This window comes from Macaca mulatta, chromosome 12 (assembly GCF_049350105.2).
Source record: "Macaca mulatta isolate MMU2019108-1 chromosome 12, T2T-MMU8v2.0, whole genome shotgun sequence".
In the NCBI taxonomy this organism is placed as follows: Eukaryota; Metazoa; Chordata; class Mammalia; order Primates; family Cercopithecidae; genus Macaca; species Macaca mulatta.
In genome coordinates this window covers 127917115-127989203 of record NC_133417.1, presented here as the reverse complement: position 1 = coordinate 127989203, position 72089 = coordinate 127917115, and the positions used below count along the sequence as shown (strand labels likewise).

General features: G+C 43.1%; 1 protein-coding gene and 1 non-coding gene across 2 annotated transcripts; one reads left to right on the top strand and one right to left on the bottom strand.

The window, feature by feature from the left end:
• Window positions 1-17604: 17604 nt before the first annotated feature.
• On the bottom strand, window positions 17605-59171 carry MOGAT1 (monoacylglycerol O-acyltransferase 1). The gene is made up of 6 exons (XM_001107993.4): window positions 58674-59171; window positions 41211-41389; window positions 40278-40482; window positions 35252-35426; window positions 34495-34694; window positions 17605-17877 (listed from the first exon to the last, which is right to left on the bottom strand). Exons 1-6 carry the CDS (start codon window positions 59041-59043, stop codon window positions 17723-17725), a joined length of 1284 nt encoding a protein of 427 aa, XP_001107993.3. The 5' UTR covers window positions 59044-59171; the 3' UTR covers window positions 17605-17722.
• On the top strand, window positions 31643-31744 carry LOC114671654 (small nucleolar RNA U13). The gene has a single exon (XR_003721683.2). It is a non-coding gene; the product is annotated as a small nucleolar RNA U13 (small nucleolar RNA).
• Window positions 59172-72089: the final 12918 nt, after the last annotated feature.

The following is a 72089-nucleotide window of genomic DNA, read 5'->3' as shown; positions in this document are numbered from 1 at the left end:
ATAATCATAGATCAACATATCTAATATATCACTCTCCTGTTTTAAATAGTATTCAGGCCCAGGTGTGGTGGTTCACACCTGTAATCCCAGTCCTTAGGGAAACCAAGGTGGGAGGATTGCTCGAGGCCAGGAGTTCGAGACCAGCTTAAGCAACATAGCCAGACCCCGTCTCTACAAAAAATTTTAAAAATTAGCCAGGTGTGGTGGTGTGTGTCTGTAGTCTCAGCTATTCCAGAGGCTGAAGCAGGAGGATTACTCGAGCCCAGGCGTTCAAGGTTTCAGTGAGCTATGATCATGTCACCGTACTCCAGCCTGGGCAACACAGTGAGATCCTGTCTCTTAAAAAATATATCTAGGATATTTTCATCTCTGAATTTTCATAAAGCTTATGCAAACAGACCTTTCAGCAATTATGTAAATGTCTATGTTTTGGTGCCAATTTTCTGGTTACAGTACTAGACTGTATTCTAGAGTTTTCTCAGGTCAGATCTGATGTAGTTTTGCAAGCACTGTAAGACAACTTAAAACAAAATACGTAAAATACATTAGGCCTCTTGGGCCAGGAACACAGATTTTTGGTGTTAAAGGTATTTGGTAAACTTTAATTTGCTCATGATAAAGAACATGATTTAGAAGCAGGCTTTTCTTGTGGCTCTCAGGAAAATTAAAGTGGGTCTGATAGATTGAGCTTGTCATCAGTTTCCAGTATCCCACATTCAAGGCACAGAGCCTGTATGCGGCAGTACTGAGGATGGGCCTCCCAAAGCCATTCCTACACTCCTTTCACACATGAGGTCAGGGCTGGCACACCATGGCCCAAATCCAGTAGGCTGCTAACTTTTGTACAGCTGTGACCTAAGAATGGTTTTCATATTTTCAATAGTTGAAGAAAGATCAAAAAAAGAAGAGTATTTTACGAAAGTCATATGAAATTCAAAATTCAGTGCCCCTAAATGAAATTTTACTGGAATACAGCCACATTTGTTCATTTATATATTATCTATGGCTGCTTTTGCACTATAAAGGCAGAGTTTAGTCATAACAGAGACCAAAAGGCCTACAATGCCAAAGCTATTTATTATCTTGGTAGTTACAGAGACACTTTGTTGACTCCTGCAATACAGAATAGAAAGTCAGATACTTTCTCAGTCATATTTGTACCTGGGAGTGACCCACGTGACCCAGTTCTGACAATGAGATGTCAAGGAAAGTCTGCAAGGGGGATTTTGGGAAAGAAGAGTGGTTCCTAAATAAAGTAGAAAACTGCCAGGTGTGATGGCTCAAGACTGTAATCTCAGCATTTAGAGAGGCCAAGGAGGGTGGATCGCTTGACTCCAGGAGTTTGAGATCTGCCTGAGCAAAGTAGTGAAACCCTGTATGTATGCATACATATATATATATATAAAAATATATAAAATGTGTAAAATACACACTTTTTTTTTTTTTTTTTTTGAGAGAGAGAGTCTCCCTCTGTCGCCCAGGCTGGAGTGCAGTGGCACGATCTCAGCTCACTGCAACCTGTGCCTCCTGGGTTCAAGCGATTCTCCTGCCTCAGCCTCCCAAGTAGCTGGGATTATAGGCACCCACCACCACATTCAGCTAATTTTTGTATTTTTAGTAGAGACAGGGTTGCACCATGTTGGCCAGGCTAGTCTCAATCTCTTGACCTTGTGATCCGCCGGCCTCGGCCTCCCAAAGTGCTGGGATTACAGGTGTGAGCCACTGCGCCCGGCCTCAATATGTACATTTTTAACAAGGAAAAGACTGAAAGACTGAACAAAATAAAGTAAAAACTTAGAGTAAATGCTGTATAAAGATTAGGGCATTTCCTTACCTTTCATACCTTTAATTATATCTTGAGTTTCCAAAGTCACAGAGTCTAGGCACAACTTCATTAAAAATATGTTAGAAATCCATTTTAGGAGAGGTTTTCTTCCTGCAGAAAGAGAAACTGAAGCACAGAAAAGATGGTCACAATCACAGACAAACTCTGTCTGTTAGACTCAGACTTTTAGGGAATAGTCACTGTGGTTAGTTTTGTAGCCACTCAGACAAGACAGTGCATTAAGGGACACTCACAACAAAATCTCACCCAAGCATATGGAGACGTTCTAGAGCCTTAAGCCATCATTCACACTGAGTTTCCAGTAACTGGGAAATTTCACAGTATCATAGGCTATATGGCTAAGTTGGAATTAGTTGCTTTCGAAAAATTAGTTTAAAAGCTGCCCTCTGGAATGTTTTTAAAAAAAGAATGCTTCCTGGCCAGGTACGGTGGCTCACATCTGTAATCCCAGCACTTTGAGAGCTCGTGGCAAGTGGATCACTTGAGCTCAAAACCCCATCTTACTAAAAATACAAAAATTAGCCAGGCATAGTTGTGCACACCTATAATCCCAGCTACTTGGGAGGCTGAGATGGGAGGATCACTTGGGCCCAGGAGGCAGAGGTTATAGTGAGTCATCATGGTACCACTGCACTCCAGCCTGGGTGACAGAGTGAAACCCTGTTTCAAAACAAAACAAAACAAAACAAAACACCTCCCTGCCATCCCTGCCAAAGGTGGAGAGAGCTGCTAGCTGGGCACTGGATACCAGGGTCGTATAGTATTTTTGCATAGGACGACTAACCATCCTACTTTGCTTGGGACGGAAGAGGTTTCTACTGAGGTAGGAGAGAAGTAGGACTTGTTTTCTGTGCATCCGTCAGGATCCCACTGATCAAAACCGGAAGCAGTAAAGAAATCAGCTAAAATCAAGATGGCAAAGAAAAGCACCTCTAGTTGCTCTCACTGCTCATTATACACCATATACCTTATATAGTTGGAAGAACCCTTGGTTGCAGGAACTCCACACCCCTTTTTTGGAAATTTCATGAATATCACACCCTTTCTTTAGTGCATAATTAAGGAGTAGCTGTAAATGTAGCTAGCCCGCAATCCACAAGGGCCACTCTGCCTATGGGTAGCCCTGCTCCGTCTCTGGAGCAGCCATTTTACCCTGTTGTCTTGCTCTCACATTCTTTCCTGTACAAAACTGAGAACCCTCCTGGGCTGAGCCCCAATTTTGGGATGTGCCTACATCACTAGGACAGGAGCTTTCACCGCTAAAGCCAGGAAAGTCTCAGGCAAACAGCGGCAAGTTGGTCACAGCCCATCTGACTCCCTGGCTTGAGCTTTCCCTTAGTGCCCCCCTAAATCTTCCTCATCCTTGCATTCCCAGGTCAATTGCATTCCCCCCATAACTCCCTTCCAGATTCCTCAGCCGGAATGAATCTCTCCACATGCCCAAAGCACGGGGTTGGCACTGCTCTTACGACACTGGCTTCACTCTCTCTCCTATGAGATGCTTCTCTAAGTGTAAGCCCAGAGAGGGCAGCACACATGTCCATGCCTTGGCTCTTTTCACTGTGTCAGTGCTAGATCACAATTGTCCGCCACACACTGGGAGGATGCACTGAAGCCCTGGGCCCTCAGCATCTGACCCTGTGCTGCATCCAGGCCTCTGATTTATTTGTTTTGAGACATGGTTTTGTTCTGTTGCCTAGGCTGGAGTGCAGTGACATGATCATGGCTCACTGCAGCCTCAATGGCCTGGGCTCAAGTGATTCTCCCACCTCAGTCTACCAAGTAGCTGGGTCCACAGGCATGTGCCACCATGCCTGGCTAATTTTTTAAAATTATTTATAGAGATGGGGATCTTGCCATCTTGTTCAGGCTGGTCTCAAACTCCTGTCCTCAAGCAATCCTCCCACCTCGGTCTCCCAAAGTGCTGGGATTATAGATGTGAGCCACTGCACCTGCCTGGACATCTTAATTTTTTTTTTTTTTTTTTTTTTGAGATAGAATCTCACTCTGTTGCCCAGGATGGAGTGCAGTGGCATGATCTTGGCTCACCACAATCTCCACGTCCGAGGTTCAAGTGATTCTCATGCCTCAGCCTCCTGAGCAGGTAGGATTACATGTGCCTACCATGACATCTGGGTAATTTTTGTATTTTTAGTAGAGTCGGGGTTTCACCATGTTGGTCAGGCTGGTCTCTAACTTCTGAACTCAAGTGATCTGCCCACCTCAGCCTTCCAAAGTGCTGAGATTACAGGGGTGAGCCACCACACCCAGCCTGGACTGCTTTTTTTTTGAGACAGAGTCTCACTCTGTTGCCCAGGTTGGAGTGCAGTGGCGTGATCTCGGCTCACTGCAAGCTCCACTTCCTGTGTTCCCACCATTCTCCTGCCTTAGCCTCCCAAGTAGCTGGAACTACAGGCGCCCGCCACCATACCCAGCTAATTTTTTTTTTTTTTTAATAGAGATGGTGTTTCACCATGTTAGCCAGGATGGTCTTGATCTCCTGACCTCGTGATCTGCCTGCCTCGGCCTCCCAAAGTGCTGGGATTACAGGTGTGAGCCACCGTGCCCGGCCCAGCCTGGACTTCTTAATGTTTACTGGCATAAACACATGTTATGTTTACAGGCATAAATACAGCCTGGGTCTTAGCCCCTCCATAGAATCTTTGAATCACGGAGAGATGCAGGAAATTCCAATTTAATCTAGTAACCACAAACAAAGCTGAAAGTAATTCTTCAGCAGATTCTTGCCAAATAATTCTGGCAAAGAAATATCCCTGATGGAACTGAGGGAATTAGCAGAAAACACATTACATACCCCGGATAGGGTATCAGACTGAAGTCACTGCATCCACATATTTTCAAAATCTAGAGCCCAGAGCAAAGAGAAATCACAGGCAAGATGGAAGAGAAATTGCTCCTTTGAAGTAATAGTGGCCTTGGGGCAGTTTCTAAGTCTATCAAGATGTGGAAAGGGAAATAACCGCTGCAATAAAGGCAGGTCAAAAGGACGTGATAAAGGCTTCAGCGAGATCGAAAAGTTCACTATCAATGGTTCCTTATGAAGATTGTTTTCTCTGACCACAAATAATCATTTGGGCACACGGCTTTGCATAAACTTTGTCATCTAAACATCTAAACTCAGTGACTGCGGTCAGATCATCCTGATGGTTTGTTTTATAGAACTCTCAACAATAACAGTGGAAATATATAGCTCTAAAGATCACCTTGCCTATGCATATCTGAACAAAACAATTTTACTATTCTGATTTCACTTGACTATTTGATCTTTGGACTAGTTGCTATAATATCACCTGTCAACTTGCCATAGTATTTGAGGGGGAGGAAATGGACTTTAAAAGTCTCTCATAATTTCAGCTAACATTTTCAGCTATCTAGCTGTCTAGGTAAGAGGTAGTGGACTCATAAGAGTAATCAGGTAAATACTAAAAATCTTTATGATAGTAGCCTGATGGGGCTAGGAGAGTTTGAACTTCTGATATGGTTTGGCTGTGTCCCCACCCAAATCCCATCTTGAACTGTAGCTCCCATAATTCCCATGTGTTGTGGGAGGGTCCCAGTGGGAGGTAATTGAATCATGGGGTGGGTTTTTCCCATGCTGTTCATGACAGTGAATAAGTCTCATGAGATCTGATGGTTTTATAAAGGGCAGTTCCCCTACACACGCTCTCTTGCCTGCCACCATGCAAGCTGTGCCTTTGCTTCTCCTTTGTCTTCTGCCATGATTGTGAGGCCTCTCTAGCCATGTGAAACTGTGAGTCCATTAAACCTATTTTTCTTTATAAATTACCGAGTCTTGGATATTTCTTCATAGAAGTATGAAAATGGACTAATACAGTAAATAATGGGTCACTGCTATAAAGATACCTGAAAATGTGGAAGTGAATTTGGAACTGGGTAACAGGCAGGAGTTGTAACAATTTGGAGGGCTCAGAAGAAGATAGGAAAATGTGGGAAAATTTGGATCTTCCTAGAGACTTGTTGAATGGCTTTAACCAAAATGCTGATAGTGATATGGACAATAAAGTTCAGGCTGAGATGGTCTCAAATAAAGATGAGAAACTTGGGAACTGGAATAAAGATCACTCTTGCTATGCAAAGAGAAGGGTAGCATTTTGCCCCTGCCCTAGAGGTGTGTGGAACTTTGAACTTGAGAGAGATGATTTAGGGCATGTGGTGGAAGAAATCTAAGCAGCAAAGTGTTCAAGAGGAAGCAGGCCATAAAAGCTCAGAAAATTTGCAGCCTAACAATGCGATAGAAAAGAAAAACCCATTTTCTGAGGAGAAATTCAAGCTGGCTGCAGACATTTGCATAAATAATTAGGAGTCAAATGTTAATCACCAAGACAATGAGGAAAATATCTCCAGGGCATGTCAGAGGTCTTCACGGCAGCCCCTCCCATGACAGGCCTGGAGGCCTAGGAGGAAAAAAATGGTTTCATGGACTGGGCCCAGGGCCTTGCTGCCTTGTGCAGTCTTGGGACTTGGTGCCCTGTGTCCCAGCCATGGCTAAAAGGGGCCAATGTATAGCTCAGGCCGTTGCTTCAGAGGGTGCAAGCCCCAGGCCTTGGTGGTTTCCACGTGGTGCTGGGCCTGTGAACACACAGAAGTCAGGAATTCAGGTTTAGGAACCTCCACCTAGATTTCAGAGGATGTATGGAAATGCTTGAATGTCTAGGCACAAATTTGCTGCAGGCATAGAGCCGTCATAAAGAACCTCTGTTAGAGCAGTACAGAAGGCAAATGTGGGGTGGGAGCCCCTACTCAGAGTCTTCACTAGGGCATTGCCTAGTGGAACTGTGAGAAGAGGGCCACCATCCTCCAGACCCCAGAATGGTAGATCCACCAACACCTTGTACCGCGCACCTGGAAAAGCCACAGACACTCAATGCCAGCCCTTAAAAGCAGCCAGGAGCAGGGGCTATACCCTGCAAAGTCACAGAGCCAGAGCTTCCCAAGACCATGGGAACCCACTTCTTGCATCAGTGTGACCTGGATGTGAGACATGGAGTCAAAGGAGATCGTTTCGGAGTTGTAAGATCCAGCCAACTGCCCTGCTGGATTTTGGACTTTCATGGGGCCTATAGTCCCTTTGTTTTGGCCAATTTCTTCCATTTGGAATGGGTATATTTACCCAATGCCTGTATCCCATTGTATATGGGAAGTAACCAATTTGCCTTTGATTTTGCAGGCTCATAGGCAAAAGGGACTTGCCTTGTCTCAGATGAGACTTTGGATTGTGGATTTTTGAGTTAATGCCGGAATGAGTTAAGACTTTGAGGGACTGTTGGGAAGGCAGGATTAGTTTGGAAATGTGAGGATGTGAGATTTGGGAGGGGCTGGGGCAGAATGATGTGGCTTGGCTGTGTCCCCACCCAAATCTCATCTTGGGAGGGACCCAATGAGAGGTAATTGAATCATGGGACAGGTCTTTCCTGTGCTGTTGTCATGACAGTGAATAAGTCTCACAAGATCTAATGGTCTTATAAAGGGGAGTTCCCCTGCACATGCTCTCTTGCCTGCTGCTATGTAAGATATGTCTTGCTTCCCCTTCACCTTCTGCCATGATTATGAGGCTTTCCCAGCTATGTGCAGCTGTGAGTCAATTAAACCTCTTTCCTTTATAAATTACCCAGCTTTTGATATGTCTTTATTAGCAGTGTGAGAATGGACTAATACAACTTATAAAGCAGAAACCACTCCTTCAGACTGCCAGGAAAGAGCTAAGAAGAGACTATACCTTCCTTCAGAGGGATACCATTTCCAAGATAGCATTTCATTCAGGCAGCGCCGAATGTGTTCCTACCATCTGTGACTGAAATGGACATCCCCCACGACAAGGACACACCATGCAATGGGATGTGAAACGACCTTTAATAGAAAACGTAAAATGTTTAATATGAAATGTGTAATGATTAGGTACCTTCCTCTCCTTATCTCCTGTCCTTCCTCCTCAATACCATTTCATCTCTTCCTTTTCAACTCTTCCCTACTTTCCTGGTTCTTGACCTTACCTCTGAGAAAAAACAAGTGTCTCGGTGCTTCTTGCAATTCAACTTTCCCCTTTCCCCCCTCCTCTTCCTTTTATTTTTCTTTATCCTGGATGATGGACACTGTGAAGAGGAAAAAAATAAATAACAGGAGGTAGAAAAGGGAAGGTATGTGGGTTGATGTCTCATCAAAGGCTTCCCTGACTGGAAAGTTTACCCATTGCCTCCAGAGCTCTCAGTGCCTTTAAGGCACAGGTGTGCTTGTGTCCTGGTTTGAAACAGCAAAATGTGTTGCTCTCCATAGAAATGTGGTAGAACATCCCTAGGTCACATCCCCAGTGCTTCCATGTAATAATGCACCAAGTTCAACTGACCATATCTTATTCAAAACAGAAATCAAATTCTTCTTTTTTTTTTGAGACAGGGTCATGCTCTGTCACCCACGCTGGAGTGCAGTGGTGTAATCTCTGCTCACTGCAACCTCTGCCTCCCAGGCTCAAGCCATCTTCCCACCTCAGCTTCCCAAGTAACTGGGACTACAGGTGTGCACCACCATACCCAGCTAATTTTTGTATTTTTCTGTAGAAACAGGGTTTCTCCATGTTGCCCAGGCTGGTCTTGAACCTCTGAGCTCAAGCAATCCTCCTGCCTCAGCCTTCCAAATTGCTGGGATTACAAGCATGAGCCACTGCTCTCAGTCCAAATTCATCTTTCAAGGTAGAGTTTGTTGCTAAATGAAATGCATTTGCTTTTATTAATGATTTAAAATGTCCTTTGTTTGGGTATTATTTCAATAATAGTAATGAATCTATACCTATATTCACATGTATCTCCATCTATATTATATATAACATATATAATATATAAAGATGTCATGTCTAAACCCTATATATAATATATAAACCCTTCTGTAAAACTTGTTACAATTCTTTTTTTTTTTTTGAGACGGAGTCTGGCTCTGTCGCCCAGGCTGGAGTGCAGTGGCCGGATCTCAGCTCACTGCAAGCTCCGCCTCCCGGGTTTATGCCATTCTCCTGCCTCAGCCTCCCGAGTAGCTGGGACTACAGGCGCCCACCACCTCGCCCGGCTAGTTTTTTGTATTTTTTAGTAGAGACGGGGTTTCACCGGGTTAGCCAGGATGGTCTCGATCTCCCGACCTCGTGATCTGCCCGTCTCGGCCTCCCAAAGTGCTGGGATTACAGGCTTGAGCCACCGCGCCCGGCCACAATTCTTTGAGATGAATGAAAATTCTATATTCATAGATCCAATGTTATTTTTAAATTAAGTCCATTTGAAATTATAAATTGTATGATTCTGCTCTTATATCATCAACGAACCTAAGATAAATTACACCATTCCTTTATTTCCACAGCACATAAAATGTCAATGCCAGGTCAAATTAAAGATTAAATTTCCTTTACATCTAGAATTTTTTAAGATGTTGTTGGAGAGCTAGAGAAGGCAGCGAAGATTCTTCTTAAATTTGGAACATGTAGCGATCATCTTACAAGAAACATGCGTCAAGGTGCTTAGAAAAACACACCCTTAGTGTGCACATGTAAGAAAATGAATTTGAAGACACAGTTTTGAAAAGCAATCTTTCCCCAGCAAATGCTCTATGCACCATAGCAACAGCTACTAAAAATCAAGACTTTTGACCAAACAGGTGTGCTTTTTATTATCTTTTTTATTTCAATTTTTATTTTGTTGAGACGGGGTCTCCCTCTGTCACCCAGGCTGGAGTGTAATGGTGTGATCTCAGCTCACTGCAAGCTCCACCTCCCAGGTTCAAACGGTTCTCCTGCCTCAGCCTCCTGAGTAGTTGGGATTACAGATGCCTGCTACCATGCCTGGCTAATTTTTGTATTTTTAGTAGAGAAGGGGTTTCACCATATTGGTCAGCCTGGTCTGCCTCGGCCTCTCAGTGTTGGGATTACAGGCGTGAGCCACTGCGCCCAGCCAGGTGTTCTTTCTAAATGCTTAACTTGTGAAACTTTTTGGCTTTGTCCCTTTAATGATGGACACACCATTTTGCTGTTGCATAAGGAGTCCCCAGGTGTTGTCTTCAGTGCTGAGGATGGCTGCTGTGTCCATTGGATTTTGGAAAAGAGGGCTGTTCAGAAACGGCTTTCGAATAGAATCGCAGCTTAGATAGACCCCAAAAGAACCTTAGCCTTCCTGTCTCATCCTCTCCCTGTTTTTGTTTTGTTTTGTTTTGTTTTGTTTTTTGGAGACAGAGTCTCGCTCTGTCACCCAGTCTGGAGTGCAGTGATGGGATCTTAGCTCACTGCAACTTCTGCCTCCTGGGTTCAAGCAATTCTTCTGCTTCAGCCTCCCAAGAAGCTGGGACTACAGGCATGCGCCACCACGCCCCACTAATTTTTTTAATTTTTTTTTATTTTTAGTAGAGACGGGGTTTCATCATGTTGGCCAGGATGGTCTCAATCTCTTGACCTCATGATCCACTTGCCTCGGCCTCCCAAAGTGCTGGTATTACAAGCGTGAGCCACCACACCCGGCCTCATCCTCTTCTTTGATAGGTAAAGGGTATGCAGTTATTTACCCAGAATCTCACAGCAAGCATCACATACCCTCAAGGCTCTCGGGTCCTACATCCAGAGCATGGGGTCTGGTCAGAGGACCCAGCATTACTGTGTCTAAGCCCCTCCGCTCGCCATCAGGGTTGCTTCAAGCACAGCTTTTAACCCCTCGGAGAGCCCCAGTCTATAGGATAAAAACAGTACCAACCTCATAGGGCTATTTTAAGAGCTAAATGTCACAAAATACATAAAATATTTAAGCCTGTATCTGGCATCTTATAGATAATTCATTGGCAAATGTTGACTATTGTTTTATATGTTAACATAATACATACTTAGTTTTATGCTACAGTATTAATAAAATACTGGGAAAAATTAAAGTCAAGCAGTAGTTTACACCATAATACAACAGCATGGTCTTTATCCAATAAAATTCTCTTTTTTTTGAGACGGAGTCGCACTCCTTTGCTGAGGCTGGAGTGCAGTGGCACAATCTCAGCTCACTGCAACCTTTGCCTCGCGGGTTCCAACAATTCTCCTGTCTTAGTCTCCCAAGTAGCTAGGATTACAGGTGCGCGCCACCACACCTGGCTAATTTTTGTATTTTTAGTAGAGACGGGGTTTCACCTTGTTGGTCAGGTTGGTTTCGAACTCCTGACCTCAGGTGATCCACCTGCCTCGGCCTCCCAAGGTGCTGGGATTACAGGAGTGAGCCACCGTGCCTGGCTAAAATACTTTAAAAAGAGTATTGAAAACACTGATTTTGATGATGAACACCAGGAACACGAACAGGCCTCAAAAATCAAGGTAGAAGCTTCATCCTACAAAGCCCTGACATCCAAAGGGAGACAACCTCATTCTTGACACAGAAAGGAATTTCACTTTTACCTTCTTCCATTGTTTTGGCTAGTGTCTGACTGACTGGATTTTATACCACAGCTTTATTGGGATATAATTCACATACCATCAAATTTACCCACTTAAAAAGGAGAATTCAGCAGGGGTAGTATATTCGCAGCATTGTGCAACCATGACCACGATTAATTTTAGAACATTTTTCATCACCCCAGAAGAAACCCCATGCCCATTAGCAGTGATTGACTTGATTTGTAATCTGCAATCCTTTCTACTCATTTTTGAATATTTCTGAATCGGAGGAGCCTCTCTGTTTCTCCAGCCACATGAGACCACGGCAGTTGGCCGACTCGTTTCCTCCCGCCATCCCCAGTTCTTTCATTCCTGTCCACCTGCAGTTGTCAGTTAACCCCGCCCCTGCTTTCTGCTGTATTTTATATTCCATCAAGAGAATTTAAAGTACTGACTCCTCACTCTGACAATTTGCAATGCTCACAATTTCACACCAGTTTCCTCACCGATATTCATCCTTAAGTCTAAATTAATTCAGCCTTGACAAAGTGTGGGAGATGAAAAACATTCTATCCAGGTTAAAAGCCACACTCATACATTATCACTCAGGCATAAAAACATATGTATTGGTCAAAACGTTTGCAAATGGAAAGTCTTAAAAAAACACACCACAAAGAATCTCATCTAGAAAATATACAAGTTTCGCAGTCTCCTATAAAGATTTTAACTAGTAAACTGTGTTATTCCATAGTTTTGAATGATAGAAAGGAGGAAACTTCCTAGATAAATTCCACCTATTTTTATTTAGGGAATTAAATTATTTCTCAGAAACACATGACTAAATATTATTGTGATCCTGGAGAAATTCCAGTAGCAATTTGTTTTATGTATTTATTTATTTATATAATTTGTGTGTATATATATGTGTGTGTGTGTATATATATATATAACGTGTACATGTGTGTGCGTGTGTGTATATGCACATATTGATACACACATACATACACCAAGAAAGTGAGAATCATTTCAGCTCACTGCATTTCTCGGAGGAACAGAAATGAGTAAGAAAGGCAGAGGAAAAGGCAGAGTTATCAGATAAACCTACACCTCCAATGAGATGTTATTGCCTTGACAGATAAAAGGTCAGGCAGAGACCATAAGATACAGGCAGAAATGACCTGGAGGATCTTTCACTCCTAACTCTATTTACCTAGGAAAGAACAGAGCCCAGGTCACCTAGTCAGCTAGCAGAAGACCAGAGGCTGAAGGACTATCTAAAACAGAAGACTGGAGAGTAGAAAAGAGTGGGGCAACCAGGTTCTCGTTCTCTGATTGTCCCCACATCACTGCATACCCACTACTGCAGGGTCTGGAATCCAACCAGACAGATCTAAGGCTCCAAGCTGATCTGGAAATGGAGTAGGAGAGAATTAAGCAGCCATGGGGAATGCCAGGAACATCAGGTTCATGTCTGTTCTCAAGAGAGCCTAAAATGATTCTTAACCAGAATCTAAGAGCTAATGAAAAAAAAAAAAAAAAAAAGGCAGCTGAGATAACTCAGCTGAATGAGGCTGGAGCCAGAATTGAGTCTGGGCTTAGCACCATCAGTGAGGCGACAGAAGCCCGGCCACCACCTCTGTCTGAGTAATAGGATTTGAGGCTCTGGTCTGCACTCATGATCACAACACGACTGATGGGGAAGATTTTTTTCTGGGTCCATCAGTTGTCATGGGCATATGACACCTTGCCTCACTCATTGCCTTATTCACATAAGGCTCTAGAGGCTAAACTTGTTGAAAACTTGGACTTTGCCCAAGACACAGCACCAAAATAGCTCTTACAAAAGGGAAAAATCAACAATGTGGTGTACTGGCCCCCAGAAAGAAAAATGTTCTCAATGCCAATATGACAGCTTGCTTCTGCATTGTTTAATCCCTTGCTTCAAGTGGATTTTTAATCACACTCTACTTTTTTTTTTGACACTTCTGTTTTACACGAGGATTTTTAAGTTTATTAATCGGCAATCATGGACTACCAGTACCTCCTGCTCAATCTAGGGCAGAGTAATAGGAACATGGAGTCACATTTAATCTGCATGAAACTTCACTGGGGTTCAACTTCTTCATCAGCAGAAGGAATAATTAGACAGATGATGAAGTCCCTTCTAGTGCTAAAACTTGGCTTCTTTGACACAGTCCACCAGATTTCTAGGTTAGTACTACAAACATTCCCCAAGAGACTACTAGCGACCTCCTCTGTCCGGGTCAGGATTGAAATGCAAACAAGACATGGATTCTGCTACTGAAGAACTCATCATCCTATACGTTAACGTGGACTGAGATCAACTTTCTCCTTTTGATATAAGATAGTAAGGCACTAAGCTGGAGGTGTTTGGGAAGGATTGACTATAACAATAAAAATATAAGGTATTAGAGAAATCCCTTTGTTTTAAATATAAATAACTGCTTCTCTGTTTGCTATCCTAGAGAAACTAGAGCAACTGGGTGGTTATTTTAGAAGTTGCCCTGTTTTTCTCCCTTACAAAGATATACAAATTCTACTTGAAGTAATTCCTCCAGCCCTACAAATAGACATTTGGCCACTTAGGTTAAAAAACACAAATATGAGAACTAGCCATCCTGGGCTATTGGAAAAAGCAATCAATCAACAAATTTTGTCAATGGCATCTCTTGTCAGAGGAAAAGAATATGAGGTAATGCACCCCAAAACTGTTTTCATGTTTATCACAAACTTTAGTAGCCTGCATCAATGAGTTTGAAAGAGATGTAAAGTTACAGATGTGTGGACATTATGACCAGATTCCACCTCCGTGTTTCCCATGATAGAAACATACATTCTGCCGAAAGCAAGGATTTCACTTTTAATCCTATGCATATGATAAAAGTTTCACCCATCATCCCTAAAGTATACACATTTTGATGTTTTCATAGTAGTTGCAAGGGATTTGCAGCCAAACATCTAGCATCCCTTACTGTTCCCCTTTGAAAAGGTCAAACTTGGCTGGCCTTCATAAGCACTGAAGCTGCAACCTTCTTCAGGAGCATAACAGACTTAGCTGGTCATCAACAATTTCATATGCTTCTAGCTGCAAGACAAAAGCAGTGACTCAGGCTGCACCCAGGGTGCAATGGAAACACAGGGAAAAATGTCCAAATCAAACAGCATACATGCGCATTTTCCCAAGGAAATGCTTCTCTTACAGTGTCCTAGGGTTATTTCTGTTATTGTTTTGCTTTGCTGTTTAAAAACAAAAAAAAATTTTTTTTTTTTGAAATGAAGTTTTGCTCTTGTTGCCCAGGCTGGAGTATAATGGCGCAATCTTGCTTCACTGTAACCTCTGCCTCCTGGGTTCAAGCGATTCTCCAGCCTCAGCCTCCCGAATAGGCTGGGATTACAGGCACACAGCACCACGACTGGCTAATTTTTGTATTTTTAGTAGAGACGGGGTTTCACCATGTTGGCCAGACTGGTCTCGAACTCCTGACCTCAGGTGATCCACCCACCTCCGCCTCCCAAAGTGCCAGGATTATAGGCATAAGCCACCACACCCGGCCACTGTTTAAAATTTATGTGCCATTACCTAGTTGATGGGGACCTTTACAACGGAAGATATCTCCATCAAGCCATACTAGTGAATATGGCCAACATTTGTCTGATAGCAAAAGTTCATGTGAAAAAATTCATTAGCAATCTACAGGACTATATGAAACTTACAGGTATGCTTTGAATACATAAAAAGACTTCTGGCATGGCCGAATTAAGACCTCTAGAGATTGTAATATGTGAAGAGATAACCCCATCCTACACACACCCTGCCATGTGTACTGAAAAATACATAAGTACGCCAAAATTAAAGTTGCTTTGTCTAGACTTTTTAATGGCAAAATTCTAGATAATTTCATGCAAGCAAACTTTTTTCACTTTTTAATGCCTCTGATTTACCAGCATGGGCTTTAACTGCCTGCTAGATAACCCAGTGGATGTTGGGTGGTCAGCTTGGCCTCCTCTCTACTAGGTGTGAGATTAAAACTCATACCTCCGTGAAATCGCCAAAGATGATGTGACATGGACTTTTAATAAACTTCTCCCAGGGGACACAACTTATGAGCTTAAACAAAATTAGTTAAAGATCCTGCTTTGACCAAAATTGAACTAATTTCAAGCCCACAGGTCAGTGGACCCCTGGATTGCTCAACTAGGGTGAAGTCAAAGGGATTCTGGCCCAAAAAGCTTCATGTAGAACAATTGAGAAGTTTCAGGGTTTTTTCTTTTTTGTGGGTGACATGCTCTCCTTCCTAAGGCATTACCCAGCATGATTGTGTTTTGCTGTGACTAAACCCCAATCCAGGCTCTAGCCCAGAGCTGAATATTTAAAAACTGGAAGGCTGAAGACATATTACCAATAAGTTGGGAGGTAGCTCCCTGAAGTTGCCTTCGAACACCTAGAGAAGAGGAAGCACAGAAACAAACATCTAGCAGTGACATGGCTTGGAAACTAGACATTCTTCTTGTTGACTGACTAGTTACTTAACACTTACTGAGTAATTATCGGAAACCTCTTTCTGACTTGCTCCCTGTGAATCAGCTTATAGTATTGTTGATGACCGGTTCAGAACAATCAGACACAACAAATATTCTCCTTCTGCAAGTGGGTCTTATCTTAAAACAGGTCTCATCCTATGGTACAGTTTCAAAAATTCTCTTCCTAATGGCAAAGTTTGTTTGCATGTTCAGCTATAAATACATTCATCAAACAAGTACTTATTTTGTGCCTATTAAGCACCATAAGCTGACCTGGGCTTATGTCAGTAAGCAGGAAGGACAAGGTCCCTGCTCATGCTGGGTTAGAGAAGAGTCCTAAGCCCGGTGAACTGGGAACTGGTCATATCTCACCAGGGAGGGCACTTTCTTTCTTTCTTTCCTTTTCTTTTTTTTTTTTTTTTTTTGAGATGGATTCTCGCCCTGTCGCCCAGCCTGGATTGCAGTGGTGCAATCTCCGCTCACTGCAACCTCCGCCTCCCAGGTTTAAGCAATTCTCCTGTCTCGGCCTCCTGAGTAGCTGGGACTACAGGCACCTGCCACCACACCCGGTTAATTTTTGTATTTTAAGTAGAGACGGGGTTTCATCATGTTGGTCAGGCTGGTTTCGAACTCCTGACCTCAGGTGATCCACCCACCTTGGCCTCCCAAAGTGCTGGGATTACAGGCGTGAGCCACCGCGCCTGGCCAGCACTTTCTTTTAGAGATTATTTTATAATGAAAAGGCCATTCAGGAATAAAATTAAAACCATTTCTATTAGTATGAAAACTTTTTGGAATTTCCAGAATTTCTAGTCCTGAATCATGTGCCGAAGCGTATTTTCCAAATAGATTTCCTTCTCTACAGCAAAGGAGCATGATTCTAAGCATGAATAGAAATGAGGAGCCATGCTCCTGCCCGCATGAGTTTTCGTAAGACAGATTCATCCCATTTTGAAAATGGCATAAAAATCCTGCACTGTTGTATAAAAATACGTTGTTGACACGACCAAAGGCTCAAACTGTCTAAGCATTAAAAGTATCTTTATTCACTAACAAATGTCCTGTTCAAGCAGAAAAAAATATTTCCTCTAGCTGTATATGGTAAACTACTTTACATACTGTCTCCCAAATGGGCTGGCTGTGCTGAACGACAGTTGTCACACTTTGTGAAAACACCACCTTAAGTTATTGTGGTGTTTAGTAAAAGGGTCTAATTATTATTATTATTATTATTATTTTATTTATTTTATTTTTTTTTGAGACAGAGTCTCACTCTGTCTCCCAGGCTGGAGTACAGTGGCACGATCTCAGCTCACTGCAACCTCCGCCTCCCACATTCAAGCGATTCTCCTGCCTCAGCCTCCCTGTTAGCTGGAATTACAGGTGCCCACCACAACACCCGGCTAATTTTTGTATTTTTAGTAGAGATGGGGTTTTACCACGTTGGCCAGGTTGGTCTCAAACTCCTGATCTCAAGTGATCTACCTGCCTCAGCCTCCCAAAATGCTGAGATTACAGGCGTGAGCCACTGTGCCGGGCCGGGTGTAATTATTTTTTGAAGCTTTCTTTTGTTTTTCAGAGCACATGAATAATTCTAAATCTGTTCATAACCTGTAAAATGATTTCGCCTTCATAAGCAAGCAAAATTATTAGATGTCTTATAGTCATCTCCAACCTTACCCTACAGTCATCTACTGTGTTTTTATTTACCACAGACACGTCAACATTCATCACCATAAATAATATTTTTCTGTTGCAAATTTGATATCACAGGCAAAAGAAAAATAATAAACTTCTTTAAAAGTTTATTAAAAGTTTATTTAATAAACTTCTTTAAAAGTTTATCACAATGAGATGGTCTCTTGTCCTTATTACAGTCAAGTCATTTTTATTTATTTATTTATTTATTTACAGTCAAGTCATTTTAAAACGAGAGTCTCATGCTCTGGAATGCCATACTTTCCTTTGTGCTCCTCAAATAATTTCGTAAGTTCCTCCATATAGGTCTGATGTAACTCCTCAATCTGCTCCTCGGTCGGGTGCAGAATCTGACGAACAGGGATTGGGCGGCCAACTGCAAAAACAGGGAATACATCATATGTGAGGAACTAAAACCACTCCACCACAGACCGCCTCCCCTAATGCACAGCTGTGAACACAAATGCCAATCAGAATCCGTCCAGCCTGCTCACTCCAATCCTTGTTTCATTTCACTGGCTGCCTGCAGTGGTCACACCACTCCATCTGATAACAAATAAAGAACTTTCCTCCTCAGCAGACACTGGATTGTCGGGACCCTGGTGGTTTTGACTTTGAGTCAAATGAGCTACTGTGCTGACTGCAGCTGGGAGGTGAGTGGACATAGCTGTGTGTCCACGTCACCAGCTTCCTCCCTCTGGGACAGTTGACAGCCAGACCACAGTGCCCTGATTATTACTGACTGTGAATCCTCACGTCACGTGGCAGTCCTCTAGTCTGACTCTTTTCTTCTTTTTTCTTTTCTTTTTTTTTGAGAGAGTCTTACTCTGTCACCCAGGCTGGAGTGTAGTGGCATAGTCTTGACTCACTGCAACCTCCGCCTCCTGAGTTCAAGCCATTCTCTTGCCTTAACCTCCCACTGAGTAGCCGGGATTACAGGCTCCCACCACCATGCCCAGCTAATTTTTTTTTTTTTTTTTTTTTTGTATTTTCAGTAAAGACGAGGTTTTACCATGTTGGCCAGGCTGATCTTGAACTCCTGACCTCAAGCTGGAATTACAAGCGTAAGCCACTGGCCCGGCCTAGTCTGCCTCTTTTGAGTGTCTTTCTGAACAACTAAAAAATACATATCTTCAAGCTAAGTATCTATATTAGAGAAATACACATAAATGACGTGGATTCCATTGTTTCTAATAGTGGATAACTGAAAAACAACTAATGTCTCAATAGAAAAACTGTTAAATAAACCATGTAATAGTCATTAATAGAATCCTAGGCAGAAATTTTTAAACAATGAAATAATATAAATATGTGTACGCATACACAGGCAAATACACACAGATATCTAAGATGTATTAAGTGGAAAAATAATTTGTAAAATAATACAGTATGATCCATTTTTGAAAAAAATGTTTATATTCCTAGAAGTGTTATACATTTTTAGTGCATGGAAAAGTCTGGAAAGAGAGAGAAACATAAAAGTTCCTTTTTGGTAAGGAAGTAGGGATGGGGAAATTTCACTCTAACTGTATTATATAAATTTTCTACAAATGAGAATGCATTTGAGTTTTTCCAAATACACTAATTAAAAGCAAATCTGGCAACCTCTGTACATATTTTAAAAGGTGTTTATGTAACATCTCACTTGTCTCTGATTTTTAGAAAATACAAATTCCCAACGCTTTGGCTCCTGCGTTCACTGCGCCACCTGCTGGTCGGATGCTGCTATTGATGCCAAGGGTTGAAATGATGGGCGCCGTGACTCACGCCTGCAATCCCAACACTTGGGAGGCTGAGGCGGGTGGATCACCTGAGGTCAGGAGTTCGACCCGAGCCTGATCAACATAGCGAAACCCCATCTCTACTAAAAATACAAAAATTAGCCGGACGTGGTGGCGGGCACCTGTAATCCCAGCTATTCGGGAGACTGAGGCAGGAGAACCTCTAGAAGCTGGGAGGCAGAGGTTGCAGTGAGACCAGATTGCGCCATTGCACTTCAGCCTGGGGGACAGAGCAAGACTCCGTCTCAAAAAACAAACAAACAAACAAACAAAAACAGAAAATGTACAGGAAGTTCAATGAGGCAGCAAACTGCTGTCTCTGACTTCATTAGCTTAGGCATGAGGTCAGGTGGGCTCTAGGTAATGAACGGGACCCACAGTAGAGCGACCTTTGTCCTATCCTGAGTCACCCCATGTCGCATACGAGGTTCTGATTCATGTCAGTAAGAGTAGGTGGTTAGCTAAGCAAAATATGAACAAATGTTAAGTCACAGAGAAGGAAGAATGTGATAAATGACATCAGTATGGGAGCTGAGGGGGCACAGAGAAGGAGACACACACACACACACACACACACACACATCATTACTGCAGCATTAATATTCTCAAATTGTTAAGAATTTAACCAGATGTAGCCTTGAAAAGCTCATGTGGTTTTCTTTGATAGCTTGGATGTCACATTTATACATAGTAGATGTAAGTCCCATTTAACTCAACACAAAGAACTGGAAACAACCATCTCACTGTCAATTGTGGTTGGAAATATGGACTAGCAGAGGCTAATGTAGTGATGACGTGGAACTGGTTGCACAAAAAGCACCAGGCTGGGCTGGGTCTAGTCCCAGCTCACCAGCAAGTGCCCTGAGCAAGTGACTTTCTATCTGGCCTTAATTTCCTTTCCCTTTCCCTTTCCCTTTCCCTTTCCCTTCCTTCCCTTCCTTCCCTCCTTTCCCTTCCCTCCCTTCCCTCCCCTTTCTTTCTCTTTCTTTCTTTTTTTCTTTCTTTCTTTCTCTTTCTTTCCTTCCCTTCCCTCCCTTCCCTCCCCTCCCTCCCCTTTCGTTCTCTTTCTTTTTTTTTCTTTCTTTCTCTTTTCTTTCTTTTCTTTCTTTCTGTCTTTCTTTCCTTTCTTTCTTCTTTCTTTCTCTATTTCTTCTTTCTTTCTTTCCTTCCTTCTCTCTCCTTCCTTTCTTTCTTTCTTTCTTTCTCTCTCTTTCTTTATTTCTTTCTGTCTGTCTTTCTCTCTCTCTCTTTCTTTCTCTCTCTTTCTTTCTTTCTTTCTTTCTTTCTTTCTTTCTTTCTTTCTTTCTTTCTTTCGTTCTTTCCTCCTTTCTTTCTTCTTTTTCTTTCTTCCATGGAGTCTCACTCTGTCAACCATGCTGGACTGTAATGGTGCAGTCTAGGCTCACTGCAGTCTCCGCCTCCTGGATTCAAGCAATTCTCATGCCTCAGTGTCCCAAGTAGCTGAGATTACAGGTATGTGCCACCATGCCCAGACAACTTTTTTTTATTTTTAGTAGAGACAGGGTTCACTATGTTGGCCTTGCTGGCTTCAAACTTCTGGCTTCAAGAGATCTACCAGGCTCAGCTTCTCAAAGTGCTAGGTCGGCGTGAGCCACCACAGCCAGCCTCTGGCCTTAATTTTCACATGCATAGGACAAAAGAGTAGAACTCCAAGATCTTGAAGCTTTCTTCCAGCACTGAGCTTTACTGTTGTTTGAGGAAGATATTGAGAAATCTACATGCAAATCTACTAGCAAATCTGTGGCTTTATCAAAATAGCTTCTGTTTTCTTAGTGAAATTATTCCAGCGAGAGAGGTCAGTGTAACTATTCAGGCTGGGGGTAAGAGACCAATAAAAAGACATAGTGATCTAAGAAGATGAAGTGTGTTGTTCTCCACTTACTTTAGTGAGGACTCGTGCATTCTGAATTAGTGAGTCTTCTTTCCTCTGAGCTATCCTACAGCTAATTTCAATCCTGTTCTTTTCTCTTTGTTTTACTACATTTCAGATGGTTCTTCTGGAGGGCTCAAGCATGCTCGTATAGAATGAATTTTTTTTTTTTTTTTTGAGACAGAGTTTTGCTCCTTCTCCCAGGCTGGAGTGAAGTGGCATGATCTCAACTCACTGCAACCTCCAGCCCCCGGGTTCAAGCGATTCTCCTGCCTCAGCCTCTCAAGTAGTTGGAATTACAGGCACACACCACCATGCCAGGCTAATTTCTGTGTTTTAGTAGAGACAGGGTTTTGCATGTTAGTCAGGCTGGTCTCAAACTCCTGACCTTGGGTTATCCATCTGCCTCGGCCTCCCTAAGTGCTGGGATTACAGGCGTGAGCCACCGCACCTGGAGTGAATTTACCCTAGAGAGTGAATTTATGATCATAAGACTTATCCCTTTAAACTGTGAGATAGACACAGTCTCTTGTCTTTGCCTTATTTAGTGATAGGAAAAGTGAGGAGCTGAAAGTTCCTAAACTACACTCAAAAAAGCCCAAGAGATTAATACAACTTAAACCCAGTATTCCTGCCCCTGCTTCTTAAACTAATACCAAACCAGATTAAAGAGTAAGAAATCTTTCTCAATTGCAATTTAGGGATGAAGCCAGAAGTAACAGAACACAGATCATAATCATACCTTTACTAAATAACTCAAAAAAGCCCATCTCAGGGAAATGAGGTTGAAAGCTACCAGTCCATTAGCAATGGAAAACAACTTGCTATTGACAGTTCGGTTCCAATATAGCTGCCCTGAAACTAACTTGTGCCTATATTGGAAATAAAGCTATTATTTATCAAGGGTCTACTAGATGTTATTATGTCAAATCCCCAGGAAAACCTAGCAAGACAGCCATTATTGTCCCTGTTTTACAAATGAGAACAATGGACACAAGAAGGCTAATTAATTATCTAGTCCATGGAAAAACATCATAAACCTGAATGGCAGTGTCAGAAATATAAAACTTCAGGGAATGGGCTCCAGCCAAAAGACAGAGGGATGAGGACATTGAGGTATTCACGCACCCTCTTGGCTCTAAGACGGTCACTTCACCTTCTGCAAAAGGGAGGACATATGGAGAGAACACCTGGTCAGGGCCTTGGTTCTGAGGTCCTCTAGCTTGCTTCAAATCCTAGCCCTATTTTCAGAGGCACTGGCACCAGCGAAACTCCATCTTGAATAGGGGCTGGGTAAAATAAGGCTGAGACCTACCGGGCCGCATTCCCAGATGGTTAAGGCATCCTAAGTCATAGGATGAGATAGGAGATTGGCACAAGATACAGGTCACAAAGACCTTGCTGATAAAACAGGTTGCAGTAAAGAAGCCGGCTAAAACCCACCAAAACCAAGATGGTGACGAGTGACCTCTGGTCATCCTCACTGTTACACTCCCATTAGAGCCATGACAGTTTACAAATGCCTCTATGGTCTAAAAAGGGTAAGCATAAGTAATCCACCCTCCATTTCACATATAATCAAGAAATAACCAAAAAAAAAAAAAAAAAAAGCATGCTCTGTCTACGGAGTGGCCATTCTTTTATTCCTTTACTTTCCTAATAAACTTTCTTTCACTTTATGGACTTGCCCCGAATTCTTTCTTGCGTGAGATCCAAGAGCCTTCTCTTGGGGTATGAATCCGGACCCCTCTCCTGTAACAATATCATAACCTACCCCTAATCCCTTAGGCCCAACACTCCATTACTTGGGGTCTCAACCTACATCAAAGACCTGATGAATTATAAGCTTTCATCACATTTTACTCTTCCTTATCATGAGAACTCGAGGTCCTCGTCTGTGAAGCCAGGATTAAAAACATCCCTGCCATACCCAACTCCAGTGTTGTGAGGGTCAAATAAAAAGATCTACTTGGAATTGTTCCGTAACTGCGTTATTACAAATTGGGATAGTCTTAAAAGGGTCGCTGGAGCCCTAGAAGACCAGAATTTTCTCCCTCCACAGAAAGATCTTTTTAGTACTAAGGAGAAGAAAAAAACATTTTCAACATAAGACTAAGTTAGTTGCAAACTTCTGCAAAACTCCCTTTTTACAAAACAAAGGGGGAAGAAACCCGGCTGCATCAGGCTGCTCTTAGAAATAGAATTCCTTGCCCTGGAAAAAAAGTTGCAAACGCCTACTTGTGACAGAGTCAGGAATCATAACTTTTGTTGATGTTTCACTGCTTTTTATAGCTGGTATGCTCAACTGCTCCATTTTCCAATTCCATCCAACAATTCAAGATTAGTTATGCACGTATTGCCTTACACAGCAATCTTGCTCCAATTTCTACGGTGCTATGCTGTATTTACCTAACATGAGGGAGTTTTGTGGGCTTATGGTATACACAGCTGGAGAAGTGTTTAAAAATGGGCGTTATTTTTTCTTGCGGAGGCAAGCAATAGATTTTTCATAGCAAAAAAAAACTTTGTTTTATTTTTCTGTAACTGTAAAGATTCTGTAGAGTTAATTGTTCTAATAGTTTCATGCAGGAATTGCTCTCCAAGATGCTACATAGCTGTACACTAGAGAAAAAACAGGCAGTGGCTGTGCGGCCGACAAGGGTTAAAGGAGCAGGAACCTGGGTGTCAGATGAAGCCGGAACGCAAATCAGCGTTCACCCGTGGCTTGTGGAGGCTCAAAAGATGCCCGATGTCAGCATGTGTACATGTGAGTGTGTGTATAAAGGTCCACACACAGACACACTCACTCATGAAAGTTGATTGAGCACTTGTCTGCTGTCCCGGGTACTGAAAGGTGGAAGAATATGCCACCCTAAAATGTGCCACTTTGGCACAAAGATTATTTTGAGCTAACGGCACTAAAAACAAACAAGCAAAAAACAAAAAAGCAAGCAAACAAACAAAAAAACAACCCTCAGGTACAAGAAGGGCACTCTAACCTCCCCTTTTCTTCCTGAAAGCAGGAAACAAAATTCTGTAAAAGATGCCCTCCCTATAGTAGGAATGAAGGAACTTTATCACCAGAGATGTGGAGACAGGCCAAGAGAAATCCGTTCAGACCTTATTAAAATAACTCTTATCTTCCGTTAGTCTCTCCATTTACTTTAGCCATTTTTCCACAATTGCCTTTCTTTGTTCAACCTCATATATAAACTCAGCCCTTGCCACTTCTCTGGGCCTTCATTTTCTTTTGGGGGTTCCCACATACTTGCAAAAATCTGTATGCTTTTCCCCTGTTGGCTCGTGTCAACTTCATTCTCAGGCCCAGCCAGTGACCCTAAGAGGCTAGAGGTAAAATTTTGCTTCCCCTACAACACCATGTTAGTGCCCTTAACATTATTATTTCCTTTAATCCCTTTTATTTTACAATGAAAACTTAAATTAAGTTCCCCTTTCTTTCTTTCTTTTTTTTTTTTTTGAGACAGAGTCGTGTTCTGTCACCCAGGCTGGAGTGCAGTGGCGTAATCTCGGCTCACTGCAAGCTCCGCCTCCCAGGTTCACGCCATTCTCCTGCCTCAGCCTCCTGAATAGCTGAGACTACAGGTGCCTGCCACCATGTCCTGCTAATATTTTGTATTTTCAGTAGAGACGGGGTTTCACTGTGTTAGCCTGGATGGTCTCAATCTCCTGACATCATGATCCACCCATCTCAGCCTCCCAAAGTGCTGGGATTACAGGTGTGAACCACTGCGCCCAGACCTTTTTTTTTTTTTTTTTTTAATATTTTACGAAATCCCTTACTTAGTCAGTTTTGTTTTGTTTTGTTTTGTTTGAGACAAAGTCTTGCTGTGTTGCCAGGCTGGAGTGCAGTGGCTGGAGTGACTGCAACCTTTACCTCCTGGGTTCAGTCTGCTTTTTTCCCATCAGAATCTAAAAATGACTTGAAACACAATGGATTACTTTTGTCCTCATGTGGTTTCAAACTAGTTTTATTTAAATAAAATGCATTCCCTTACCTATATTTTTTTTTTAAAAAAGAGTCAAACCTTCAGAAGGAATACAATAAGCACTTGCCTACCCCCATTAGACGCAGCAATTTCTAACATTTTGTGCACATGTGCACACATATGTGTGTATATACATATGCATTATTATTTCTATGTTTGTAGGGCCATTTGAAAATAAGTTGTGGACATCAATGATTCAATCATGTGCATCATCCCTAAATACTTCTGCAGTATTACTTAAAAACAAGAACTATGTCCTATATAACAACACCATTATTATACTCAAGAAATGTAACCTCTTCACAATATTATTTTGTACTTAATCCATATTCAAACTTTATCAATCATCTCAATATCATTCATAATTGTTTTCCCATCAATCTACAACAGCTGTTGTGTGGTATGTCTCTGAGGACCCCCTCCCTCTTGTCTCTTATGACACTGATATTTTTAAAGAGTCCAGGCCAGTTGTTCTGTACAACGTTCCACAGTCTGGATTTGTCTGATTATTTCCTCATGATTTGATTCAGATTAACATTTTGGCAAGTTACTTACACAGGGAAATAGAAACACATTTTAAAGCTCTCAACAAGCTGGTCAGGAGGCCTTTACTCCATTTACCAACCTGCATTTGCCTAGCACCTGGAGTCTAGACTGCCTTCCATGTATCATGACATTTAATCCCCATAATATCCCTGTGAGAAGACAGAATAATTATAACGGTCTCTTCTTTCACAGTTGTAAACTCTGAGGTTCAGAGAAGATAAATGAAACATTCAAAGTCACACAGAGTCAGACCTCAGAACCACACCACTTCCTTCTGTACATCCAGCTGCTGCGTAATAAATGCCTTCTTAATGCCAAGATCAATGTCTACGTGGCTAGCGCTGGAGCGTCAGCCACAAGCCATCAGGGCAGGACTACGGATGGAAAGAACCCCCTCCTTTCCCCTCCCCTCCCATACCCACCCTTTCTCTCTCTTTGTTTCTCTCTCTCTCTCTTCTTTCTCTTTCCTTCCTTCCTTCCTTTCTTCCCTCCCTCTCTCCCTCTCTCTCTCTCTTTCTCTCTTTTTCTTTCTCTTTCTTCTTCCTTCCTTCCCTCCCTCTCTCCCTCCCTCTCTCTCTCTCTTTCTTTCTTTTTCTTTGTGTCTTTCCTTCCTTCCTTCCTCCTTTCCTTCTCTCTTTAATTCCTTCTTTCTCCCTCCTCCTCCTCCTCCTTGTTCTTCCTCTTCTTCTCCTTCTTCTTCTTTCTCTCTCTCTCTCTCTCTTTTTCTCTCTTTCTTTCGAGACAGAGTCTCACTCTGTCACTCAGGCTGGAGTGCAGTGGCACGATCTCTGCTCACTGAAACCTCCACCTCCCAGGTTCAAGAAATTCTCATGCCTCTTCCTCCTGACTAGCTGGGATTACAGGTGCCCACCACCGCACCCTGATAATTTCTGTAATTTGTAGCAGAAATGGGGTTTCACCATGTTGGCCAGCCTGGTCTTGAACTCCTAACCTCAGGTGATCTGCCTGCCTTGGCCTCCCAAAGTACTGGGGTTACAGGTGTGAGCCTCTATGCCCGGCCTCTTTCTTTTTAAAATTTTATGACACTTACAGAGGCAAGGGAACCCACTTCTTACTCGTATTTTTGTATTTTTCCAATGCTGTCAAAAGAATAAAAATAAAATATCACATCCATAATTAGAAGATGGGCTCAGGGGTTAATACGACTCAATGAGAGCCTTGTGGCTGGAAGAGATGGGATGGGGGCTCTTTCTGTGCCACAAGCAGAAATAGTTGATGAGCCTGTCTGCGTGTCTATAATTTGATGAATCTAACATTGGGAAGAGGGAAAGCCCTTCTTTATGGCAAAATGTCAACTAATTAATATAGAAGGAATGCTGGAATTAGAAATTCGCCAGTTTGCAACCATGACGGCAAGCACTGATTTAGGCACGAATTATCAATGGGTATTAAAGCCATCAAGTAAAATGTGATGAGAGACGGGATAATTTTACACTTCTCTAAGTACCACTATCCCCAGGTTATTTGTTAATAATGAAGAGAAAATGGGGCCGGGGTGGGTGGCTCACGCCTGTAATCCCAGCACTTCGGGAGGCCGAGGTGGGCGGATCACCTGAGGTCAGGAGTTCGAGACCATCCTGGCCAACACAGTGAAACCTCGTCTCTACTAAAAATACAAAAATTAGGCAGGCCTGGTGGTGGGTGCCTGTAGTCCCAGCTACTTGGGAGACTGAGGCAGGAGAATTGCTTGAACCCAGGAGGCAGAGGTTGCAGTGAGCCAAGATTGCGCCACTGCACTCCAGCCTGGGTGACAGAGCGAGACTCCTGTCAAAAAAAAAAAAAAAAAAACAATTACAGTGAAACAGGCCTAATGAAAGCCTAATTTGTTTATGCACAAGTGTTTCTTGAGCTTCTACTCTGTGGGTACTAGGAACACACAGAGAACAGATAAGCCGAAATCCCTGTCCTCGTGGGGCTCTGTGAGACGGAAACAGAAAATGCAATGTTCCTCCAAGGAACTGCAATGCTTTACATGTTTTTCTGAAAGTCTAAATTTATTTAAATTGTCTTTCCTGGTAATCCTGATGGATGTGACATTTAAATCAGTTTTTCTCAATTATATAATGAATACAGTATCAGTGACCATTTTATTATACTATGATATAGTGATAATAGCATTCAGAAAACACATAAATTGCATACTATTTCTAAAGTGTGTAAGGAAAATGTATACAGTAGGAGCTTCTTTACAAATTATGCCCATTGAGAATGTTCCTTAGCAGGGAAGAGAGGATTTAGATGGAGGATGCATAGAAACCTAATGGTTTAGCAAGATATGGCATAAAAAAATATGTAGAGAGGGTAACTGTGACCTGAATATGTCACTTTGCATTTAGTAAGAACACATTTTTCAGAGGATTTAATGACTAGGACATTAACAGACAAAACAATCACAGTGATAGTGAGAATCTCTAAAGCTGAAATGAACAAACACTCTGGTTGTGCCCACTGAGGATACTGTTGTAAAAAGTGTGTGGGAAACCATTTTATTTATTTATTTATTTATTTATTTAATTTTTTGCGACGGAGTCTCACTCAGTCGCCCAGGCTGGAGTGCAGTGGTGCAATCTCGGCTCACTGCAAGCTCCTCCTCCCGGGTTCACGCCACTCTCCTGCCTCAGCCTCCTGAGTAGCTGGGACTACAGGTGCCCACCACCACTCCCGGCTAACTTTTAAATATTTTTTAGTAGAGACGGGGTTTCACTGTGTTAACCAGGATGGTCTCGATCTCCTGACCCCATGATCCGCCCACCTCGGCCTCCCAAAGTTCTGGCATTATAGGCGTGAGCCACCGCGGCCGGCCGTGGGAAACTATTAAAGGATGGAGAATCCAGGCTTCTCTGAACACCTGTGAGAGGATTGTAGCTAAGGTGATAATTTAGGATGAATCCAACTAATACTGAGTGAGTTGATGTTTATCTTATGACGTAAGGTAGAGCTTACTTAAGTTAATAAAGTAGGAGAGGGAGCACAGGGACCACAAAATAACTTGCCGTTCTGAGATGCTGCCTGAATTCTTCCCAGGGTAGGACAGGGAGAACTCACATTGGGGAGTCAGCAATGAAGCCACACTGCATGTCAAGTGCATGATTTAAAATAGAAATGAACACAGTCATTGACATCACTGTTTCAGCCTCATATTGTGTTTTATTCTCTGTGGCATTTGATTGACACATGGCTTTACTTTTTTATGGAATTGTAAATGTTCTATCCTCCACTTGTGTTTTTTCAAGTAAGTAAAAGTCTTTAAATACAGTCTTGAGGGTCTGGTTCACACAAATCGAGATGCTCTACATTACTGGCTCCCATTCTTATACCTTCAGATCATAGCAGCAGAGTCTTTATGAAGCACATTTGGAACATATTCTTAGCTTGGGTTTTTAAATGTTTTAAACAACAACGGGATATTGAGGATGACACAGACTAATAATCATTGTAACTATTTGCAGGGTAAGTAGAGGGAGGGACTGAAGCAATTTTCCCCTTTCTGAATGTTTAAGAGAAGCACATTGGACAAGTATAAGTGAAAACAAGTTAACAGAGTTGCAGTTTTCCAGTCTTGACAACTAATTCAGATTCAGTCAGTCCATTCGACCCCTGGCTGATGATTATTTGTCAGTAGAGGTGTCACTGGGCGATATCAAATGGCAAACAATTAAAAAAAAAAAAAAAAAAAAAGCTTGACCAGGTGACAAGTGCAATCATTTAAGTCAACAGACTGCACTGGCTTTCAGCATCAACAGCTTATTTCATCTGAGCATATGATTACACTTCATTAAACTTTTAGTTCCTAATATCATGCCTTACAATTTCCTTTATATCATCCCCAAAGCTAACAATAGTACTTAGCACATAAAAGATAAAAAATGATTAATGAATATTATACCAAAAAAGTAACCAGCTTATCTTGAACAATACCATTGCAAACTTAAATTTATCTCAATATTCCCATTACCCTAACTGATCAAGCCTGTTAACATTCCATTGCATTAAATACAGCATTTAAGAATAATGTCATGTGAAATCCATTTCTGCTCCAGTTTTTCAGTTAACACCAGCTCTCGAATACTCAGCAAGACACCATCTCGCAAAAGGAAGGAATATTGAGAAATATCTCCCAACAGGTAAAATCTCCTCAAGCCCAGAACATGAAGCCTGAAGAAAGTCTGAAGCGTGTGGCTGAAAAACTCTGTCATGAACTCTGGAACAAAGCTGGAGTACACAGGTGCAACCCATGTCCAGAAAAATAGAAGGTGTATAGGGACAATGGCTACCAGTTCTATAAAAATAGCAAAAGTTGTCTGGGAGAGGTGGGATTATGCCTGTAATCCCAGCACTTTGGGAGACTGAGGTGGGTGGATCACGAGGTCAAGTGATCGAGACCATTCTGGCCAACCTGATGAAACCCCGTCTGTACTAAAAATACAAAAATTAGCTGGGAGTGGTGGCGTAAGCCTGTAGTCCCAGCTACTTGGGAGCCTGAGGCAGGAGAATTGCTTGAACCTGGGAGGCGGAGGTTGCAGTGAGCAGAGATCGTGCCACTGCACTCCAGCCTGGCGACAGAGTGAGACTCAGTCTTAAAAAAAAAAAAAAGACAGCAAAAGTTGGCAAAAATGTAAATATATCTGCATTGCTAAGAACTCTACCATCCAAAGATAAACACACAAGAAATGCTGGAGTTTGCCATGCCTCAAAGCTACTCTGAGTTTTTCTACTCTTATCGGACAGGGCTCTTCCACTTGGGCAATGGCAAGGCCTGACTCTGGAAGGATGGAACTCCTTACTCTTTTGAACTCTTTGATATTATAATAGGTTGCACCACCCTAAGAAGCAGAGGCTGTGTGACCATCCTCAATGGAAAGGCTTTCTCAAAGAACTGCTGAGAGTTGAGGTGGTATGTGTGTGAGAGGAGGGTGGCAAATGGTGAAGCCAGAGACCCTCCACTAACCCCCCTGAATCATTAGGTGAAGGTGATTGATTCTCCAGCTGCAACTACCAACAACAGAGTAGGTAAGTGAGGTCAACGCAAGGGCTACTTGAGACATTGGGAAATGAGACATAATCATGAAAGACCATCTCTCTGACTAGTACAAGATGGGTTCTCATGTTTCCTGTTCAGGATCATCAGCATTTCCGAGATAGGGTCCATACACATATTTACCAGTCACAAGAAGTCCTATTCATATGCCACCAACCAGCCTCAGAAATCCATAGTGTCATCTACCTTCTTGGCTTAGAGATAACATTTAGCTTTCTTTCTTCTCAACATCTAGTGTCACCTCCCTGTTTCTATGTCATCCTTACACTTGGGGGATTGAGAAACATTTTGAAGTAGAGGAAATACATGGAAGTAACATCTTTTGTCCTGACAGTCAAGTAGTTCACGAGAAGTTAGCAATCACTCCCCAGATTGTGCCACCAAATGCACAAGGAATCTTTATTTTGTTTCAGGTCATACTATTCATTTTCCAATCTTTCACTAAAGACCTCATCTGCTATGTCTATGGCCTGCTTTCCTACGGGGATGTCTCTTGTTATAAGAATCTCAGTGTCTTATAAACATAAGTTCCTGTGTCCATTAAGAGTCTGATAATTCGGGCCGGGCACGGTGGCTCAGGCCTGTAATCCCAGCACTTTGGGAGGCCAAGGCAGGCGGATCACGAGGTCAGGAGATCGAGACCATCCTGGCTAACATAGTGAAACCCCATCTCTACTAAAAATACAAAAAGTAGCTGGGAGTGGTGGCGGGCGCCTGTAGTCCCAACCACTCAGGAGGCTGAGGCAGGAGAATGGCATGAACCTGGGAGGCGGAGCTTGCAGTGAACTGAGATCCGGCCACTGCACTCCAGCCTGAGCAAAAAAAAAAAAAAAAAAAAAAAAGAGTCTGATAATTCGGTCCTATAATTCATGAGCATGACGACCGGGTGCTCACAGGCACTTGTGAGATGTACCACCCTCTGAACCTTGTTACAACATCAGCACTTTACCCATCTCACCTGAAGGACAAAAAAAAGATTCTGAAGCCAGGTGCGGTGGCTCACGCCTGTAATCCCAGCATTTTGGGAGGCTGAGGTGGATGGATTGCCGGAGGTCAGGAGTTCGAGACCAGCCTGGCCAACAGAGTGAAATCCCGTCTCTACTAAAAATACAAAACATTAGCTGAGTGTAGTGGTGGGTGCCTATAATCCCAGTTACTAGGGAGGCTGAGGCAGGAGAATTGCTTGAACCCACGAGGCAGAGGTTGCAGATCATGCCAGTGCACTCCAGTCTAGGTGACAAGAGCGAAACTCCATCTCAAAAAAAAAAAAAAAAAAAAAAAAAATTCTGATAATTGTCTCCCTTCCATAGGAATTTCTCCCAGGAAAGAAATATATCCCCAATTCAGTTCCATATCAGAATTACTCTCCTCCATATTCCCTTCAGAGAGATTGGAAAACAGAAAAACAGTCACTCTTCACATGCGTCTATAATAGTTTGATTTCAGTTCCTATTTTCTTCCATTTGATCCATATTTATGCCTTTCAAATACTTAAGATTTAATAATAATAAATGTAAACACTGTGGAAAAAAAAGTCATGTAATTGCACATTAAATGGCAAGCACTTATAAACTGACGGTAGTAAAATCCTAGCCTAGCGAAACAGACCTAAAACAATATTTGACTATATTTCAATTTTACTTAATGGTGAACATATTACTTCCAGTTTCATAATAAGTTTATAGTTTTAGTAATTCTGCCATTAGTGCCTGGCTCAGCACTTTCTCATTTTAGCTCTCCAATCCTCTTCCCATCTGAGGAGCTAAATACTTTGCTCCTGGGTTTTTGTTTTTGTTTTTGTTTTTTCGAGATACGGTCTTGCTCTGTCATCCAGGCTATAGTGTCGTGGTGCAATCATAGCTCACTCCAACCTCCGACTCCTGGGCTCAAGTGCTCCTCCTGCCACAGCCTCCCAAAGCACTGGGATTACAAGCACATGCCATAGTGCCCTGCTAATTTTTAAAATTTTTAGTAGAGATGAGGTCCAGCTTCGTTGCCAGTCTGGTCTCAAACTTCTGGGCTCAGGCATCCCTCCTGTCTCAGCCTCCCAAAGTGCTGGGATTACAGGTGTGTGCCATCACACTTGGCCAACTCCTCAGTATTTTTATCAACATGGTCACTTGGCCAGCGCCTCAGTATTTTTATCAACATGGTCTTCACCCTCCTCCCTCAATTGGATTCTCCCAAACATGCAGCTTTTTAAACTAAAATGAGTCTAACTAACAGCAGAATTGACAAGGAATGCAAACAAATCAGCAAGAATAAAACAAACAATCCCATCAAAAAGTGGGCTAAGGAAATGAATAGATAATTCTGAAAAGAAGAGATACAAATGCCCAACAAACATATGAAAAAATGCTCAACATCACTAATGATCAGGGAAATGCAAATCAAAATCATAATGCAATACCACCTTACTCCTGCAAGAATGGCCACAATCAAAAATTCAAAAAATCATAGATGTCGGTGTGGATGTAGTGAAAAGGGAACACTTTCACACTGCTGGTAGGAATATAAACTAGTACAACCACTAGGGAAAACTGTAGAGATTCCTTAAAGAATTAAAAGTAGAACTACCATTTGATCTAGCAATCCCACTACTGGGTATCTACCCAGAGGGAAAGAAGTCATTATATGAAAAATATACTTGCACACACATGTTTATAGCAGCACAATTTGCAATTGCAAAAATATGGAACCAGCCCAAATGCCCATCAGTCATTGAGTGGATAAGGAAATTGTTTATATATATATATATATATATATATATATATATATATGCACACACACACACACACACACCATATATATATATATATATATATATATATATATATATATATATAAATACCATGGACTACTACTTAGCCATAAGAAGTAATGAAATAATGACATTTGCAGCAACCTGCATGGAATTGGAAACCACTATTCTAAGTGAAGTAATTCAGGAATGGAAAACCAAACATCGTATGTTCTCACTTATAAGTGGGAGCTAAGTTATGAGGACACAAAGGCATGAAGAATGATACAATGGACCTTGGGGACTCAGGGGAAAGAGCAGGAGAGGGGTGAGGAATAACAGACTACATATTGGGTAGAGTATACACTGCTGCGGTGATGGGTGCACCAAAATCTCAGAAATCACCACTAAAGAACTTATTCATGTAACCAAATACCACCTGTTTCCCAAAAACCTATGGAAATAAAAAAAATAAAATGAGTCTATAGCAGAATAGCAGAATATATATAAAATAGCTAGCTGCAAAAAAAAAAAAAAAAAAAAAAAAAACTTTTGCTCTAGAAACTGATGCCTATGTGAACTGAACATAACGAGGACACTTATCACACAGAAATTTTCATCTCTCCATAAACTCTGGTATAACTTGTCGTCAAAGAATTGATATATTATAATCAGCTGGCACAGAGAAATAGATTCATTATAGAGTATTAGAAACTTTATTTTGAAAATTGGATTTTACTTGTAATTCAATAGCTGTATTCTTGAAAGTAATCAATTCCTATTCTAGTGGAAAATGTAGTCATTTCATAAATCAAAGGAATACCAGAAACAAAACTCAGATGACATCTACAGGATTATTATTTCAGGAAGTTCTTACTCAAAGCCACTTTCCTTGCATTAGCATCTCAATCAGTAACAAGAAACATTGCTTAAAGTAAGCTAATAATTGTAGTCATTTTATGTACATACCAACAGTGTGGATGGCTTTCCTATAGGGCATTAGGCCAAAATTGTACTGAAAAACTCCCCTGGCATGAAACAGGGGCAAAGCAAACCCCATGATCTTCTGTAGTTTATCTTGAACAGTTCTAATCCATGAGCCTTCGGGGTTGTCAACTTGTTTAAACAGTTCATTTTCACCAAAAGAAAACACTGGGACCAGAGAGGCACTGCAACAACAAAGGGGACGGGTGAGAATATTCAATGAAAAGGATTCAAATAATTTATTTTGTTTAGCTGACTCTTGCAACAAATTCTGAAAAAATTTTTAAACGTGCCCAAGCCTTCCTGTATTGCTAACTTCACGTTCATTGAAACTGTCTTAAACTTAACATTCTTTAGGGAGGAATTTCAGCAGGCTAGCCTTAGTGGGATTTTATTCTATAGAAAATTAGGGTTCCAGGAAGCTTCTCTTTTATCTATAGCTTTGGCCACTGTTGATTTGGCTGGAAAATTACACTGTGTGTATAGAATGTTGGTGTTTATTGTTGTTCTCGTTGTTTTGCTTTTAGAGTTAAGTTCAATTGCTGAATGTCATGGCATTGAGCTACTGTCGTAAAAAGGTCATATTCCATTCCCCAAGAACATCCACACCTGCTTTTACTGTCAGATGGATTTGGAGGAGGTCTTTAAGGGCTAGAAAATCACCTTACTTCTTCGTGATTTGTTTAATAATGTCTTTACTTTGCTGACCCACTACTTTATAAAAGAAAAAAAAGCCACTTACCCATGGGTCAAAGCAATTTTAACAAATCCTTTCCGCTGGCGGATGAACAGAGTGGACTTTCCAGGATGGGCATCCAGTGATTCTTTTGCACCCCCAAGGACAATGACAGAGATGTTTCCACCTCCTTCCTTGCTTACCACATAGGACACACTTTTCTTGGAAACTGAAACTAGCCCTTAGTGAATAAAACAAACAGTGTAACTAGTTATCCTTTTTTAAAAAATTACAACGTTTTATCATAATATTCCATGACAATAGTAAACATTCAACAAAATTTCCTACACTGCTTACCTTTGGAGCACTTTGTAAGTTTGTAATTTTTCAGAGTCAAATCTTTAGTAATGTATTCTATTAATAAGTTAACCTTTTGGCAGGTAGTGGGCTAGGTCTTTAAAATGCCATTCAGTCATTAGTAGGTTTACCACTTGTTTGTTTAGGTAGGTTGTGCACTGCCGAACTCTACAGGACACCATTTATATTGCATTCTAAGTAAAAGAATCCCCTGCCCCTGGAGTTGTTCAGTGCACAACCTGCACAGCTGTATGTGGTGGCCTTGATATTTATCCTGGTGAAGTTTTACACAGAACCAAAAAGTATATTCTCCAAGAGGCTGCAGTGGATTTTCTGAATATACAATGGCCTGTTTTCAGATATTCTATATGGATCATTATTTTCCAAACCTGGATTTATAATATAAATGTGATAGCATCTGGCTGTGTCCCCACCTAAATCTCATCTTGAATTGTAACTCCCACAATTCCTTCATGTCATGGAAGGGACCAAGTTGGAGGTAACTGACTCATGGGGGCAGGTCTTTCTCATGCTATTCTCATGATAGTGAATAAGTCCCATGAGATCTGATTGTTTTATAAAGAGGAGTTTCCCTGCACAAGCTCTCTCTTTGTCTGCCGCCATCCATGTAAGATGTGACTTGCTCCTCCTTGCCTTCCACCATGATTATGAGGCCTCCCCAGCCATGTAGAACTATAAGTCTTTCAAACCTCTTTTTCTTCCCAGTCTTGGTATGTCTTTATCAGCAGTGTGAAAATGAACTAATACAAAGTGGTTAAAAAAAAAAAAAAAATCAAGACATTTGACAACCTAGATCACTTGCCAGATCTCTACATGTTTCCAATATGGATAGTCTGCCTTTGGTAAATTGTTCATTTAAAACAGTTCGATAGTTGTTCAGTCTGTATTTCAGGCTTTCCCATGTAAAAATAACTTAAAAGATTCCTTTTCAGATTTCACATGTTCTGCATACTGAGGAAAATATAGGAAAGAATAAAGACAAAAATACAAACCATTCTTGAACTACATTTCAGAAATAATCACTTTTTAATGTCTTATGTGTCTTTCCATTCTGGGTTTTATCCATTTTTATTTAGTCATAACAGAATGTGTTAGACAGGCTTTATAAAGACATAGCATATCTCATCTCTTGAAGAAAATGGTATGCTAATTTTACTCTGGGTTTCTATTATGGGAAGAATTATGACAGGATTCTGAATGACCCACTGCCCTCTTAAGAGGCAGAGGATGCTGGGTTAGAGGTAGAGAGCCTGAGCCTGCCTAGATGGGTTTGAACCTTCACTGAGGTCAAGGCATGCCGTTCTGCTCTGTGTGAACCTGAGTGAGAGTTGGGTGCATCTCTTCCACCAGGAAAAGGGCCTCTTGGGTTTTCACACCCCTGGCTCTCCTAGCTTGCCTCTGGCCACTTCTCAGTTTTCCCTCAGGTTCCTTGTCTTCGGGCCATCCTTCAATGCTGTTATTTCTTAGGGGTCCTTCCTTATCTCTCTTGTCCTCTAACCTCATCTACACCCATGGATTCAAATACCATTTATGTGTGCTGAGTTCTCCCAAACCCATCTGTCAGGAGATCTTCCTCCTGAGGTTCCAGGCTCATATCTCCAATTGCCCAATTGACATATCTACATTGACAGCTCTAAGACACCTCGAACTGCACGTCTCCAAACCAAATGCATTAAATTCTCCCTCAAAGTGGTCCCTCTTCCAACATTACTTATCAAGGTGAATGGGACCATCATCTACCTGGTCAAAACACAGCTTCTTCCATATGTAGCCATCTTCTCCTTTCTTAGCCACCACATTCATTTGAAAGCATTTATTGAGCATTTGCTACAGGCCAGGTACAGGGCTAGATGTTCATAATAATGACACAATACAGTTGCTGCCTTCATGAGGATGAATCCATCACTAAGTCTTAGTGACTCTATCAGATATTTTTTATATTAATCCTCTCTTCCGTATCTCCAGTGCCATTGCCACTGTTAGCTTAGCCCTTATCACCTCTCCCTTCATCACCCAACAGGCCCCTTCCATCATCAGTCTCCAGGTCTACCTGCCTGTAACCACTTTCCAAGCTGCTGCCTGAATTATCTTTCTATTACACCAAATCCATCAGATCCCTCCTTTGCTCAAAATCCCTCCAAGTTCCCCATGGCTTATCTACAAGATAAAACCTAAAGTTCTCTGTATGGTATATATGGCTGTTGTGATCTGATCCTGTTACCTGTCCAGGCTTAAGGGGTAAACAGAAAGGAGCATGAACCTGAAACACAGTTGGCTCTGGCTGACACCTGATAGGTATAGATACATACAAAATGGGACAAGAAGAATGGGTTGGAGGTGGGATTTAAAAGGACTCACAGATGCAGAATCCTCTTGCATAAGAGCAAAACAGAGTGCTGTCAGCAAAGGCCCTCTGAAGCCCTACGGTTCCTTACTACATGAGGTCTGGTGCCTATGTCTGTCAGTCTTTCACACCCAGAGAGGCAGCCACCTGGGCAGGCACAGTCAAGAGGGGCAGCCTTGGACCAAGGGCTCTCCTAGGAATCTGGTTCTGGGAAGTACAGATAACTCTCTAGACTTAGAGACAAGGATAGTCCAAACCTCCACTGGCTGAAAGTTTGAATATTTCTATTTACCTTTTAGGGAAATGAAGTTGTACCACAGAAAATAATTCATGATGTCAGAAACCAGTGATTGCTGGGCGCAGTGGCTCACGCCTGTAATCCCAGCACTTTGGGAGGCCAAGGCGGGAGGATCAACTGAGGTCGGAAGTTCCAGACCAGCCTGACCAACACGGAGAAACCCCGTCTCTGCTAAAAATACAAAATCAGCCGGGGGTGGGGGAGCATGCCTGTAATCCCAGCTGCTCGGGAGGCTGAGGCAGGAGAATCACTCTAACCTGGGAGGTGGAGGTTGCTGTGAGCCAAGATCACGCCATTGTTCTCCAGCCTGGGCAACAAGAGCGAAACTCCGTCTCAAAAACAAAAACAAAACAAACAAACAAAAAACAAAGAAACCGGTGATTGCAAACAGGTTTCCTCTCCAAAGCCAGCTCTAGTAAACTGCAGTGGCTGTAAGGGCACTATATGGAGACAGACTCTAAGATGGAGTATATGCGTCTGATATGGCCACGGAGAAGGGGGTACCCACATCTCTTGGGCCATGAATTTGCCCAACCTGCTCTTAGCTATACGACTCAAACTCACCTGCGGCAATGCTTTGAATAAGCAAACACTTTAAATATGTTTCTGTGCTTTTGTGAAACTTAAACATTTTCCCCTGTAATGTTCTTCGTTTTATAAAACTCTAAAACAATGTATACAAAACAAGGAAGAGAAGTAATTCCCCCCCTACCAAACCTTTGGTGGTTAAGAGCGGGATAGTGCACCCTCTGCAGGCCAGATGCGGGATAGCTTGGAGGGTTTAGTGCGCCCTCTAGTGTGCCCTGTGGACCAGGCTGGACTTTGAAAACAGAAACAGAACCTGAAAATCCAGCGGTGAATCCCGGTCCTTGGGTGCTTAGTGATATCCTACCAGGTATATAATGACAATAATCACTTGAGAAATTAATAGGATGTAATAAAAATCTAGAAAACCATGAACAATTCTTTTTTTTCTTTCTTTTTTGAGACGTAGTCTCGCTCTGTCACCCAGGCTAGAGTGCAGTGGCACAACGTTGGCTCACTGCAACCTCCACCTACTGGGTTCAAGCAGTTCCCCCACCTCAGCCTCCTGAGTAACTGGGATTACAAGCGCCTACTACCATGCCCTAATTTTTGTACTTTTAGTAGAGACGGGTTTCACTATGTTGGCAAGGCTGGTCTCGAACTCCTGACCTCAAGTGTTCCAGCCCACCTCTGCCTCCCAAAGTGCTGGGATTACAGGCATGAGCCACTGCTCTTGTCTCTTTGTATTTATTTTTTTAATTGTGATGGGTCTCACTCTGTCACCCAGGCTGGAGTGCAGGGGCATCATCTCTAGTAACTGCAGCCTTGACCTCCCAGGCTCAGGTGATCCTTCCACCTCAGCCTCCTGAGTAGCTGGGACTACAGATGTGTGCCACCATGCCCAGCTAATTTTTGCATTTTTTGTAGAGACAGGGTTTTGCCATGTGGCCCAGGCTGGTCTCAACCTCCTGGGCTCAAGAGATCTGCCCACCTCAGCTTCCTAAAGTGCTGGGATTACAGGCGTGAGCCACCGCGCCTGGCCTGGACTCTTATTTCTGAGCCAAGTTATTTTTAATCTAGGAAGACAGCAAGTTGAATATGTTTAGTTTTATCACTGCTGGTACTTCAAGACACAACAAAAGACATTTTCCATTTCTAGTATTCGTAACAGCGTGCACGGTGCCTCTCCAAGGGTGTGATTTGTCACTTACTTGATCCATGATTTCTTCTTCTACATCTGAATACACAAAATGCATTCATTACTTTATTTGATCATTGTGTTAATATTCATTGAACGTTTCTATGTTCCAGGCACCATGCTGGATACTTAGGATGGAACAGAAAAGAAGACGCAGTTTGTGTCTTTCTGACACTTACATTCCAGTGGGGGAGGGCAGGAAACACCCAGACCACATAGGAAGTGCCAGATGAGGATAAAACAGGTTTTACTCTAAGAGACCAGAAACACACATGGGCCTGAGAAGAAATGTTGTGTGTGCTCCTGCTACTCCAAAGCACTGTGGAAGCAGTGATCCGCCATCACTTACCAATGCTCATCATATATTCTCGGAAGACAGGGCACCAGAACCAAAGTGGCAGCACGTGAAGATATGAAGTAAAGCCAGGAAACAGCTCCTTGAAGTCGGAATAATTTGTAGAAAAATTCCCAAAGGCTCCAGCCGCCAATATTCCATGGGGGTGAAACCCAAATATATAGTTGTGACTTGGATCCAAATCTTGAGTTTTGATGAGCTACGGCACATTCATATTGAGATTTAAAAAAAAAGAAAATTCCCTTATTATTTTCCAATGAGAAACAAAAGGACTAGTTTTTGTGTCAAGAGACAATGGAGAACATGACTCATTTTTGTTCCCTGGGTTGGAGCTGTTTCCAAATTTCTAAACCATCTTCTAAGCCCAGATTCCTTTATATACAGCCTTCTAGATTTTGTCAAGTCAGCTTACAGTTCATTTAGTAATTGGAGCCAAATTGCAGCCTTTCTCCCTGCTATGATTTGAATGTGTCCCTCAAAAGTAAGTGTTTAAAAACTTAATCCCCAATGCAACAGTGTTGGAGGTGGGGCCTAATGAGAGGTGATTAGGAATGAAAGCACAGTTAATGGATTAATGCCATTATCATAGAAGGGGGTTTGCTATCTTGGGAGTAAGTTCCTTATAAAAGAATGAATTCAACCCCCTCTTGCTCTTTCTTGGCCTCTCCTGCCCTTCCACCTTGCGCTGTGGGCTGTTGCAGCAGGAAGGCTCTTGCCAGATGCCAGCATCTTTGGTATTGGCCTTCCCAGTCTCCAAAACTGTGAGAAATAAATTTGTTTTCTTTATAAATTACCTAGTCTTTGGTATTCTGTTTTAGCAGCACAAAACACCCCCCCTGAAGAAGAAGCTTGAGATGTATGTGATGAAAACAAATTTCCACTCTTCTCCTAACTCAACATAATACTTTTTAAAACAGTTGTACTCACATGAATTGGAAAATAGTCCTTAAAGTGTTTCCAAAGAGTCCAATTTTTGATCCAGCTGGATCTCCTGCCTCCTTGCTCTGGGGTATGCCAGTCAAAGTAAAGCCACGTCAAATAAGGGATGTAAAGAAACCAATAGTTGTGTATGATCAGCATCACAGTGATTGCAATGGACATCTGCCCTGTAAGAAAAGAAAAAGTCTCATGGAATCAGAGTCCATTAGTATCTGCTCGCTGCAGTGGTCCACGGCAGGGGGATTAATACATACAAGATATGTTAAACCGAGCCTCAGTTCAGGTAAGGTAATACAACAAGACAGTGATGACATAGTATTATTTAACACTTATTAGATGCTTACTATATGCCAAGCATTGTGTTATGGACCCTGCCAAGGTATTTTTATTTAATCCTCATATAGCCACACACCAATAAAGTAGCCATAGTACTCTTTTTATTATTGAAGGGCGAGGTGGAAGGAATGGGTAGAGGAAACACTGAGCCATAATGTTCTTTCTAAAGAAGAGAAAATGGAAGCTTATAGAGGGGTTGAGTTGCCCAAGCCACACAGCATATAAGTGGTTGATCTGTCTGAATTTAAAGTCTAACTACTTAGTCATAGCTTTACATCACCTTCCCTCTGTGAATATATGGAAGGATCATCACTGACAGGAGGGATGTGGAGAATTTCCTACTACAGGAAATCCTATCTTCCTATCTTGACCGAGCAACCATTATTCATGTGTCCACAAAAAGGGCCTATTCTAGCAACAAACTTCATTTTCAGGAACTCTACTGTCAGAGACTGAAATAGCAAAGGTGGGACTCTTCAGATCTTAGCATGCATCACTTCTTGCAACATTTGATAATGAGAGAGCAATCCTGATTATTTATGTGCCTAATAACATAGCTTCAAAATACACGGGGCAAAAACTGTCAAAACTTGACTTGGGTGGTATTGACAAGAATGGTTACCTTCAAGTAACACATGAAGCTCAGCTATATGTTTTTTAAATGTCTATGTTATATACTACAATTTAAAAATTATGAAAAGAGAAATGCTAACAAGAGAAAGAGGAGGTACATGAAGACATAAAGCCTGGCACATAGTAAATCTTCACTAAATGCCAGCTACTATGACTTTAAGGAGTGCTGTTGCTGCTTTCTCTTCTATAACACACCGCAGTCTCCAATCTGGGGTTCGTTTCCACTCCCAAACTCTTATCTACTGCCAATCAACTTTGTTAAAGGCAACCCTGTCCCCAAGTTATCCACCAAAGTGGATAGTAGATAAATAATGCCTTAATCTATTATTGGAATACACACATATCTACTGACATATATGTTTTACCAAAAACAGAACATTTATTTATATTTTTTCTTTTTTTTTTTTTTTGAGACGGAGTCTCACTCTGTTGCCCACCCTAGAGTGCATGGGTGCAATCTCGGCTCACTGCAGCCTCCACCTCCTGGGTTCAAGCGATTCTCCTGCCTCAGCCTTCCAGGTAGCTGGGATTACAGGCGCACAACACCACGCCCAGCTAATTTTTGTATTTTTTAGTAGAGACGGGGTTTCACCATGTTGGCTAGTCTGGTCTCAAACTCCCGACTTCAAGTGATCCACCCACCTCAGCCTCCCAAAGTGTTGGGATTACAGGTGTGAGCCACCACGCCTAGCCTATTTATATTTCTTGATACATATAAATCAATACATTTCTCAGATATATCACTGAACCCAGTCAGGAAACGGACTTGCTGCTCTCTCCAGAGTTGGTTAAAGGTTGAAAGACTGGAGGAAAGGTTAAGGGAGCATGTGTCCTCCACACCTCTGTGGGGTACCTGTTTCCTTCTGGACCCGCCAGAAAAGTTTCCATGAGTCCAAAGCACGCTGTAAAGAGTGCCCTCTGCCCTTGTTCCTACCAGGATCATTCTAGTTTGCTTCCTTTGCTTTCTTCTATCCAGATCTGAGTACTGATGATTTGCCACTATTGGTTAGTTATCTGTTTATTTTGGTAAGATGTGCAAAAAAATGACAGGAAACTTACGTGGGCCTCATTTTTTTGTACTCAAAGTTTGATCAGGTAAGTGACAGTGAAACAGGGCAGGGAAAGAGCAGTTACTGAGTGGAGAGCCAGTCTCCTTCCCTGCATATGGAGCATCTCATTTATTCCTCCTTGCAACCCCCAAAGTACACGTTACTGCCCCATTTTACATTTGTAGAAACTGAGGCTCAGGACAACATGATGAAACCCCATCTCTACTAAAAATACAAAAATTAGCTGGGCATGGTAGTGGGCACCTGTAATCCCAGTTACTCGGAAGGTTGAGGCAGGAGAATGACGTGAACCCGGGAGGAGGCAGAGCTTGCAGTGAGCCGAGATGGTGCCACTGCACTCCAGCCTGGGCAACAAAGCGAGACTCTGTCTCAAAAAAAAAAAAAAAAAAAAAAAAAAAAAGAAAGAAAGAAAGAAAGAAACTGAGGCTCAGGGAATTCGAGTGTCCAAATGATTTGCAGCTGGATCTGCCTAATCCTTAAACCTACGCACTTTTTCACAAAGCCACACTGTCCTCCAGCTAATGGTAATAACATGTAGAGTAACTTATTACAGGTGCATAAACAGGTTCATAAGCATAAAGAAGCAGGCAAGTGGGAGGTTCTGTTTTCCTTTCTACAAAGATGGAAAAACTGACACCAAAAGCAAACTGACCTGATTTTAATCACAGAGTGAGCCAGGAACAGATCCAAAAATAATGTCCCCAAGCTACTAATTCAATATTCCACTAACTGAACCCTGAATACCTGAATACATGCTGCATATCTCTTTAATGCTCATTACATGTTTTGCATCAAAGGAAGAAAACACAATCAGGAGCAATGGCTCATGCCTGTAATCCCAGCACTTTGGGAGGCTGAGGTGGGTGGATACCTGAGGTCAGGAGTTCGAGACCAGCCTGGCCAACATAGAGAAATCCAGTCTCTACTAAAAATACAAAAATTGGTGGGGTGTGGTGGTGGGCGCCTGTAGTCCCAGCTATCTGGGAGGTTAAGGCAAGAGAATCTCTTGAACCCAAGAGCTGGAGTTTGTAGTGAGCCGAGATCACGCCATCACACTCCAGGCTGGGCAACAAGAGAGAGACTCTGTCTCAAAAAAAAAAAAAAAGAAGAAGAAGAAGAAAACACTATAAAAACTAGGTGACTAGATAACCTCTATTTTCTATGCATGCTATATATCTCTTTAATGCTCATTACATGTTTTGCATGTATAATAGTTAAGATGTAGGTCTGGAATTGAACTGCTAATCGGAATTTGCCACTGACTAGCTTTCCGACCAGGGACAAATTCTATGAGCTCTTGATCCTGACCTCGGGTGATCTGCCCACCTCGGCCTCCCAAAGTGTTGGGATTACAGGCGTGAGCCACTGCACCTGATCCTGTAATCCTTTGATTCTAAATGGGATTGAAAGAAGAAAACACTATAAAAACTAGGTGACTAGGTAATCTCTATTTTCTATTTTTATCTCATTAAGCAATTCAGGGTAACTTGATTCTTCTAAATTGGAGTTCAAAGAGAACAGGAAGATACAAAGGTCTACGCCATTACATTGTGCAGCTCTCAAAACTCATGTTGATAACTTCAAAAGTTGTCTAGATTCACAAACCAAGTTGAATTTAAGGCCTGAATTTTAGCTGAGTTGATTTATCTATATTCTGGATTAAAAACCACAACTCGGCTTCCTATCAATGACACTCTATTTTCACTCAGCTCACATAAATTCTACTTTCTCCATATTGTTGAGGAAGCTGTCCCTCACTCACTTTTTGTTTTTTTTTTTTTTGAAACAGAGTCTCACTCTGTTGCCCAGGCTGGAGTGCAATGGTGTGATCTCAGCTCACTGAACCTCCACCTCCCGGGTTCAAGTGATTCTCCTGCCTTGGCTTCCCAAGTAGCTGAGATTACAGCCACGAGCCACTATGCCTGGCTAATTTTTGTATTTTTTTTTTTTTTTTGAGACGGAGTCTCGCTCTGTCGCCCAGGCTGGAGTGCAGTGGCCGGGTCTCAGCTCACTGCAAGCTCCGCCTCCCGGGTTCACGCCATTCTCCTGCCTCAGCCTCCTGTGTAGCTGGGACTACAGGCGCCCGCCACCTCGCCCAGCTAGTTTTTTGTATTTTTAGTAGAGACGGGGTTTCACCATGTTAGCCAGGATGGTCTCAATCTCCTGACCTTGTGATCCGCCCGTCTCGGCCTCCCAAAGTGCTGGGATTACAGGCTTGAGCCACCATGCCCGGCCAATTTTTGTATTTTTAATAGAGGCGGGGTTTCACCATGTTTGCCATGCTGGGGGCTAGAACTCCTGACCTCAGGTGATGCACCCACCTCAGCCTCCCAAAGCGCTGGGATTACAAGCGTGAGCCACTGTTCCCGGCCTTTTTTTTTTTTCTTTTTCTTTTTTTAATTTAAGTGAAATTCACATAACATAAAAAACTAGTGATTTTAAAGAGAACACTCCGGTGGCATTTAATTCACAATGTTGTACAACTACTACCACCATCTAGTTCCCAAACATCCCCCTTATTTCAAAATAAAACCCTTTACCCATGAAGCGGTTACTCCCCATTCCTCCCTCCCCTCCACCGCTGGCAATTACCAATCTGTAGTCTGTCTCTTTTTCTTTCTTTCTTTTTTTTTTTTTTGAGACAGGGTCTCACTTTGTCACTCAGGCTGCAATGCAGTGGCGTGAACATGGGTCACTGCAGCCTCGACCTCTCGGGCTCAGGTCATCCTACCACCTTAGCCTCCCAAATAGCTGGGACTAGAGGTGCGCACCATGATACCTGGATACTTTTTGTATTTTTCATAAAGATAGGATCTTGCCATGTTGCCCAGGCTACTCTTGAACTCCTGAGCTCAACCGATCCTCCTGCCTCAGCCTTCCAAACTGCTGGGATGACAGGTGTGAGCCACTGGACCTGGCTGTAGTCTGTTTCTATGGATGTACCCACTCTCAATATTCGTATGAATGGAATGGTATCATATGCGACCTTTTGCAGACTTTTGTTTAACATCCAGTTTTTGTAAACCTTTGTTTAACATCAAGGTTTTGAGGTTCATCCATGTTGTAGCGTGTATCAGTACTTCATTCCTTTTTACGGCTGAGCAATATTCCCACATACACATACACTGTAATCTGCTTATTCATGCATCTGTTGATGGACATTTGGGTTGCTCCCACCTTTGGCTACTGTGAAGAGTGCCACAATGCCCCCATCACTGGAAACTTACTACATGTTTGAAACAAGTAGGGCTGGCCGGGCGCGGTGGCTCAAGCCTGTAATCCCAGCACTTTGGGAGGCCGAGACGGGCGGATCACGAGGTCAGGAGATCAAGACCATCCTGGCTAACACGGTGAAACCCCGTCTCTACTAAAAAATACAAAAAACTAGCTGGGCGAGGTGGCGGGCGCCTGTAGTCCCAGCTACACAGGAGGCTGAGGCAGGAGAATGGCGTAAAACCGGGAGGCGGAGCTTGCAGTGAGCTGAGATCCGGCCACTGCACTCCAGCCCGGGCGACAGAGCGAGACTCCGTCTCAAAAAAAAAAAAAAAAAAAAAAAAAAAGAAACAAGTAGGGCTCCAGCAAAGTGTATGTGTGATCATCGAATTTAGCACCACCAATAAAGGGACAAAATGACATGATGCCTCCTCATAGGATCTACTGGGAAATACACACTGTCACCTTAGCCAAGCCCAGGTTGGCGGGGGCACTCTACGAGATAACTGGCTTGGGCTGTTTAAAAATAATCAACCTTATAAAAGCTTTAAAAACAAATAAAAGCTATAGGAACTGGTCTACCTCTAAAGGAAAAGTTGAAGACAATTAAGGAAATTTGAATATAAACCATGTATTAAATAAGATTATCGTATCCCTGATACATTTCTTGGGTATGATAGTAGGATTTTGATTATACAGAAAATTCTTGTTTTCAGGCGATACATGCTATAGTATTCAAGTGTTATGATGTTTACAACTTAGTTTCTTCTAAATTGTTCAGCAGCAACAACAAAGTGTGTGTGTGTGTGTGTGTGTGTGTGTGTGTGTGTGTGTGCGTGTGGTGAGAGGGACAGAAAGCAAATGTGGCAAAATGCTAAAAAGTTGCTAAATCTAGATTAAAAAGAATATGTTTTCAAAAATTTTGATTTTATTATGGTAAGAGCACTTAACATGCAGTCTACCCTCGTAACAAACATTTGTGTAAACAAGTGTATAACGCAGTATTGTTAGTTGTAAGTACCAAGTACCGTGTCTGTGACATAATAATATTTGGTCTCTGCCCCCAGTTCCTGGCTTAGGGCTCCTAAAACTGTTGTAATTTCCTGATCAACAGGGGTGCTAGGTACATCCTTCCATCTTTTGTTCTAATAGTTGAACCCCAGTCCTGATGCTGAGCTTCCAATCCCTTGGAACTTCCTGAGTGACAGCAATGTCTTTTCTTCTAAGGAGGCAACTCTTGGTGGGCTCCAGGATGGTGGCTGGTCACCGAAAGACTAAGCAGTCACTAGAGGCTTGGAACCTGCAGCCCCATTCCCATCCTCAGGGAGAGGAGAGGGCTGGAAATGGAGTTAGTGACTGATCATGTTAGTAACTGATCATGTTAGTAACTGATCATGCCTAAATGAGGAAGGCTCCATAAAGTCCAGAGTTCAGACAGCTTATGGGTTGGTGAACACAATCACAAGCTGAGAGATTGGTGTACCCCAACGCCAAGAGAACAGAAGCTCCTGTGCTTTGGAATCTTCCAGACCTCTACCTAGGTACCTCATCATCTATATCCTTTATCATATCCATTATAATAAACTGCCACACATAAGTGTTAGTTCCTGAGCACTGTGAGCCATCATAGCAAATGACAGAGTCCAAGGAGGAGGTCGTGTAAATCCTCAATTTGTAACCAGTCAGAAAGAAGCACAAGTGCCAACCTGGACTTGTGGTTGGCATCTAAAGTTGGGGCAGTCTTGTAGATTGAGCTCTTCACCTGTGAGACCTAGCTCCAGGTAGACAGCATCAGAACTGAACTATACAATACCTAGTTGGTGTCTGGAGAGTTGGAGAAGGGTTGGTCCAGCAAAATCAGGGACGTAAATTTTCAGTTTCCAAGAATTGAAGACTTTTGGCAAGGAGTGGTGGCCAGGTCTGTGGCTTCTGAAAAGCGCTTAAACGCTTACACAGACAATTCCCATACATTAATGATTTTCCCTCTGTTGTCTCTACCCTTTCTGACTCCATTCCACTCACCTAGCTATTTACAATAAGTGAAATTGTTCTATAAAATCTCCATGAACAACCTGCATCAGCCAAAACATTGTGAAAACCATTGAATGTTTATCTACTTGCATTAAATAATGACCGTAATTAAGAAATAATTTAAGACTTTAACTTGTATATGTATTCTTTCTTCCTATTCTCATCCGAAAATTTTTCATATTTTTCTGCATGAAAGCTGTTTCCATACTTATTTTAACCATTTAACGTAGTATGGAGAAAGTAAGTAAAATTCAGAGGCAAGCAAAAATCCATTAGCACTTCTTTCCCTTCTTATTCCCAGAGACACTATATTTTTAAAATACCTATCTATGCCATCTGTGGAACATAAGAATATAAGTGTATTCTTCTGATTTTAAAAATTTCTATTTTAAGAGAACTTTCCTCCCAGAGTTTTTAAGGGTTGTGCTAAAAGACAAATCTCATCAGACCCCTTTGCAGAATTTTGCAGCCTAGTTTTCTTCATATGTGGGTTTATGCTACACTGCTTTTAAAAAGTGTTACATACAGGGAAATACATTTTTCTTGTTTTATAGCACAGTCAATCTTGAACCTACTTCCTTGCCTGAAGAAGGCAAATAAATTATAACAAACATCTGGTTGAAACCAGCCCCATGTTCTGAATATTTCAGGAAGGTTTCCATAAACACAAATACTTTGTATAGCTCAAACTGAAATCCATGGAGATAATCCATAACAAAAGAGACACACTAGCGTTTACAAAAAGCCCAAGAATCCCTTGTGTAATGTTAAAATTCACTTTCTCAAAATTTTCCAGATTAAAGGAACTAAAAGGACAACATAATGTGAAAAGACAAAATTACAGCAAATTTAGTTATGGAGCTAATTGACTTTTATTCACTATTCATGAATCAGGGCAGCCTCCATTCTGCAAAATAGGAGAGCTTTTACCGAGTAATGGTAGAACAGTGGGTAACGTAGAAACAAGGAAAACAGACCAAGAGGGAAGAAAAAGTGAATTGGCTATTGTCATGTCACTTCAGGTTTCTTTTTTATAAAAGTTAATGCAAAGGCGACTTCCTTATTACACTGACTCAGGCAGACTGGATCTCAGGAAAACTGGTCTATTTGGAGATCTTCCTGCTTCCTTGAAGTTTCAAATTTGATTATGTGGCACATAGGATGAGTGACTCCACTTTGGTTTGCTCGCGTCTGCTGGAGCCTAGTGCAGGAGCTCAGTCCAAAACAATGACTGCCCATAATTTCTGTTTAACACAACTAAATACAACATGTGGATTCCTTTGCTATACAGGACTTTAGTAAGAGAACTGCTGAAATATTTTTCTGATTTGGGTAATTGTACTGTGGCTATGGAAGAGAAATGTTCTTGGTTTTAGGACATATATACTGTAATCAGTTCAGTTAGTTTTCTACAAATTAAATTATAAGCTAATTCCATTCAAACAGCAATCCCAGTCAAAATCCCAGGAGGCTTTTTTTGGTGTGGAAATTGTCAACCTGATCCTAAAATGCATATGGAAATTATAAGGACTTGGAATAATCAAAACACCTCTGAAAAACAACAATACCAACAAAGTTTGAAGTTGGAATCATTTTGAATATCTGATTCCAAGAATTATTATAAAGCTACAATAATCAAAACAACATGGTACTGGCATCAAGATAGATAAACACATCAATGGCACAGAATAAAGAGTCTAGAAATAAACCTATGCATATATGGACAATTGGTATTTGATAAAGGCACAAGGGCAATGCAGTAGAGAGCTGACAGTGATCTTTCAAAAAAGAGCTGGAACAATTGGATTATACATACGCAAAAAAAAAAAAGGACTTAGACACTGTACCATACACAAAAATTAACCCTAAATAGATCATAGATCTATATGGAAAACCTAAAACTATTAACACTGGTAGGAGAAAATATAGAAGAAAATTTTTGTGACCTTGGATTAAGCGAAGAATTTTTTATTATTATTATTGAGACAGAGTTTTTTGCTCTTGTCACCCAGGCTGGAGTGCAATGGTGTGATCTCAGCACACTGCAACCTCCACCTCCTGGGTTCAAGCAATTCTCCTGCCTCAGCCTCCCGAGTAGCTGGGACTACAGGTACCTGCCATCGCGCCCAACGAAGTTTTATATTTTTAGTAGAGGCAGGGTTTCCCCACGTTGGCCAGGCTGGTGTCGAACTCCTGACCTCAGGTTATTCACCCGCCTCGGCCTCTCAAAGTGCTGGGATTACGGACGTGAGCCACCGCACCTGGCCGGATTAAGCAAAGATTTTAAAGATATGACATCCAACACAATCTATTAAAAACATGGATACATTGGACTTCATCAAAATTAAAACTTCTGCTCTTCAAAAGACACTGTTAAGAGATTGAAAGGATAATCCATAGACTGAAAGAAAAATCTATACAAAGCTCATGGCTGATAAATGACTTTATATCTAGAATGTACAAGAACTCTCAAAACTCAGCAATAGGAAAACAAGCAATCCTATAAAAACCAGACAAAAGATTTAAACAGATACTTCAACAAGGAATACAGATGGCAACTATGCAAATGAAAAGATGCTCACGGTCATTAGTCATTGAGGACATGCAAATTAAAGCCACAGTGGGACACCACTACACACTTATTAAAATTGCAAAAATTGGGGCTCAGCAACATTCTCTTGGCTCCTGGTGGTCAGTGGGGGAAGCGTGTGGGCAAGTCAGCACTCACCATCCAGTTAATCCAGTCCTATTTGCTAATGGATTATGATCCAATCACTTAAGATTCCTATGCGCGGCCGGGCGCGGTGGCTCACGCCTGTAATCCCAGCACTTTGGGAGGCCGAGACGGGCGGATCACGAGGTCAGGAGATCGAGACCATCCTGGCTAACACGGTGAAACCCCGTCTCTACTAAAAAGAAGTACAAAAAACTAGCCGGGCGAGGTGGCGGGCCCCTGTAGTCCCAGCTACTCGGGAGGCTGAGGCAGGAGAATGGCGTAAACCCGGGAGGCGGAGCTTGCAGTGAGCTGAGATCCGGCCACTGCACTCCAGCCTGGGCGACAGAGCGAGACTCCGTCTCAAAAAAAAAAAAAAAAAAAAAAATTCCTATGCAAAGCATTGTGTGATAGATAACACAGCAGGCTGGCTAAATATTTTAGATAAAGTAGAACAAGAAGAGTCTGGAGCCATGAGATAACAGATATGAGGACTGGCGAGGGCTTCCTGTTGTCTTTTGAGTCACGGGCCAGGCAGTTTTGGAAAAAAATCTATACATTTCAAAGACAGATTCTCAGAGTAAATGATTATGATGCGTTTCCAATGATTTTATTTGGCCATAAAGCAGATCTGGATCTTTAAAGACAAGTAACACAGGTAGGACGGAGTTAGTACGGCAACTTAAGGCAGCATACCCAGAAGGCATTAGCAAAGGATAGAATGAGCGTAGCTTAAACTTTCCATTAACTTGTCCAAGTTATAAGGAAATTTCAAGAGCAGTAACTTCCTTCTTCACCAGAACCGACACGGAAAGAAAAAGACAAGAAAGGCTGCTACTGTGTCATTTTCTAGAATCCTTTGAGTTTTAGCTATCAGCCTCCAGGAAGAGCCCTCATCTTCTTTTTCTCTCCTTACAGTTTACATCTCATTAGTATCTTTCCAGCCTTAGACAAACGTTAGCCTTAGACCAAGAAGCTGGTGAGTCCTTTCCACCTAACTAACTAAGTTGGTGAGTCCTTTCCACCTAAGCTAACATAATGATCATTTCCAGACAAATTTAAAGGAAATGCCAAGGCGGCTTCAAAATTATCTGATTTCATTAAAATATATATGCCAGGCATAGTGGCTTTTTAGTAGAGACAGGGTTTCACCACATTAGCCAGGATGGTCTTGATCTCCTGACCTCGTGATCTGCCTGCCTCGGCCTCCCAAAGTGCTGGGATTACAGGCGTGAGCCATTGCGCCCGGCCAATAAGTACTTTTATATGTTTATAAGCATTATACTTTACAACATACCTTGTAAATATGTAAAGGTAAGTATTTAATTCTCATTGTTCACTTTTAACTGACAAAGCATAAAAAGTGGAAACTACAGAAGCTGTGGTAGAACTTGTACTTGCTGGTCTGGTTTTCGTTGTATCCACCTTTGGCCAGTCACATATCTACTCAAGAAACCTTCCCAATAGAGTACAACAGGATGAGACTCTGAGATCGTTTTCAGTATCTCCTACTAGAGATTGACTGTTATATCTCAGGTATGAAGCATAAAATTTTAGTTGACAATTAGTATAATTGTGGATGGCTTCTGACTTTGTTTTTTAATTCTGTGGATTGTGTTTAAACAATTCAAAAGCATGTTCCTGATTTTTAGATACTAAAATACACAGTTGTCACTTTATTGAACATGTACAAAAGTCCCATGAAGTTTTTTTTTTTTTCTTTTTTTGAGACAGAGTCTCACTCTGTTGCCCAGGCTGGAGTGCAGTGGCGCAATCTCAGTTCACTGCAAGCTCTGCCTCCCGGGTTCACGCCATTCTCCTGCCTCAGCCTCCCAAGTAGCTGGGATTACAGGCACCTGCCACCACGTCTGGCTATTTTTTTTTTTTTTCGTATTTTTAGTAGAGACGGGGTTTCACCATGTTAGCCAGGATAGTCTCAATCTCCTGACCTCGTGATCCGCCCGTCTCGGCCTCCCAAAGTGCTGGGATTACAGGCATGAGCCACCATGCCCGGCCAGTCCCATAAAGTTTATAAAGCATACCCTTATATAGCTTCAGGTGCCAGAATTAAAATTGATCTGTATCACAAGAAAAAAAAATTGAAAAATTAAATAGACTACAACGAGTGATGGTAAGGACATGGAGCAATTAGAACTCTCATGCCCTGCCAGTGAGAATGTAAAATGATGTAATAGTTTGGAAGAAACTTTGGTGATTTCTGGAAAATTTAAACCTGCAACTATCATATAATCAAGCCATTACATTCTTAGGTTTACCTATGAATAAAGAAAGTATCTGTTCATACAAAGATCTGTAGGTGAAAGTTCATGGTAGTATTATTCATAATAGCTATGAGCCAAATATTCATCAATAGATGGCTGGACAAATTGCAATACATCCATGCAAGAGAATGCTGCTTAGAAACAAAAAGCAATGAACCACTGACATATATGAGAAAGAGCCTCAAAATAATTATGCTGAGTGAAAGAAGCCAGACAAAAGGAGAGTATATATGATGTGATTCCATTTATACAAAACTCTAGAAAATGCAAACTAATCTGTGGTGACAGATCAGATCATATCAGGTGCAGTGTGGCTCACACCTGTAATCCCAGTACTTTGAGAGGTCAAGATGGGAGGATCCCTTGAGCCCAGGGGTTCAAGACCAGCCTAGACAACATAGAGAGACCCCATTTGTAGATAAAGAAAGAGAGAAAGAAAGAAAGAAAGAAAGAAAGAAAGAAAGAAAGAAAGAAGAGAAGAGAAGAAAGAGAAAGGAAGGAAGGAAGAAAAGAAAGGAGATCAGTGGTTGCTTGGGAAGGGGGTGGGGGGTGGGCAGAGAAGGAGGGCTTACTGTTTGATTTTTTTACTAAATGAAGCATTTTGCTACTTTAAAATATATTCCAAGTACTAATAGCTTAAACTCACTTTCCTGGTGGTGGCAAGAAAAATGCATTCTGGGATTTTGATTTAGAGATCTTAAAACATCTTTAAAAAACATCTCTCATCACCACTGGAAGTAACTATTATATCAACTCCTTACTTAAAACTTGATAATTAAATGGAAAGAAGATAGCAATTATCCTTTCTTTCCTGTAAGAATTGAATTGTAGGGTAGTCAAATGGTGCTACATGATGAGACAAAATTGTTAACTGCGGAAATTCTAGCTAATAAATGAAGAATAAATGATAGAATAAGAAAATCACCATTTTGCAGTTTCAAATAAAACAAGTAATTCAGGCAAGGATCATGACTTAAATCACTAGATGAAAGTTTGCAGCATGCCAGTCATCACATCGGATTACTTCCTTCCTAGACCCACTGACCAATTGTAGACACAAATAATGGGACAAGCACACACTGTGTGTGCATCCTGATGTGATGTAACATGAAGTGCACAGCAACACTTGGGAAGAAGTCTTGCCCAAAAGCTTTCATCTAAATCTAATCAAGCATTTAGCTCTAACTTCCATCTTTTAAAAGAAATACAAGGGATAGAGGAACAAATTAACCCTACAAAGAAGCAGACAAACTCACAAAGTGAGACATCCTGCAGGACCCATGTCAAATGGTTTCTTCAAGGCTTCATTGACAAGAAAACAAAGGGGAGACACTGTTCTACACGAAAGACATAAAAACCAAATATAACACGTGGGTCTTATTTGGATTTGGGTTCAAACAAATTGCCAGTAAAAGTGTATTTTGTTTGGGCACAGTGGTTCACACCTGTATCCCATTACTTTGGGAGGCTGAGGCAGGAGGATCACTCGCGCCTGGGAGTTTGACAGCAGCCAGGGCAACATAAGGAAGCCCCGCCTCTATCAAAAAGAAAAAAGAACAAGAAAAAAAGTGTAGTTTTGGTGCAGTTTAGGATATCTGAACTTGGTTTACATGATTTTAAGCAATTTTTGTTAACTACGCTAGGTATGGCAAGAGTACTATGGTTACACACAAAATACTAATTTTTAAATTATGCAAACTAAAGTATTTAGTATTAAAATATCTTAATGTGTGAGTTCACTAGACACAAAGGAAACAACAGACACTGCGGCCTACATAAGGGTGGAAGGTGGAGGATGAGGAGGAAAAGCTACCGACTGAGTACTATGCCAATTATTTGGGTGATGAAATAATCTGTACAATCCCCACGACGCAAAATTTACCCATATATCAAACCTGCACATGTACTCCTGAACCTAAAAGGTAAAAAAGTTATACGAAAAAAAAGATTTGTTTTAAAATATTTTTTGCAAAATAATGGATAAAACGTATACGGCAAATTATTAAATAACTATAAACCTAGGTCATGGGTATATGGGAATTCATACTCTTCTGTCTACTTTCTGTATGTTTGAAATTTCCCACAATATAATTTCCAAGATATGTGATAACACAAAATATGCTCCTGCTAACACAAATGTCAAATGTGTGAAACGTTGAAAACATGGAGGTGAATTGGATCTAGAACCACTGTAGTTTGATTCAAATTAGGCACAGGTCATTGAGCACCTGTCATGTCTTCATCACTAATCCACTCACATGTGGTCACACGTGTCTCGACTTTCCACTACTGAGCCATGTGATCTTGAGTAATTTACTTTACCTGCTAGTTCCTTCATTGGTAAAGTGAGGGTAAGGGGTAGTCACTCTCACCGGGTTGCTGTGAGGATTACATGAGTTAATACTCTAGGGATCTGGTGGGTAGATAGTTCCTATTCTGGGTGATAGACCAGAAACAGCCATTCAACAAGTATTTGTGTATATCTCAAGTATTTGTGTATATCTCAAGTATTTGCATATATCTTCCACGGGCCAGACACATACTGTGTGTTCCCTCACTGAGCTTGTAGACTAGGACAGCCATAAAGAAATTTCTCAAGTCACCACAGCCATACACAGATACAAGCAATGATAAGTGCCATGAAAGAAAAGAACAGTGGCTATCAGAGATGTGTTGAATGATCAGTTAGGAAGTCGGACTCCAAGTTCAGGCCATGAAAGAGAGCAGTTCAATGGGTAAAGCAGAGACTTTGGGCAGAATACTTGGGTTTGAAACCAGCTCTACCACGTCCTGCTAGCTGCATCACCTTGAGCAATTTACTTCATCTCTTATTTCCCTCATCTGTACCATGAGTGCAGGAATAGTCCTTACCTCACACGGGTGTTGTGAAGATTGCTAGTTAATTGTGGATGTTGCTTAGAACAGCACCTGGCACATACCAAGCGCTGGATAAGGTTGTGTGTTGTTACCTCCGTGGTGCTTTGATCCAGAGCAAAACGGGGTGTAATGTTATCAACCCTGCCTCAAGGTGTGTGGGCTGTGAGGACTTAATGAGTTAACATTTTGAATTACTTTTTTTTTTCCCGTAAATTCTACCTAGCAGCACAGGAGAGTCACTTGGAGAGTTCTTTTTTTTTTTTTTTTTTTTTTTTTTTTTTTTTTTTTTTTTTTTTTGAGACGGAGTCTCGCTCTGTCGCCCAGGCTGGAGTGCGGTGGCCGGATCTCAGCTCACTGCAAGCTCCGCCTCCCGGGTTCACGCCATTCTCCTGCCTCAGCCTCCTGAGTAGCTGGGACTACAGGCGCCCGCCACCGCGCCCGGCTAGTTTTTTGTATTTTTTAGTAGAGACGGGGTTTCACCGTGTTAGCCAGGATGGTCTCGATCTCCTGACCTCGTGATCCGCCGGTCTCGGCCTCCCAAAGTGCTGGGATTACAGGCTTGAGCCACCGCGCCCGGCTTGGAGAGTTCTTAAAAGAGGAAAAAGGAAAAAAAAAAAGGTGTACAGGCTTCATTCTGAAACAAACGACTTAGAAATTCCAGGGATGAGCAGGGCGCGGTGGCTCATGCCTGTAATCCCAGCACTTTGGGAGGCTGAGGCGGGCAGATCACCTGTGATTGGGAGTTCGAGACCACTCTGACCAACATGGAGAAACCCCGTCTCTATTAAAAAGACAAAATTAGCCAGGTGTGGTGGCACATGCCTGTAACCCCAGTTACTCGGCAGTCTGAGGCAGAAGAATCACTTGAACCTGGGAGGCGGAGGTTGCGGTGAGCCGAAGATCGCGCCATTGCACTCCAGCCTGGGCAACAAGAGTGAAACTCAGTCTCAAAATAATAAATAAATAAGTAAATAAATAAACAAACAAACAAACAAATAAATCCCAGGGACAGAGCCTGGGCAGCTGTATTTATAGAAGCTTCTGTTGAGAACCACTGATCTAGGCTTTCGAAATGTAAAAGCAGTTTTAAAAGTGTAAAACTCTCCAGTGCAATGGGTTTTTTTACTATTGGCACCCCAACGCTGTACAATCCATGATCTTACAGCACACACATGATCTTCATCTTCAGAAGAGTTTATGTTTCAATAGAAGGGTCTCCCCCAAATTCCTCTCTCCTCCCACATCACCCCTATGTACTTCAAGAGCAGAACAAATAAGAAGAAGAAGGAGAAGGAGAAGGAGAAGGAGAAGAAAAACACCCAAGTAAACACCTTTGCCCCATCTAATGATTCGGCTCTTGTATGTTTCATGGGCTCAACTTGGGAACCAACTGGAACACACACGCTCCCGGGTCACATTATTTCCAGAGAGAAACCGCTCAACCAAACGCAATGAGCAGGCTTCTTTACAGAAAGGTACTGCTATGCATCCAGGAAATCTCCAAAACGGTAAAGGGAACACTGCTGTTTGTCAGGAGGGTGGGGAGACGAAGGAATCAGGTTCTAACTACTTAGACATTACTTTTCCATCTATGAATCAACAGTTCGAGAAACGAGTTTGCCAACTTTTGAGGGGTTAAAGTGCTCAAGCGTTGGATGGAGTCATGGTTACATTTTGGTGGATACAGTTGCCAAAAGTCATCGAGCTGTAGCCGTATAACTGCGCCTTTTATTGTAGGCAAGATGCACCTCAATTAAAAAAAAGATAACGTGGCCGGGCGCGGTGGCTCAAGCCTGTAATCCCAGCACTTTGGGAGGCCAAGACGGGCGGATCACGGGGTCACAAGATCAAGACCATCCTAGCTAACATGGTGAAACCCCGTCTCTACTAAAAAAATACAAAAAACTACAGGGCGAGGTGGCGGGCGCCTGTAGTCCCAGCTATTCCGGAGGCTGAGGCAGGAGAATGGCGTGAACCCGGGAGGCGGAGTTTGCAGTGAGCTGAGATCCGGCCACTGCACTCCAGCCTGGGCGACAGAGCAAGACTCCGTCTCAAAAAAAAAAAAAAAAAAAAAAAGATAACGCAGGAGAAAATAAAGTTAAATAGCCATTAGCGATGAGGTTCTCCTGAGGAAACAAACCAGCGTCCACGTTAGCGCCAAACGCCCTCTTTCACCCGCCTGCTGTGGCCGACAGGGGAACGAGGGTTGGAAGGTTCTCTGCAGGTTCTGGAATCCAGACCATCCCGAGGGAGGACACGGAGCCCACCCGCCGCTGCCCGGGGGCGGGGTCCTTACCCAGCAGCACGAAGTACAGGACCCACTGCAGCACGGCCACCGTTTGCAGCCGCCGCGCCAGGGGGACGTTGAGCGGTGCAAACTCGACCTTCATGGCCCAGCCGGGCGAGGACTGCGCCAGCCACTGCCGCCTGCACCCCCGCTGCTCTGTGGCGCCTGTGGGCAATGCCCGGCCGGATCCGGGCCCCGCGCTGGGCACTAGCTGGGCGGAGAGGAGGAGGCAGAGGCTAGGCAGCTGGCGGGGACCCAACTTCGCCCTGGGTAGGAGGGCGGGCTCGGCTGAGGTTGGGGGCAGCCAATCACAAGCGCCCCGCGCCAGAGTTGGCCCAGCGCCCTGGCCCCGCAGCAGCTGCCGCGGCCCGGGGCGCATTGGCTAGCGCGCCCGGGCGCTGGCGAGAGCGCGCCGCATGGGACACGAGGGAAGGAGAGAGGGGTCAGCTGGCAGCCAGCCCGTGCTGGGTAACGCGGGCTCCAGCCGCCTGGCTGAGGACCTGGGATCTCCACGAGGATCTGACCATTGTTTAGCTGATTGATCACCCAGCGTTTGCCTTCAGCACCCGCCCTTAAACCCACGCCTTCCTCCGAACCCTCTGTGACTGGGGAAGGGTTAGTTTGAGGAATCGCACGCCAGCTGGAGAGAGGAGTCAGACTTGTTTCTTGGCTTATTGGTCTGTATCCCCCCGCCACCTCCAGTTTCCCCTGGAAGGGGGAAGAGGACGTGGCTTCCTCACTCTTGGGTCCTCAGATCCCTACAGGAGCTCTGGGAACCTTTCACCCATTCATTCATTCAACCCATATTTATTAAGCACTGGCCACGTGCTGGGCACCATCCGGGCGCTCGGATAACCAAGCTGTCAAGCTCGTCTGTGTGAAGAGACCACCAACAGGCTTTGTGTAAATAAGGCTGTTTATTCACCTGGGTGCAAGTGGGCTGAGTCCGAAAAGAGTCAGCGAAGGGAGATGGGGAAGGGGTTGCTTTACAGGAGTTGAGCAGGTAATGGAAAATTACAGTAAAAGGTAGTTTTCTATTAGCAGAGGAAGGGGTCACCAGGTACACGGTGGGGAGATCATAAGACTCATTGTCCAGAAGAAGAATGTCACAAAGTCGATTGATCAGCTAAGGTATGGCAGGGAGCAGTCACAATGATAAAATGTTGTAATGTTGGTTAATCAGTTAAGGCAGGAACTGGCTGTTTTACTTGTGTTTTTTTGGCTGCTCCAGGCTTCTTGGCTCCTGCAGGCCACCTGGATGTGTATGTGCAGGTCACATGAAGGTTATAATGGCTGAGCTTGGGCTCAGAGGCCTGACACAAGCTATTCATTGTCTTGTGTTCAGAGTACAGGGAGAAACAGCCATCAGCAAAACAACTACACAATTTGGTGTATAATTACAAGTAAGACCCTACTGTGAATGACCAGAAGATTCCAAAACCAAGACTGCTGCATGGTCAGGGAAGTGTCTGAAGAAGTGCCCTTACTTGAGCTGTAGCCAAATTTAGTTAACCCAGCAGTCATCCAGGCAAAGGGAAGCACGCGTGCAAAGGTCCTGTGGCCGAACTCCAGGAAGAGCTCAAAGAGTGGGAGCTTGGGGGACAAGGGTGAGATTGGGGTGACATCAGGCAAAAATGGTGGGTAAGGTCCAGAGCTTTGCAGACTGTGTTTAGGGTTCAAGTTTGTACCCCAAGAGCAATACAAGACACTGAAGGGTTTCAATTATGATATGCTAAATGTATAAATGGATGGCTAGATTCTAAATAGTGCCTAGTCCTTGGGAGCAACCACTGCACTTTATTTATAAATGTTAATTACCACATAGTTGAAGAACTGAAAATGATGAGTAGCTGTCAAGTCTTGCTGGAGAGGACTTGGAACAGGGCAAAACAACAGAGTTGGCCCTCCCTTCTCCCACATCCTCTGCCCTTTTCTTCTTCAACATTTTAATACAAAGAGAGTTGGATTAAAACAAATACCAGGGCCACTTGGAGGAGTTGTTTGTGACTTTTTGTATGCAAAACTTGTTTGGGGTTTCTTTTTTCCTCGTACTTAAGGAGTCACTTTCTTCTTTCCTTTTAGATTTCTTCCTTAAACTTTCCCCCAGTGCTAGGTAGGGACACTATGAACACACACTGTGAACACACATTATGTACATTTGCTCATTGACTATTTGTGGAAAGCTTTCTATGTATTAGGCACTGGGTAGGGAAAGGAGGTGAGCTACAATGGTGAATAAGAAAGGTCCCTGTCCTGCTGCAACTCACAGTCTAGTGGGAGAAACAGAAAATACCTACCTACATAGACAACCAAATTTGTGACAGTGTCCTGAAGGAAACACATAGGCTGACATAGCACAATGGGCACCTATTTAGAACAGATTGGAGATAGCAAGAGTGGAAGTAGGCATATCCCCTAAGGAGACTATTGTAGGATGATTGCAGAGGATGTGGAAGCTTGGGAAAATAGAGATAGACTTGAGGTATGCATGGTATAAATAGTAGGACTGTTTGATTAATTGGATTCCGAATCTATCGGTAAAGAAGAGTAAAACACCCAGCACTCCTGATCCTGATCACTTGGAGTTTGCTTGCTTAGTAATGTGTTTGTTACTTTCCCAGAGCACTAAGCTAATAGATAAGAACTGTCATATCCTGTCACAGCCATCACAGCCAACTGAAACAAAGCATGGACTCATCAGCACTCAGTCAATGCAACAGTCCATCACCATTTTAATCAACAATTTTTTATTTTTTCACTCATTATTATACTCTCATCCTTTTGACATTCAACATGTATTTATTTGTTTACATATTGTGTGCCAAGTTATGAGAGTTAAGTGATCACTGGATTGACATAGTGGGAACGTTTTAATTCATCAAGCTATTCAAAACAATTCTTTCATATGAGCCTAAGATTCCAGAGCCTAACTGCTATACTAGGCTGCTTCTCAAATAATATAAGGAAGAAAGGGAGTGTTGTCACAACAGAGGAACAAGTCATTGAAGGGTAAGTAGATGAATGCTGATGACGGAACCTGTCATTTGGGTTGAGGTGTAGTTATCCATTCAGTCAACAAATATTTTAGCAAATGATTAAAGAAAAATACATTTGGCAGAAGCATCAGCTTTGTTCCTATGGGCCTGGAATTGGCTAAATATGAGTGAATAATACATATATATGTTTACAATAATTCAACAAAAATGGGCCGGGCGCGGTGGCTCAAGCCTGTAATCCCAGCACTTTGGGAGGCCGAGACGGGCGGATCACGAGGTCAGGAGATCGAGACCATCCTGGCGAACACCGTGAAACCCCGTCTCTACTAAAAAAATACAAAAAACTAGCCGGGCGAGGTGGCGGGCGCCTGTAGTCCCAGCTACACAGGAGGCTGAGGCAGGAGAATGGCGTAAACCCGGGAGGCGGAGCTTGCAGTGAGCTGAGATCCGGCCACTGCGCTCCAGCCCCGGCGACAGAGCGAGACTCCGTCTCAAAAAAAAAAAAAAAAAAAAAAATGTATCGAGCACCACAGCTGTGGCAAGTCCTGGGGAAGGAACCAGCACAGTCCCTTGGAAGATCTGGGATTCCACTGATGGGTATGGTTCCTCTTTCTACTTCTCAACTCTGATGAAGAAATAAGAAGGTCACAGGCCAGAATGCCTCAACAATAATGAAACGCTACTCTTGGAACTGAGAAATAAGAAATCTTTTCTTTGTTTTATTTATTTCTTCCTGTGCACTTTACTATAACTAACTTCTACTTGTAGAAAGGTGACAATGTCTTTCTATAACATGATGTTTTACTGTAACTTAAGTAAAAATGTTCTCATTGTCAGGTTAAAAAGGAAATAGTATTCTGTTAGAATTCTGTCTAGACAGAGTCCTTAGAAGGGATGGTTTAGGGCAAAGGTCATGGTTCTGATTTTCATAAGATGCATTAATCATAAAAGTAAGTATTCTGTCTCTCTCTGTCACACACACACACACACACACACACACACACACACACACACACACAAACACACACCACTGACAGCAACCAGCTCTGGTTAATGTCTCACGTGTCCATGTGAAGAGACCACCAAACAGGCTTTGTGTGAGCAACAAGGCTGTTTATTTCACCAGGGTGCAGGCGGGCTGAGTCTGAAAAGGGCGTCAGCAAAGGGTGGTGGATTATCATTAGTTCTTATAGGTTTTGGGATAGGCGGTGGAGTTAGGAGCAGTGTTTTCCGGGCAGGGGGTGGATCTCACAAAGTACATTCTCAAGGATGGGGAGAATTACAAGGAACCTTCTTAAGGATGGGGGAGATTACAAAGTACATTGATCAGTTAGGGTGGGGCAGAAACAAATTACAATGGTGGAATGTCATCAGTTAAGACTATTTTCACTTCTTTTGTGGATCTTCAGTTGCTTCAGGCCGTCTGGATGTATACGTGCAGGTCACAGGGGATATGATGGCTTAGCTTGGGCTCAGAGGCCTGACATTCCTGTCTTCTCATATTAGTAAGAAAAATAACATAAAGCCGGGCACGGTGGCTCAAGCCTGTAATCCCAGCACTTTGGGAGGCCGAGACGGGCGGATCACGAGGTCAGGAGATCGAGACCATCCTGGCTAACACGGGGAAACCCCGTCTCTACTAAAAAATACAAAAAACTAGCCGGGCGAGGTGGCCGGCGCTTGTAGTCCCAGCTACTTGGGAGGCTGAGGCAGGAGAATGGCGTAAACCTGGGAGGCGGAGCTTGCAGTGAGCTGAGATCCGGCCACTGCACTCCAGCCTGGGCGACAGAGCGAGACTCCGTCTCAAAAAAAAAAAAGAAAAATAACATAAAATAGTGTTGAAGTGTTGGGGGGTGGTACGGAGAGATAATGGGCGATGTTTCTCAGGGCTGCTTCGAGTGGGATTAGGGGCGGCATGGGACCTACAGTGGGAGAGATTCAACTGAAGAAAGATTTTGGGGTAAGGGGTGATATTGTGGGGTTGTTAGAAGGAGCATTTGTCATATAGAATTATTGGTGATGGCCTGAATGCGGTTTTATATGAATTGAGAAACTAAATGAAAGACACAAGGTCCGAATTAAGAGAAGGAGAAAAACAGGTATTAAAGGACTAAGAATTGGGAGTACCCAGGACGTCCAATTAGAGAGTGCCCAAGGGGGTTCAGCATAATTACTTGTTTGGTTGGTGAGTCTTGGGGCTCTATTCTTGACAGAATCCTCTTTTTTAAGTTGAAGGCTGAGCTTGGTGAGGTGGGTTTTTAAAAGACCATTAGTCCATCCTACCTTTCCTGAAGATTGAGGATGGTAAGGGGTATGAAGGTTTTACTGAATACCAAGAGCCTGAGAAACTGCTTGGGTGATTTGACTAAGAAAGGCTGGTCTGTTATCAGACTGTATAGAAGTGGGAAGGCCAAACTGAGGAATTATTCTGACAAAAGGGAAGAAATGACCAAGGTGGCCTTCTCAGACGCTGTGGGAAAGGCCTCTACCTATTCAGTGAAAGCGTCTACCCAGACCAAGAGGTATTTTAGCTTCCTGACCCGGAGCATGTGAGTAAAGTCAATTTGCCAGTCCTGGGCAGGGGCAAATCCCCGAGCTTGATGTGTAGGGAAGGGAGGGGCCCTGAACAATCCCTGAGGAGTAGTAGAAGAGCAGATGGAACACTGAGAAGTGATTTTCTTAAGGATAGATTTCCACGATGGAAAGGAAATGAGAGGTTCTAAGAGGTGGGCTAGCAGCTTGTAACCTACATGGAAGAGGTTATGAAATGACGACAGAATAGAATGGGCCTGTGAGGCTGGAAGGAGATATTTTCCTTGGTCCAAGAACCATTTGCCTTGTGTGGGAAGAGATTGATAGGTGGAAGTTTCAGTGGGAGAGTAGGCAGGAGTGACTGATAAGGAGGAGAAAAATTGGCCATGAGGGACAGAAGTTGGAATGCTAGCTGCTTCTTTAGCTACCTTATCAGCATAAGCATTGCCCTGAGCGATGGAATCTGATGTCTTTTGATGGCCCTTGCCGTGTATGACTCCAGCTTCCTTTGGAAGTAAAGTGGCCTTGAGAAGAGTTTTTATTAAAGAGGCATTAATGATGGAGGAGCCTTGCGTCATGAGGAAACCTCTTTCAGCCCATATAACAGCGTGGTGGTGCAGGATATGGAAGGCATATTTAGAGTCAGTATAAATATTGATGCATAATTCCTTTGCAAGAGTAAGGGCCCAAGTTAAGGCAATGAGTTTGAGTTGTGGAGAGGTAGTGGAGTGGGGCAGAACGCTAGCCTCAATGATAGATGTGGAAGATACTATAGCATAGCCTGCCTTTGCTGGTGTGTGGCGATTAAGCCTGGTGAAACTGCCATCAATAAACAAAGTGTAATCAGGGTGAGGAACAAGAAAGAAGGAAATATGGGGAAATGGAGTGAAGGTCAGGTATATCAGAGAGATACAGTCATGGGGGTCAGGTGTGGTATCAGAAATAATGTGGGAGGCCGCATTGAAGTCCAGGCCAGGAACAATGGTAACTGTGGGAGACTCAACAAAGAGTGAGTACAGCTGAAGAAGCCGGGAGCAGAAAGTATATGTGTCAGGTGTGAGGAAGAAAATAGATTTTGGAAGTTATGAGAACTGTAGAGGGTGAGTTGAGCATAGTTTGTGATTTTGAGGGCCTCTAAAAGTATTAGGGTGGCAGCAGCCACCACATGGAGACATGAAGGCCAGTCTAAAACAGTAAGGTCAAGTTGTTTGGACAAAAAGGTTACAGGGCGCAGTCCTGGTCCTTGTGTAAGAATTCCGACTGCACAGCTCTGCACTTCGGCTGTGTGTGGTGAAAAGTATTGGGATGAGTTAGGGAGAGCTAGTGTGGGGGCAGTCTCTAAAGCTGTCTTCAAGGAACGGAAAGAGGAGTGGGGAAAGGATTTAGGATCTATGAGGTCAGCTAGGTTTCCTTTTGTGAGTTATATAATGGTTTCATTAGGATGGCAAAACCAGGTATCCAAAGGTGAAAGTACCCAACCATGCCTAGGAAGGAAAGGAGTTGTTTTGTAGAAGGGGTTGGGGTTTTAGAGATCAGTCAGACATGATCGGCAGGGAGAGCACATGTGTTTTCATTAAGAATTATGTCAAGATAGGAAACAGATGAGGAAGAAATTTGGGCTTGACTGAAGTAATGGGGGCTGTCTGTGAAGCCTTGCGGCAGTACAGCCCAGGTAATTTGCTGAGCCTGATGGGTGTCACGGTCAGTCCAAGTGAAAGCAAAGAGAGGCTGGGATGAAGGGTACAAAGGAAGAGCAAAGAAAGCATGAGATCCAGAACAGAATAATGGGTTGTGGAGGGAGGTATTGAGGATAGAAGAGTGTGGGGAAAGGAAGGAGAGATCAGACTGTTACTGTGTCTATATAGAAAGAAGTAGACATAAGAGACTCCATTTTGTTCTGTATTTGAGATGCTGTTAATCTGTGACCGCACCCCCAACCCTGTCCTTGCAAGAGACATGTGCTGTGATGACTCAAGATTTAAAGGATTTGGGGCTGTGCAGGGTGTGCTTTGTTAAACAAGTGGCTGAAGGCAGTATGCTTGTGAAAAGTCATCACCATTCTGTTAATCTCAAGTACCCAGGGACACATACACTGCGGAAGGTCACAGGGACCTCTGCCTAGGAAAGCTAGGTATTGTCCAAGGTTTCTCCCCATGTGGTAGTCTGAAATATGGCCTCGTGGGAAGGGAAAGACCTGATCGTCCCCCAGCCTGACACCCGTGAAGGGTCTGTGCTGAGGAGGATTAGTAAAAGAGGAAAGAAGGCCTCTTGGCAGTTGAGATAGAGAAAAGCATCTGTCTCCTGCCTGTCCCTGGGCAATGGAACATCTCGATGTAAAACCCAATTGTATGTTCTATTTACTGAGATGGGAGAAAACCAACTTAGGGCTGAAGGTGGGACGTGCTAGCAGCAATGCTGCTCTTTATGCACTAAAAAGGTTTATGGAGATGTTTGCAAATGCATATCAAGGCACAGCACTTTTCCTTGAACTTATGTCACAGAGATCTTTATTCATATGTCTTACTGCTGACCTTCTCCCTACGATGATCCTATTATCCTGCCACTTCCCTTTTCTTTTTTTTTTTTTTTTTTTTGAGACGGAGTCTCACTCTGTCGCCCAGGCTGGAGTGCAGTGGCCGGATCTCAGCTCACTGCAAGCTCCGCTTCCTGGGTTCACGCCATTCTCCTGCCTCAGCCTTCCGAGTAGCTGGGACTACAGGCGCCCGCCGCCTCGCCCGGCTAGTTTTTTGTATGTTTTAGTAGAGACGGGGTTTCACCGGGTTAGCCAGTATGGTCTCGATCTCCTGACCTCGTGATCCACCTGTCTCGGCCTCCCAAAGTGCTGGGATTACAGGCTTGAGCCACCGCGCCCGGCCAACCACTTCCCTTTTCAAAGATGATAAAGATAATGATCAATAAATACTGAGGGAACTCAGAGACTGGTGCTGTCGCGGGTCCTCTGTATGCTGAGCACTGGTCCCCTGGGCCCACTTTTTCTTTCTCTATACTTTGTCTCTGTGTCTCACTTCTTTTCTCAAGTCTCTTGTTCTACCTAATGAGAAATGCCCACAGGTGTGGAGGGGCAGGCCACCCCTTCAGGAGAGTACATGGCTTTGGCACCACGGGGTGGATAGGCAAGACAGTTTGGATGATAAGGCGCAGATCCTGTAAGGCTTTGTCCAGCTTTTGGACAGGTAAAATGGCAGAATTGTAGGGAGAGTTTATAGGCTTTAAAAGGCCATGCGGTAACATGTGAGTGATAACAGGCTTTAATCCTTTTAAAGCATGCTGTGGGATGGAATATTGGCATTGAGCAGGGTAAGAGTGATTAGGTTTTTTTTTTTGAGACGGAGTCTCGCTCTGTCGCCCAGGCTGGAGTGCAGTGGCCGGATCTCGGCTCACTGTAAGCTCACGTGTAAGCTCACGCCATTCTCCTGCCTCAGCCTCCTGAGTAGCTGAGACTACAGGCGCCCACCACCTCAACCGGCTAGTTTTTTTTGTATTTTTTAGTAGAGACAGGGTTTTACCATGTTAGCCAGGATGGTCTCGATCTTCTGACCTCGTGATCCACCCGTCTCGGCCTCCCAAAGTGCTGGGATTACAGGTTTGAGCCACCGCGCCCGGCCTGGGTGATTAGGTTTTAATGGGATGGTAAGGGGTGCACCATCCATCACCAAGGAGGGAGTAGAGGTGTCCTATGCTTGTGGATTAACGCAGGGAAATACAAGGGGCGGATGCGAAGGAGGCTTTGAACTGGGGGAAAAGGAGGCACTGAGGTGTGGCTGTAGCCCAGGAATAGTCAGGGAAGCAGATAATTTAGTTAAAATGTCTCAACCTAATAAGGGAGCTGGGCAGGTGGGGATAACTAAAAAGGAGTGCAGAAAAGAATGTTGTCCAAGTTGGCATCAGAGTTGGGGAGTTTTAAGAGGTTTAGCAGCCTGGCCATCAATACCCACAACAGTTATGGAGGCAAAGGAAACAGGCCCTTGAAAAGAAGGTAATGTGGAGTGGGTAGCCTCTGTATGGATTAAACAGGGGACAGACTTACCCTCCACTATAAGAGTTACCCGAAGCTCAGCATCCGTGATGGTCCAGGGAGCTTCCGAGGCGATCAGGCAGTCTTCAGCTGCTAAGCAGAGGAGATCTGGGAAGGAGTCGGCCAAGGAAGGTTGGGTTTGGGCTCCAGGGGCTTTAGGAGTGGCGGTGATGTGAGTTGGACAGTCCGACCTCCCGTGGGGGCCTGCACAGACAGGGCCCCGCTTAGGAGGAATCCGGGCTGCAGGTATTCTGAGGCCCAGTGGCCAGGCTTTTGGCATTTGAAGCAAGGCCCACGGGGATGTTTTGAACGAGCCCCTGGGAGCTGTGGCTTAGATGTTCTGAAGCTCTTGTATGCTAGAGACGTGGTTGTGGATTGTCTTACAGCGGAAGCAAGTAGCTGTAACTCAGAAATGTGTTGCTGTCTGGCTACCTCCTCTCTATTATTGTACACCTTGAAGGCGAAATTGATTAATTTCTGTTGTGGGGTATGAGGGCCGGATTCCAATTTTTGAAGCTTTTTTCTAATGTCAGGAGCTGACTGGGTGATAAAATGCATATTAAGAATAGGGCGGCCTTCTGGCCCCTCTGGGTCTAGGGTGGTGAAGTGTCTAAGGGTTGCTGCTAAGCAGGCCATGAACTGGGCTGGGTTTTCGTCTTTACCTTGGGTAGTTTCTTTAAGTTTGTCATAATTAACAGCTTTGTAAGCTGCCTTTTTAAGCCCTTCAGCTAGGCAGGAAAGCATGTAATCTCACCTAGCTATACCCGGGGAATCTGCCTGATAGTTCCATTGGGGATCCTCCCGGGGAACTGCTCTAATGCCTTCCTGGAGGTCTGGCTCATGAAGCTGGCGGTTATCAGCGTGAGATTGGGCTAGAGAAAAAACTCCCGTTCATCTGGGGAAAGGGTAGAAGTCAGGATGACATTTAAGTCACTCCAGGTTAAATTGTAGGACAGAGTTAGATATCAGAATTCCTGTATCTATTTAGTGGGGTCTGATGAGAAAGAGCCTAAAGGCTGGCTGATTTGGGAGAGGTCTGCTAGAGAAAAAGGCACATGTACCCTGACTGTGCCTTCAGCTCCAGCCACCTCTTTAAGAGGAAATAGTTGGGCAGGTGGAGGAGGACTAGTCGCGGAACGAAACTGTAAGCCGGGTGTGAGGGTGTGAGGAGCGGAGGTGATAGAAGGATTATAGGGTGGGGCAGCAGAGGCTGAGGAAGAATTGGGATCTGGCTTGGCCTGGTGAGGAGCAGCCTGGGAGAAGGGGAGAGGTCAGATGAGTCTGGAGAAAAGAAGGATTCAAAGGACTCAGAGCTTGGGGTGGAGACTGAAGGAACAGACAGGAGAGAAAGCAGAAAGATTTGGGACAAATCACACTGGGAGCAGAGACTAGGGAGGGACCAATATGTGAAAGAAGGCCTGGACGCCAGGCACCTCAGACCATTTGCCCATTTTTCGACAAAAATTATCTAGGTCTCGTAGGATGGAGAAATCAAAAGTGCTGTTTTCTGGCCATTTAGAGCCATTGACAAATTTGTATTAGGGCCAAGCGGTGTTGTAGAAAAAAATAAGACGCTTAGGTTTTAGGTCAGGCGAGAGTTGAAGAGGTTTTAAGTTCTTGAGAATGCAGGCTAAGGGAGAAGAAAGAAGAATGGAGGGTGGAAGGTTGCCCATGGTGAAGGAGGCAAGTTTAAAGAGAAGGGTAGAGACAGGGAGAAGGGAGGTGGGGAGCAGCCCTGGGCTGCAATGTGGGTGAGCAGCCAAAGCAGGCGTCCCCGCAATTGACTTGCCACCAAGGGAATGTGGGTGAATGACCAAGGCAGGCGTCCCCACGGTGGTCAGACACCAATGCAGTGTGGGTGAACAATCAGGAAGGCATCCCTGCAATGATTAAACACCAAGGTAAGGCTGTCTTCCCGAGTCCGTGACCGGCGCCGGAGTTTTGGGTCCAAGGATAAAATATGTCTCCTTTGTCTCTACTAGAAGAACTGGAATTGGAAGGACAGGCAGATTGAAGTGTAGTGAGAGAGGAAGATTGAAGGAGAGAGGCGGGAGAAGAGAGTGAAAAGACCACTTACCCGATTTGAAATTGGTGAGATGTTCCTTGGGTTGGTTGGTTTGAGGACCTGACGTCATAGGTGGATCTCTTCATGGAGCAAGGGTGAAGACAGGGAACTGGTCCCCCGAAGGAGTCCCTTTGACCCGGGTCTTTAGCACCAAATGTCTCATGCATCCATGTGAAGAGACCATCAAACAGGTTCTGTGTGAGCAACAAGGCTGTTTATTTTGTTATGCCCAGACCGTTTGTTCCCCAAAGAAGACCACCAGAGTGCAGAGTCAAAGCCAAGCGGCAAGGATCTTTACTGCAAGTTCGAACTTGGTCCCTCCATTCCACAGCATACAAGAGGGCCCCGAACAACGCGAGTGCTTGCTTTTTATAGCCCGATGTAAACAGGATATGTAAAGTTATAGGGAACAAGGTAATTCTCTCGGTTACAGCATTACAATTGGTTAACATTCTACATTTAGCATACCTTATCGGAGATCTCCCAGGTGATGTTTTTCTGAAGTCTGAAAGAAATATGGAGGAATGTGTTTGTGCTGGGCTCAGGAAGTTGGGAGATATATGGGGGATGTGCCTCATTCCTTTCAATTTCACCTTGCTTTAGCTGGCAAACATGGGTAACTCTTTAATTATTTAATGATGGGTACATCTTTAAATACATGGATAAATCTCTGTTCGAGGCTGTCGGCTCTGTGAGACCGCTGATTTCCCACTCCACATCTCTATATTTCTGTGTCTGTGTCTTTAATTCCTCTAGCACTGCTGGGTTAGGGTCTCCCCGACCCAGCTGGTCTTGGCACGTAGAAGTTCAAGTGTTGTCTCTCCATTCGTTAATTTATGTTAATATGTGATGTTTTCTCTATGTGCTTCCCTAATTGCTCCTTTGTGTGTTTGTTTGTTTTTTGAGACGGAGTCTTACCCTTGGTCCCCTAAGGGGATGTTTCATCCCTACCCTTCTGCACCCCCTCATTATTATTTCAAAGAAAAAGAGTAGCCTGATCCTCCAGATCTTTCTTTTCTGGAGGACACTGGGCAAAAAGTAGTTGCCCCAGTGAGTGTTCAAGCAGAGCCTCGAGCGACCGCTCTCAGTTCTATTCAGGCAAGAAATCAGCAAGCTAGACGAGAAGGTGATCTAGAGGCTCAGCAGTTCCCTGTTAGAATACACCCACCTGATCAACAGGGAAATACTATAGCTACATTTGAGCCTTTTCCTTTTAAATTCAGGAAACGCCATGTGGGGCCCATCTTGGGCCCTGTTCCAAACCGGGGCATTTCCAGCTCAGGCCATTCCCTCACCCCTGTACAATGTCTGTCCCCTGCCACAGCCAGTAGTGCTGCAGTAGATTTATGCTGCACAAAAGCTGTCAGCCTTCTGCCTGGGGAACCCCCGCAAAAGGTCCCAAGAGGAGTCTGTGGACCCTTGCCAGCAGGGACGACAAGATTACTTCTAGGAAGGTCTAGTTTAAATTTAAAAGGGGTACAAATACATAGAGGAGTCATTGATTCAGATTACAATCGGGAAATTCAAATTGTTGTTTTTTTTTTTTTTTTTTTTTTTTTTGAGACGGAGTCTCGCTGTGTCGCCCAGGCTGGAGTGCAGTGGCCGGATCTCAGCTCACTGCAAGCTCTGCCTCCCGGGTTTTTATGCCATTCTCCTGCCTCAGCCTCCCGAGTAGCTGGGACTACAGGCGCCCGCCACCTCGCCCGGCTAAGTTTTTTGTATTTTTTAGTAGAGACGGGGTTTCACCGTGTTAGCCAGGATGGTCTCAAACTCCTGACCTCGTGATCCGCCCGTCT

Coding starts and splice junctions, on each gene's coding strand:
- MOGAT1 (XM_001107993.4), bottom strand. CDS start 59,043: ATGCGCCCCGGGCCGCGGCAGCTGCTGCGGGGCCAGGGCGCTGGGCCA. Junction 35,427..40,277: donor AGAATATATGATGAGCATTG/GTAAGTGATGGC, acceptor TTATTCACTAAG/GGCTAGTTTCAGTTTCCAAG. Junction 17,878..34,494: donor GAAAGCCATCCACACTGTTG/GTATGTACATAA, acceptor CTGTTTTTGCAG/TTGGCCGCCCAATCCCTGTT.